Here is a 60773-nt window from a genome sequence, read left to right as displayed (position 1 = left end):
ACCTCTGACACTGGAGCTGACCTTGGGCAAGGCTCCCCGCTTCCCCTTTGCTGGGACTCAATCTCCTCATCTATAAGAATATTCATTACAGTTTATTCAGTTGTTCTGTGCCAAACACTGGGCTAAGAACTTCCTACTTATTTAATCCTTAAAACGGCTTGAGGCTATGACATCGCTATTCTCATTTTAAAGATGAGGAAAGTGAGGTCCAGGGGTATGATGGAACTTGCCCAGGCCTACAGTTGTTAAGTGGTCAAGCCAGGATTTGAACCAGTAACTTCAGCTCTTATCCGTATCTTCTGCCGCCCCAGCTGTGAAAGGAGGCAGTGGACTTTGGGGATCCTGTGGTCTCCCGTACCCACTCCTGATTCCACTACTGCACCTCTCAGATCTATCTACTGTGATCTGCCTCTGTGACAAGGTGCCAGGGGCAGGGTGCAGGTGGGCACAGGTGTTCCTCTCTGATAGCCTCCCACCCTGGGAAGGGCTGTCCTCAGGACCCTTGCTCTGCATAGAAAGATAATCCCCTTGGGGATTATCTGGAGTTTCACATCTGGAAATGCTGGAACCTGGTTTTGAACTTCAGGCCCTGCCAGGATACCCTACAGGAAAGGGAAGGCATGCCGGGCAGGTGAAGAATGAGGGGGTCTCAGCTAACTAGAGGTGGGGGCTGAGGTCTGTCCAGCCCATGCTGTGCAGACAAGGGAGCTTCCCAGGCAAAAGGCAGTGGTATGCCTACCCATCTATACAGAAAACAGGCTTTGGGAGCACCAGGAAGCCTTCAACAACTAAGGTGCTCCTTCCCATGTCAATTTCTGCCCAACCACCAGCAGGCACTCTGCTCCCTTGGCCCCAAGACTTTGGGGACTTCACCTGGGAGTTCATGTTTTACAACACTGCAGATCTGACATATAAACGGAGGCTGATCCAGGATCAAGGCCTCAACTTTCATCTCACTGTCACTGGCCCATCCTCCACCCACAGCCAGCAACCATGAACACTGGCCCTCCAAGCTGTTTGCTGCAGCTCTCTGCAACCTGGGGCTGGACCTTGGGCACTCTTTGCTCCAGCTCCTTGCTGGCACCTGGGCAATCTTCATCTGGGTTGTTGTGCCTGCTGTTCCTGCTGCTGGTGGCTTTTTGTTGACCTTTGCGGAACCTGGTCCTCCTCTTCCTCCTGAGGTCTCTTTTCTTCCCTCTAGGAGTTCCTTTTTCTTCCTTTTCTTCAGGGTTGCAAAGCGATTTAGTGACAGAATAAGGACTGGAATGCAGGCCTCCTGGCTCTCGCCATACATGCAGCACACACCGTGTGTACACGTATGTGGGTGTGAACCACATGGCCCTGTGGGCCTTTTGCAGGGTGGGCTACAGCAGTCACAGGACTTTTCTCCCAAGATGGTGAAAAAAAAATTTTTTGGGACAGGGTCTTGCTGTCATCTAGACTGGAATGCAGTGGAGAGATCTCGGCTCACTGCAGTCTCCACCTCCCAGGTTCAAGTGATTCTCATGCCTCAGCCTCCCAAGTAGCTGAGATTACAGGCGTGTAACACCATGTCCACCTAATTTCTGTATTTTTGTAGAGACAGGGTTTTGTTGGCCAGGCTGGTCTCAAACTCCTCACCTCAGGTGATTCGCCCAGTTTGGCCTCCCAAAGTGCTGGGGTTACAGGCGTGAGCCACTACGCTTGAAGGGAAGGCGAATTTGAGTTGGCTCTTGGAGAATGGGTAAGATTTGACTGGAGGGTGGGAGGGGGCTTCTCAGCAAGGAGCTCAGGCCATCCTGGGGAAGGGACAGATGGGCTGGGGCCAGACTTACTTTGAGGTGCTCAGAAGGGCCTTCTTCCTGGCCCAGCATGGACCCTGGGGCTTTGCACAACCTTTTCTCCCTGATTTCTGTCACGTGTGTTGCTCAAGGACTCAGGGGAAGGATCAGAGTGGGTGGGGCTGGTGTGGTGGCCACCTGGGCACAGGGGCCCTTCCTGCATCTGAGATACCCCTGAAGTCTCTCCCTGGTTTCACTCTCTCATCTCCCTGACACAGAAATGAGACTCTGAACAAGTCCCTTGCCCCGCATCACGTAGGGACCTCAAACAGGCCCCCCAGACAGGAGGGTGGGGAGGCCCAGCCCAGGTGCCTAGGGCAGCACAAGTCAGACACCTGCCTCAGAGCTTTTCTCTTTGTTTTATTTTAAAGGAAAAAAAAAAAAAAAACAGTGCAAAAACCCATTTTCCAGTGTCAGCCTTGCCCACCCCCACCCCAAGGCCACCCCAGCTCTGAGCCTGACTCTTCCTCCCACTCAGCACCCCCTCCCCTCTCATGCATCCCCTAGGGGCTGGAGGCTCCACTTCCCTGGAGGGCCAGATCCCAGGAGGAACTGTGGGGAGGAAAGAACCTGGGGGACAGCCCCTGATCCACCTGCCTCCCCAGGTCTCTAGCCATGGCACCAGGTACTCCTCTCGGTTCTCATTAACCCTTTCCTGGTCATGCGACTAGCTGGGGAGGGGTGGGGGTACTGATTTGGGGGAACTCCCTCCGTACCCCTCTTTGCCCCGGGGCCGGCTCGGGGCTCTCCTTACTGAGGTTGAGGGGCTCCCTCCCTCCCTCCATCATGGGGGAGAGCGGCAAAATCCCCAGGTTTGAATACCTTAATGAAAGCAGGGGCTTGGGAGGAAGGGGCTTTAGATCTAATAAATTATTAGCGTTTTAGTGTCCATGGGAGTGGGGGTGGGATGGGGCAGGATGTGGCCTCCAGGGCCCTCCCTCCCCTTACTGGTGAATCTCATTCTCTATGAGGCTGTCCTCGCAAGACTGGAAGTCTGTGTCCGTGAGGCCGTCAGGCGGCATCAGCAACTCCTCATCTTGGGATGAGGATGATGGGGGCTCGTCCCCTGAGCTCCCAGGAGCCCCATCCCCATCCCCGTCCACCTCTGAGTCCTGCAGCACCTGAGCGATGTATTTCTGAAGGGGGAGAGGAATTGGGGGTAAGGTGAATAGCTACCCCTCATGGGTGGAGGGAACACCAGGGCCTGTAGGACAGCAGAGTGGGCAGGGCCCTGGGGGTGGGGGCGGCCCTCCAGGGAGACCAGCTTTCTCCCCACCCATGGGGTCTGGAACAGGTTTCCCTTACTGCAGGACTAAGGGGACATCCGGCTTTGAGGCAAAGTCTGTCAGAGGCCCCTCCCAACCCTTTAGGGGCACTCACCGCAGATTTGGGGACAGCAGCAGCAGTAGGGGGCCGTCCATTGCTTCTGGGGTCCACAGTATCTGTCTCCGTGTGCTCAATCTTGAGGGGTCCAGAATGAGTCAGGGAGTGGGAGCATGTCCTCAGCCCTGATCAAGGCCCTGTGCCCACTTGGCTCTGTTGGTGCTGCCCTCAGCCCTTGCCAGCCCTGGGAGCCCTCTGCATCCCCTTGAGCTCCTGCCCGCAGCCATCCCCCTGCCACCCTCGCCCCACACCTTGTAGTTGTGGGCACTGAGGTATTTGAAGTGTCCAAAGCAGACGTGGCAGAGACAGATGACGATGGTGATGACCAGGACCACAAATGTGAACATAGACGTGGGAGCTAGGAACCCTGGTGTTGGGGGCAAAGAATGGGGTTGCTATCTCTCCTGTGGGCCCCCTGGGCCTCTCCGTCCCAGCTTCTGATACCCTCTGAATGCAGTCCTCACTCTTCCAGGTGCTATAGCCTCACCCCAGCTTCTCCCAGGCTCCTTGCCTGCCGCCCCCTGCCATGAGGCTCCTCCTGTGACCTGCTCTGCCTGGATTCTGGCTGGAATCCCCTCTGCTCATCCCCCATTCCCCAGGTGGGCATCCCTCACCCGTGCGCATGGTGGAAAAGAAGAGCAGCCAGAAGAGGCAGAGGATGGGCGCGGCCACCACCTGGTTCACAGCCCCCGAGTGGATCTTCTTGTCCAGCTTGGCCGGCAGGTAGGCGTAGTAGAGATTGTACCTGTCTACCAGGTGCTTCAGCAGCATGTACATGAGCCCTAAGGGAAGCCACATGGGCCCTGACCTCGGAACCAGTGCCGCCGGACCTTTGTGTCTCTCTCAGGTTCTTCTGGTCCTGAGGCTGCAAAGGGTTGGCCCCTCCTTCTGCCCAGGCCCCAGGACATTACAGTGTCCTGTGCCCTAGCATGATCACAGAACTCCTGCCCAGGCCCCAGGACAGGACAGCGTCCCACTGCCCCAGCATGACCACAGAACTTCACTTTCCTCTGGTTCAACCCCTTCATTCTGCACTCCTTGTTAGGAATTCTACAATTGGAAATCTAGTCATTTGGATCAACAAGCATCTTCTTAAAATCCATATTAGTTTTCTCTATCCCTGTCCCTAAACAGATGAGTATAAATTAAGGGACAAGTTCTATTCTATTTCCCTGGAGGCTGAGGGATAGGGAGTTTCTAATGAGGACAAGGAAGTTGTTTGGGAAGTTGGAGCCTTCAATAACCAGGAAGGGTTAGTTAAGGAGTTAGGGTGTTATTGGGGAGGTGAGAGGCTACCAGTGGGGGTGATGGTTAAAGAGAAACTTTGCAAAACTTCAGAGAGACCTGCCCAAGTCACACAGCTCAGATCCAGCAGACTATCTCCATGAGTGGTGAGGACCATCCCACCCTGGAATCCCGGTGTTTCCTGAGTTTACAGGGTGGTATACAAGTGTGTGCATGGATGCCTGTGTGGGAGTGTGTGAACATGTCAGCACATATGTGATATGTGTCCAAGCACATCATGCTGAGTGAAGGCACAGGTGTGGGAGAGTATGGCCATGTTGAGGTGACTTTGCCCAGGGGCCCACATGCCAGCTGGGTCTGGCCTGAGCTGATGGCTCTCCCCTCCTCCCTGCAGACCAGGCCCCAGACTGAGGCAGGGACCGGGCGGGAGCCCCGAGGGGCGGGTCTCCCAGCCGGGCCCTGTCCACTCGGGGTGGCCTGCCTTCCTAGAGTGGAGAGCGTGAGGTCCTGGGTCCCCCCGAGCAGGGCCCAGGTCCCGGCGCGGCGGTGCCTACCGAAGGGCACGATGATGGGGCAGGTGATACTGTAGGTCATGACCACCGTGAAGACGCACATCATCCAGGCGTAGGCTGCGCCAAACTGGAACTCGTAGGCCTGATGCTGGGGGGGAGATGGGCAGGAGGATGGCTCAGGGAGGCAGGGACTGACCAGAGGAGCAGGGAAGAAGGGAGGGGGAAGGGGGCCAGGACTTCTGGGGCCGTAAAAGAAGCCATGGGGAATAGGACCTAATGTCTAGGGTAGAGCAGGGCAGAGCAGATGGAGAGAGGGGCTATGGCTGAGAGGACGGTCAGGGTGGATGCAGTGACAGGGCATGGAGAGGGGCCTTCAAGGGGTCAGGACCTGGAAGGTAGGGGAAAGAGTTGGGTGGACTTGGGAGTGGGATGCCCAGAGCCCTCTTGTTGAATTAAGACAGAGGGATCCTAGCGCTAGGGACCCAGACCTCCCCAACTCCCATCATAGAATGCTACTGTCAGAACTGGCAGGGGTCTTCAGGGTTACCTACGTCTACCCATGGCGGAATGCAAAGGCCCCAGATATGGAAAGGGGATGGTCTGGAGCCACCGTGAGTTAACTGGACTCCCCAAGTCTCAGCCCTCCTGTGCCCCGCAACCCTAGCGCAATGGCTGCTGTTTCTTGTTGGGCCACCAGGGGGCGCTGTGCGGGCCGCTGCTACCCCAGGCGGCCGTACCCGCTTCACGTTGCGCCTCTCCGCGGCCGAGCGCGCCAGGCAGAGCCGGATCATGTACATGAGCAGGCCTGGGATGCGCAGCAGGTCCATGGCGTTGCCGATAAAGGCTGAGGCAATGACGTAGTTCACGAAGAAGGCGCCGTTGTCGGGCAGGAACACACACCTGCGGGCACCTGGTGCTCCAACACTGCACCCTTGGGGTGACCCGGTGGCTGCCCGCCCACTGCCAGAATTACAGCACCCCACACCTCCACCACCAACGTGCTTCTTCCATGTGGACACCCCCAGCTTAGCCCCCAAAACACCTGTGCCCCGTTCCCCCCAGAGACAGACAGAGTGGCAACAGACACCTCCAAGAACTTGTGCCCCATAAAGACCCATGGAGAGAGTGCTCAAGACCATCTAAGGCTACCAGAATGTTCAGGCGAAAACTGCCCAGGATCCCCAAAGACAACCCAGTGAGACCTCAAAGAACCCAAAGGCTGAGCGCCCAAGGAGCATCCAGAAGATTTCCCCACTTATACCATAACTTAACTCGAGTTACCCCTAGAGTGTGAGCCTCAGATACCCCCACAAGCAAGCTTTGAGACCCTCCCCTCGACATCTCTGGGGAGCCCAGGAACCTCCATCGGTGCCTGAGATGCCCCAAATGTGAGTCAAAGATTGCGGTAGATGCCCTAGAGCAAGAACCCGAGAGCTTGTGCCCGCAGCCATGGTGCATGACCCCAATATAGCCTCATACGAATTCCCAGAGCAGATGCCCATACAGAACTCCAGAGTCACACCTCTGGATAAAAGCCTGAAATTTTAGAGATGTTCTCAGAACTTGTCCCGATGAACACCCAAAAGTGTGAGTCCTTTAGCCCCCTACAGTTACCCCAGAGTTGTAAGGCCAAGGGCCTTCCACAGATGCCCAAAAATATGGGCTCTAGAGACCTTCAGGGATACCCCTAGTAGCCTCCAAGACACTCCCTAAGTAGGACCAAGCTCTCTCTAGAGATAGCTCCCCAAACCTCCCAAGTGAAACTCCAGAGAGTTTCCCACAATATGGGCATAAGACACCCCCATAGAAACTACCAGAATGTGGGCTCCCAATCCCTAAATATACCTGGAAGGTGATCTTAGCATCCAGACAGGTTACCAGAGAGTGAACCTTAACACAGACCCCAGGGACACATTGGGGTGACCCCGCCAGACCCTCTCTCTTCTTCCCCTTCCAGAGGCTGGAAGCTTTGTCGCACCCTCCCATGGGGTGGCAGTGTCTCACAAGCATATCCACCCTGCCATTCGGTCTCTCCCCAGGGGCCCCAGTCACTCACTCAAACCGAATAGCTGCCTCAGCCAAGAATTTCTTATCAAAGAGCCAGCGGAAGAAGAGGTCCAGGCTGGTGGGAAGCAAAGGGTAGATGGGGTGGGGCTGGAGTCGGGCAGAACACCAGGAGAGGGGAAGTTCCTCCTCTGTGAGCCACTGGGTAGACTCCCAGACACAGGGTGTGTAACCCAGGAGGCCTGAGGGTAGTCAGGCTTCCCATCTTGTGTCCCTTGCCTTATAGGGGAGGTAGGAAGCCTGAACTGCTCTCCTCTCCCTGTCCTGCAATCTCCTCACCCTGGCTTCTGTCCCATCCCCCTAAACTCACCTGCTCAGTCCCAGCGAGGGCAGGAGCAGCACCATAAAGATGAGGAAAGTGTAGCATTTGTGCATGGTGGTCCTGTTCTCCCCAGAACTGGAGGGAGAGGAGCAGGGAACAGGACAGGTCAAGTGAGCCCAGGCCCCATACCTGCTCCCCCAACAAGGACAATGTCCAAGAGAGGGACCCCTGGGAAGGGTGGGCCTCCCAAGGTGAGGGTGCTGGGCACTAACCCTTCCCTGCCAGCTCTGGGACTGCCCAGGGCCAGGAGCCTGAAGGGCAAAGTGCTGTCAATGAGGACAGGTCATTGAGGGCAGGCCACAGTGAGGTGTGGTGTGGGTGGAGGCACCTTACCGTGTCCAGTGGGCTTCAAAGAAGGCTGAGTAGTAGACAATGGTGGGAAGCAGGGCCGAGAAGCACCACAGCAGCAGGGTGGGGAAGAACTGGGTGATGATGGGATTCTGCAGCAGGGCACAGGGGAGTGTCAAGCAGGCGAGTCTAGGGAGCCCAGATGGCTTTGCTTATGTGCCTCCTCCCCAGCTGAGCCCTGGGCCCTGCAACTCTCAGGGATTCCATGCTGGAAGTCTAGAACATCTGGAGGCTGGGGTGAGGGTGGGGGCCAAGGCCACATGTATAACCCCCGGGTGAATAATACTGACAGTCAGCATTTGCTGAACACCTACTATGTGCTAAGCACTGCTGATGTACTTTCCATGTCTTAATTCTCACAATGATGTTGTTACCCCACTTGACAGATGAGTAAACTGAGGCAGAGAGATTCAATAGCTTCCCTAGCTAGCAAGTCGTGGGATCATGATTTGAAATTTGCAGTCTAGTCTTATCTATTATGCTATTATCACTCCTGGTGATTTGCAAACTGTTCTTCTTCAAACTCTGAGGTTCCAAAGAGGTGTGCCTGACAGGAGGGGTGAGGGGAGGCTAGGGAGATGTGCACATCACCCTACTGTCATTGGAGCAGCCCTGCTTTTCCACGTTGGGTTTCACCCTGACAAAGAGATCAGAATCCAGGTCTAAAAGCCACTGATCAAGTCAAACCCTTCCATTATTTCAGTAAGAAAGATTAAGGGGTGAGGAAAGGGGACTTCTCTGAGATCAGGACTAAATCCAGGCTCTCTCTTCCCCAGGTATTTCTCTAGGGGTTGCAAACCTGAGGGTGGCCTCTCTGAGGGGGAAGGTGGCAGGGAGCCCAAGGGAAGTACACACAGAGGTTTCTGGGAGCTGGCTGGTGGCGCAGGGCTGTAACAAGCAGAAGAGGCTGGGCTGGGCAGAAGGAAAAGGGATCAGGGCCTGATATCTGTGTGTTGTAATCCAGTGTGGAAAGTGACAGGGGCATGGGGACTCACGTTGAGGTACTCCACAGGCTTGGTGACATTGAACTTATCCATGGTGGTGATAATGATGGCTGGAGTGGTGAGGAAGAAGAGGAGGATGAAGAGGACAACGTTGATGACCAGGCAGCGCAGCCACCAGATGAAGCCTCGGATGGAGAGGTGCTCCCTGGAAGGTGGGGGGTGGTCACTCCGGGAGCCAAGGGCAGGATTGGCCCCCAGTGACACCAAGACACTCCCTCTCCTTCTCTACCTGCTGAGCCCACTCCAGGCCCTGGAAAACCTGCCCTGCCACCTGTCTGCTCACCAGTAGATGTTCTGGGGGTCAGGGGCGTAGGTCACCGTCCAGTTGGAAATGTGCAAGGATTCGCTGCAGGATGAGGGGCGTGGCTCCCCGCGGCAGGTACAGCCCTGGCACTTACACACGTTGAAGTCCTTCAGGATGCTAGAAAGACGGGCATTGGTTACCATACACCTAGCCAGGGGCCACATTGCTGGCAGAGGACCATGAGCACTGGGGTCTGAGACCCCTGGTAGGCTGCTCAGGGACGAGGGCCAGGTTGGGGACTCACATGGCGGTGATGGTCTCATTGTGAAAGGTGACAAAGGCCATGCCAAGAGGCTTCTCATTCACCTTCTCCTTCTCCCGCTTGTAGTCTTCTTTAAGCTTCTGCTCCAGCTTTGTGTAGTACTCAATGGCCTCCACCTGTGTGGGAGGGTGAGGGACAGGGCCTTGAGTTGGAGAGCCAGGCTGGTGCCCCTGCACATCCAGCCCACACTGATTTGGGGCACTGCTCCTCTAAGCATTTTTTTTTTTGAGACAGGGTCTCGCTCTGATGCCCTGGCTGGAGTGCAGTGGTGGGATCTCAGCTCACTGCAGCCTCAACCTCCCAATGAAAAGTGTCCCTCTCACCTCAGCCTCCCAAGTAGCTGGGACTACAGGTGTGTACCACCATGCCTGGCTAATTTTTGTATTTGTAGAGATCGGGATTTTCCATGTTGCCCAGGCTGGTCTCAAACTCATTGGCTCAAGTGATCTGCTCGCCTCTGCCTCACCAAGTGCTGGGATTACAGGCATGTGCCACGGCGCCCGGCAGCTCTAAGCTTTTTTATGTGTATTACTCACTTTATCCTCGCAACACTCTGATTAGGTGAGTACATTAACCCCATGAGGAAACTGGGGTGCCAAGCAGTAAGCAGCTTGTTCAAGGCCCCAGAGTCAGTGGGTACAGGACAACATTGTCGTTTTTGCTGACACCTTCTAATTTGAGGTTTGAAGACCCAGGGACATCAGACAAACCCAACAGTGGGAACTGAGGCTTCAAGGACTCCAGGGACGGGGGCACTCAGTGAGGGCAGGGCTGCAGTCCTGCTTCCCTAGAACCTACCCAACTCCTCCCAGACCCAACAGCCAGCCGTGTCAGACCTGCTCACAGCCTCGCACCACACAGCAGCAGAGGTGGCCGCAGGGCTTGGGGTTGATCATGGTGGGCACGTTCTCCTTGCTCTGGAGGTTTGTGAAATACAGCTTTCCCCGCTCGGCCTTCTTCCTGTGGGACCCAGGTGCCTGGTCACTTACCATGCATCTGGGGCTGGGGCTGGCTCAGCTTGGGGGTCATCTAGCTTACTCCCCAAGGACAGGAGCTGTTTTGTTCTTGAATTTGTTTAGGATACATGCTTCAGATGTGGCCACATCCCACGGTCTCCCCACCCATCCCTAGAGGGCCAGAAGTTCGTTCCTGCAGGCTGGCCTAAATTTCTCATACTGTAGCCAAAGAAGGGCATGTCCTCAGATGCAGTGGGGACCATGGGCCCCACTTCCTCTCACAACAAACTCTAACCTCCAGGCCTTGCTCTTTCCAGAGCTGAATTAACCAGCACTCCAAGTTGAATTAAAATCAGATGCCCTAGGAAAAATCCCAAGGGGAGCCTGTGTGGTAGTTAAGATGTCCTCCACAATGGCAGGGGGCCCTTGGTGTCACCCTCCCTTGCACCCAGCCCCTTACCTCTCTGCATCGAGGAACATGAGGCGAGCCACATTGTAACATGGGCGGGCTTCGAGAACTGTGCAGTTGGGGTAGGCCTCCCTGAAACATAGTCCATGTATCATCTTGTGCAGGGACCCCACCCACCTGCCCCTGCCTTTCATCCATGACCCCATCACCTTCAAGAAACACAGCTCCAGGCAGACATGGTAGCCCATGCCTCTAATCCCAGCACTTTGGGAGGCTAAGGCGGGCACATCACCTGAGGTCAGGAGTTCAAAACCAGTCTGGCCAAGATGGTGAAACCTGACTCTACTAAAAACACAGTAAGTAGCTGGGTGTGGTGGCACAGGCCTGTAGGTCCCAGCTACTCAGGAGGCAGAGGCAGGAGAATTGCTTGACCCTGTGAGGCGGAGTTACAGTGAGCCAAGATGGCACCACTGCACTCTAGCCTGGGAGACAGAGCAAGACTACATCTGAAAGCAAAACAAAACAAAAAACACATCTCCAATTCAAGCTGCCTTTTTCTTAGTCTACAAAACCAAGAGTTCCCTAAGAATAAAGCTTTGGAGTTCCTTCTCATGCTTATCTGAGTAGGAAAGTTGGAGCAGAAGGCCTGAGGACTGTGTGAGTGCAGGCTAGGCTGAAGGACCAGGATCTGTGGGACACACTGCATGCAGCTAGGGAAGCCAGGGCTATGGTCTGATTCTTGCCCAGGGCTGTGACCCCAGGTTGAGAGAAACTGTCTAGTCATAGGCTATATTTCCTTAACCTTGTTTCCAGAAGACCTGGTCACAGTCTTAACACTTAGCCTTGACCACAGACTGACCCCAACCAACCCATAGCCCAATCTACAAAATGACCTCTAACTTTGGCCCAAGCCAGACAAGAGATTGATCCTGACCCCTGACCAGGGTGAGACTGACCTCCAACCCTGGCCAAAGACTGACCTTTAAGCCCACCCCAAATTTACCTGTAACCCAGACCCAAGACTCACCCCCTAACCCTGACCCAAGATTCATCCCTACCTTGACTTAAAACTGACCAGCGATAAACTGTCGGTGACTCACTAGTACCTGCTACCTGGCAGGGCTTGAGGAATGCTTGCTGAGTGAAGGAATAGTTTGGTTTGTTTTAATATTTTGAGATGGGGTCTTGTTGTGATACCTAGCTGGTCTTGAATCCTGGGTTCAAGTGATTCTTCTGCCTCAGCTTCCCAAAGTACTGGCATTACACTCGTGAGCCACCATAGCTGGTGGGAATAGTTTCTTTTTGTTTTTTTGAGACAAAGTCTCACTCTGTTGCCCAGGCTAGAATACAGTGGTGTGCTCGACTCACTGCAACCTTTGCTTCCCTGGTTCTAGTGATTCTTGTGCTGTAGCCTCCTGAGTAGCTGGGATTACAGGTGTGTGCCACCACACTTGGCTAATTTTTTTTTTTTTTTTTTGTATTTTTAGTAGAGATGGGGTTTCACCATGTTGGCCAGGCTGGTCTCAAACTCCTGACCTCAGGTGATCAGTCCACCTTGGCCTCCCAAAGTGGTGAGATTACAGGTATGAGCCACTGTGCCCGGCCTAATAGTTTTTTTCTTTTAAAATGGAGTCTTGCTCTGTCGCTCAGGCTGGAGGGCAGCAGTGTGATCTCAGCTCACTACAACCTCCACCTCCTGGGTGCAAGTGATTCTCCTGTCTCAGCCTCCTCAGTAGCTGGGATTGCAGGCACATGCGACCATGCCTGGCTAATTTTTATGTTTTTAGCAGATGTGGGGTTGGTTTCACCATCTTGGCCAGGCTAGTCTTGAACTCCTGACTTTGTGATCCGCCCGCCTCAGCCTCCCAAAGTGCTGGGATTACAGGTGTGAGCCACTGCACCCAGCCAGTAGTTCATTTTAAAATCTGATCACACACTGTTCTTTGATCCTAATCCTTAATCTAGACTGAGTCCCCATCTTTTCATATTTTATTAAAATTTTTAGGCTGACCACAGTGGCTTATGCCTGTAATCCCAGCACTTTGAGAGGTCGAGGCAGGAAGACTGCTTGAGGTCAGGAGTTCATGACCAGCCTAGGCCACATAGTGAGACCCCATCTCTAAGAAAAGAAAAAATAATTAGCCAAGTGTGGTGGTTAGTGCCTGTAGTCCCAGCTACTTGGGAGTCTGAGGCAGGAGGATCAACTGAGCCCAGGAGGTCAAGGCTGCAGTGAGCTGTCATCACATCGCGGTATTGTAGCACTCCAGGGAGGGAGACAGAATGAGACTGTGTCTCAAAAAAAAAATTTTTTTTTTTAACGAAGGACCACCAAGTACTGAATGCATAAGTTACTGTTCTAAAGCAGTAAGATAGACCTCACAAACCAATGAGAATTTAGAAGCTTAAATCTGGGATAGGGTTCTTGAAATGCACTTCCCAGGATGCTGAAGATCTTTCCTCTGATACTGTTCCTCAAACCATTTTAGGTTTCCCCTTTAGAAGGGTGAGCTCTCATTCTCACTAGACTAATCTCTAATCCTCTAAATCCAACCACACACTCCCCTTGATTTGCACACAAGATACCCCCTAATTTTGCGGAGGCAGTCCTTCAATCCAGAAAGACCACAGACTTAGACCACAAGCCCTGCCTAATACTAACAATGAGCTCAAGGGTTGTCTCTTACTCCTCACCGTATACCCAGCCCTGTTCCAACAGCTTGCATATAGTAGGTGTTCAATACACAGGTGCTGAATGAGCAAATCAATGAAATGGCTACTCCATAATGCTCATCCTAGTAATCCAAAAAACTCCAGTTAGAGTCTCCCTTACCCCTGGTTATAGGCTGACCTCTCCTAAACAAAACTACAGACCAACCCTGAAACACAACTAGGATCCTGAGCATCCCAAGGGCACTCATCATGTCTGGTTCTACTCTGTCTCCCAGGCATGAAGCACATAGTAGGTGTACAATAAATGTGGGGTGAATGAATAGACGGTTGACTAGTAGGGTTCCCTCTCTCACTGCACTCAGGTCTCTCTCCAAATGCCACCCTGTCAGAGTCCTTCCCTGTCTACCCCATCAGAAATAGCAACCCATCCTGACCCCTCTTGCCCTGCCCACTTTTCTGTTGTGGTTTTCTTCTTAGTACCTACCCCTACCTGACACAGTTTATTTGTTCACTGTCTGCCCCTCCCCACGAAAAAGTAAGCAAATGAGGGCAGGTCTTCTACTGGTTACCGCTATGCCCCCAGCTCTTCCCCATGTAGGCACATAGCAGGTGCTCACTAGACATTTGTATCAAGAAAAAAAAAAAACAGATCTCAATACAGGATGACAACTGATTCCAACTGGATGCTAATATTAAGATGCCATCTAATTCATTGTTACAAAAGATGATATGAGAAGGAAAAAAAAAGGATGTCACCTAATTCTGAGTACACCCTGTTCGTAATCCTGCCCCAGAGTACCCTTTAATGCTGATGACAGCTTGAACCCCAGATAGGACCCCAAATAGTTCTCTCATACTGACCAAGAATGATCTAATTTTAACTGCTGTTTTGTAACCTGTATCAGGGCAGGGCTTGTTTCTAATTTATTTGTGCCTGACACATAGAAGGTCATCAATAATTACATATAGTATGAATGAATATCCATCTACTGATGCTGACCACAAACCAGTCCTTAATCTAACAGTGGCTCTGGAATCTGACCCTGACCAGATAGATGTTCACTCTCAATCCTGCCCAAACAATGTCTTTGATTGGATCACACACTGGCCTGACCCAGGACAATGAGTGAACTCTCTGATTCTGGTCAACTGACAGATCTGGACCTCAGATTAAACCCTGATTCTTTTCTTTCTTTCTTTTTTGAGACAAGATCTCGCCCTATTACCCAAGCTGGAGTACAGTGGCGCAATCACAGTTCATACCGCCTTAGCTTACTGGGCTCAAGCCATCCTCCTACCTCAATTGTCTGAGTAGCTGGCACTATTGGTGCACGCTACCATGCCTGGCTAATTTTTATATTTTTTGTAGAGATGGAGTTTTGACATGTTGTCCAGGCTAGTCTTGAACTCCTGGGCTCAAGCAATCTTCCCAAGGGGATTACAGGCATGAGCCAACACACCTGGCCTAAACCTTGATTCTGATGGTGGACTGAGCCCAAATCTCAACCTTAGTCTGGGCCATGATCCAGACCACCACCGTCCCTTATCATGACCATTGGCCAACTCCTGATTCAGACCACAGACTGACCTCAGAACAATCTCTGATCAGACCCTGGACTACCTAAAGCTGATCTCCATACTATGAACCCCCTGAGAACTCAATGATCTTTTTTCTTTTTCTTTTTTTGAGATGGAGTCTCACCCTGTCACCCAGGCTGGAGTGCAGTGGCGTAATCTCAGCTCACTGCAACTGCCGCCTCCCAGGTTCAAGTTATTCTTCTACCTCAGCCTCCTGAGTAGCTGGGACTACAGACATGTGCCACCACACCCTGCTAATTTTTGTATTTTTAGTAGAGATGGGGTTTCACCTTATTGGCCAGGCTGGTCTTGAACTCCTGACCTCCTGATCTGCCTGCTTTGGCCTCCCAAAGTGCTGGGATTACAGGCAAGAACCACTGCACCCAGCCCTCACTGATCTTGTATTATTATTATTATTTTGAGACAGAGTCTTGCACTGTCACCTGGGCTGGACTGCAGTGGTGTGATCTTAGCTCACTGTAACCTCTGGCTCCTGGGTTCAAGCGATTCTCCTGCTTCAGCCTTCCAAGTAGCTGATATTACAAGCTCTTGTTACCACGCCTGGCTAATTTTTTTTTTTTTTTTTTAGTAGAGATGGGGTTTCACCATGTTGGCCAGGCTGGTCTTGAACTCCTGACCTCATGGTTTGCTTGCTTTGGCCTCCCAAAGTGCTGGGATTACAGGCGTGAGCCACCACAAAATTTTTTTTAAGACATGGGGTCTCACTCTGCTGACCAGGCTAGTCTCAAACTCCTGGCCTCAAGCAATCCTCCCATCTCAGCTTCCCAAAGTGTTGGGATTACAGGTGTGAGCCACTGTGCATGGCCTCTTCTATTTTGTAATTTTTGAAACATTTGAAATAGGGTCTTGCTCTGATTCACCCAGGCTGGAGTGCAGTGATGCAAACATGGCTCACTGCAGCCTCAACCTCCTGAATTTAAGCGATCCTCCCACCTCAGCCTCCCAAGTAGCCGGGACTACAGGCTCACGCCAATACACCTAAGTTTGGTTTTTTGGTAGAGACAGGGTCTTTTTTTCTTCTTTTCCTTTTTCCTTTTTTATAGATGGGGGTTTTTCAGTTAAACTCTGTCACTTTCATCTGTGTTTTCTTTTTTTTTTTTAAGACAGTTTTGTTCTTGTTGCCCAGGTTGGAGTGCAATGGCGGATCTCGGCTCACTACAACCTCTGCCTCCTGGGTTCAAGTGATTCTCTTGTCTCAGCCTCCCGAGTAGCTGGGATTACAGGTGCATGCCACCATACCTGGCTAATGTTTGTATTTTTAGTAGAGACTAGGTTTCATCATATTGGTCAGGCTGGTCTCGAATTTCTGACCTCAGGTGATCCACCTGCCTCGGCCTCCCAAAATGCTGGGATTACAGGCATAAGCCACCATGCCTGGCCCTAGACAGGGTCTTGCTATGTTGCCTAGGCTGGTCTTCAACTCCTGGGCTCAAATCCACCCACCTTGGCCTCCCAAAGTGCTGGGATTACAGTCATGAGCCACCATGCCTGGGCTTATTCATTTTTTACAGTCCCAAAGCCCACCACAGTAACAGGACTAATAGCAATGGAGAAAGTTTGCTGCATCAACAGATGAATGTACAGCCTAATCCTGTGGAATAGAGACTGTCCCTACACACCCCCATGGAAGGGCCCTTCACTCTGATTCCCCACCCCATGAGCTGCGCCCCAAGATGCATCCCTAGCCATGGGGTGACCAGGTGAGTTCCCTCTTTGCCTCATAGCACCACCTCCCTTTTCTCTAGTTTCTGGCCACTGGGTAGTCCTGGAGGTCCACTCTACACATCCCAAGACATAATTCCAGAGCTGAAAAAGCCTCAGAGAATACATAGTTCAAGTTCTCTTAGACTCCTTGGAAACCATGGAAACTAAGGAGCTTCTCCCTGTCATGTCTGCACACAAACTCCAGAATGCTGCTTGTAACTTTGAAGAAGGTATGTACTCCAGTGGACCCTGGGTCAACAACCTATGACCCAGCCCAAGCCAGGAGGAGGTTGGGAGACAGGGGGTTTGAATGACTCCCTCTTCAAATTTTTACCCCAATTCTCCTATTCTTAAAGCAGCCTATCACCCAGCCCAAGTGCTAAACCACCCTGGAATTGGACATTTCTTCCCGGGTCTAATCTCCATCCCACCCACCTACAGCAGAGCTCCCGGTTAGGGTATAAGGATATACTTGGAGTTCAAAGGCAGAGAAGGCTCTCCGGCAGGGATTGAGCCTGAGGGGCTTACTCACTCAAAATGCTTCTTGATCTTTTCTGACTCTGCATATTTGGAGATTCCATTGATGAAGAGGGTCCGCTTCACCTGGGTGACAGGGGAGTGGGTTTGCCTTCTGAGGCTTGACCCCAGAGGAGCCAGAGGATGTGTCGGGGGGTGGGAGGCACTGGAGAAGGAGGCTTTGTTTTTAGCAGGTAGAGAAGTAGGTGAGCAGAGAGGAACAGCTGGGTGGGAGGAGGCCTAAAGGATAAGTCAGGTCCTAGGGAAAGCAGGGGAGTGTTTCTAATAGAAATCAGGCAGTGAATAACAAAAGAGTCACGTAGTTCTGTGCTCTTTTGAGGGTTATAGAGGCAGACGAAGGGGGTCCTACTTTCAGATCCTTAGACCCCGAGGACCCAGTACAGTGGCTGGCATGGAGTGGGTGTCTGGTTCTGGCTTGGTGAGTGAATGTAGAAGGGGAAGGAATAGTACTATCCTAGTATCAGCCATAGCTATTTCCCCAAGTGCCAGGCACAGCACCAGTGCTTCTGCGTATTCCCCACAACCTTGGGAAAGGTACTGTTGTTATCCCATTTTACAAATGAGAAAATTATGGCTTAGGAGGTTATGTAACTTGTAGGATGGGAGCTCCTGAGCCACTGTGCCAGCATTCAAACCCAGCTGACACATCTTGGGGCTGAGACAAGAGAGGCCTGCAGGGAAGGGAAGGGAGAGGCCGGGGGCAGGGCAGGACCTGGGCTTGCTCCACGCACCAGATCGTCCTCCTTGTAGCGCATCTTGGAGGTGTGTCTACGCATGCTGTAGACGGTGAGTAGCAGATACAGGAAGGCGAAGGAGGTGTGCAGCCATAGCAGGTTGTTCCTGGGAGGAGAAGAGAGGATACATGGGAGACACTGGGGCTGGGACACGCTCAGATACCCCAGCCTGCCAGTGTCAAACCCTTGATACAGATGGGCCCTCTATTGCCACCAGCTTTCTGGCACTGACTCCTCACAAGGCAGGCCCACATCCCACATCCCCTAGACCCCAAGATTCTTCCATTCCAATGAAAATGTCCCTAACAGGTCATCTCTTTATGCCCTACCCGCTGGCCACAGTGTCTCCAACTGCCCCAGCTGACCCTCCCTGGTTCCTGAGATTTCACCCTCCTCTTCTGTCATCCTTGGGGGATCCTCAGCAGGCATCTCCCTCTTCTGTCTCCAACCCAAGCCCTCAGGGACCCACAGTCATCCCTGTAGCCTCTGCTCCCATCAACACAGCCACCTTTCCTCCCTGCCTCAAGTCATGGCCCAGACTCTGGTCATAGACCATGGTGTGACCAACCAGCTTCGCACCTTACCCTGATTTCAAGTTGGCAATGGTGGTTCTCCCAAAGCTGTAGGCATTGTTCTCTGGGGGAGTGGGAAGAGAAAGAGGATGATGGTGGGGTCAGAGCACATCCCCTCCAGCCCCACCCTCTCTCCACCCTAGCCATCCTGGCCCTCACTGACCCAGCAGGTCCCCTGAGAAGTTGACAGGCAGCACAATGCCTACGGAGAGGACACCCACAACCACCAGCAGCCCAATGATGTGCCGCTGGAAGGACAGGTAGTGCACGGCGTCGCCCCCACATTTGTCCCGGATCTCATCATCCCTGCAGCCATATGGAGTGGACAGAAGAGTTTGGTTAGGACCAGGGCAAGGAGAGGGCTGCAACTTGCCTGCCCTGACCCGTCCCCACCCCAACCCCAGCTGATCTGGCAGTAGTATAGGGTCGAAATAGGACTTCTCGGTCCCCTACTTTCTGTGAGAGAGGGGGTCGAAAGAAAAAGGAGAAATGCATGGAGAAGGAGAGGGATGAAGGGAGAGGGCAAGAAGGACATGGAGAAGGAGAGGGATGAAGGGAGAGGGCTAGAAGGAAAGAAAGAGGCAAAAGAAGGAAGAGACTGCAGAGAGTGAAAGGGGAAGAAAAGAATGAGGAATGCAGAGAAAAGAGAAGGAAAAAGAATATCTGAGGAGGGAGGAAGAGGAGTGAGGAGGAGGACCAGCAGGAGGAGGAGTGGTGAAAGAAAGAGGCAGAAATGAAGGAAGATGGGAGGAGGGGCAGTAGCACATGGGTGGGGCTGAGCCTGGCGCAGTGAAGCGCGGAACCCTTGGGGGAGGCCTGAGGGAGTGGGAGGCGGCAGTGCCAACCTGTCCTAGCTTCCTGACTTTCTCAGCGCTCACTGTCTGCCTGCTGGACCTTGGCTGGATCTCCTGAGTTCTGCCTGCTGGACACAGGCTCTGCCTGCTGCTGGCTGGCTGCTCCCATCCTACTGCTGCCCCACCCACTGGCTGTACAGAGGCTAAGCAGGGGGCTCCATCCCTTCTCTTAAGGTGGGGTGGGGCGGGGCAGGGAGAGAAGAGGGCAGAGCTGGCTCCCCCAGGCAGGGGGGCCACAGAGGAGACTGTGGGGTCAAGTGAGTGTTTAGGGGAGAGCAGGGAGGAAGGTGCTGGGGTGTCGAGGAGCGCTAAGGTCCTGAAAGCTGCTGGCTTCTGAATTTTGTAGGGAGACGCCAGGTTCTGAAGTTTCTGTTTCTCTCTTTCTTTAGAGCTTGAAGATGGGTCCACTTACTTTATCCTGAAGATGGCTGTCAGCCAGGAACAGAAACCCTAGGGGAACAGAGGGCTGTCAGTGGGAGTCCTGAGCCCATGAACCTGAACCTCTCTTCCCACCCAAGTCCCATCCACCTCATTCTCATAATTACCTCTAGGCACAGCTTCCACACCCCTCACTAAAAAAAAAAAAAAAAAAAAAAAATCCTTATACCCTAGAACTAGCTTATCCCCAAAGACAGGAAGAGAGAGAGGGAGAGGGAAGGAAAAAGGCCAACACTAAACAGGGTTATCAGTGAATCTTCATGTCCAGATCTATAGATTTCTCCAAACACGCTGTGGCTGTGTGGGCCAGGGTGGGATGAGTGGAGCTTGGGGTTCTAAGGTTAGCAAGGCCTCCAGACCTCCAGCCAACAGGATTTTACACATGGTTGCCAAAAGCAGAGAAGAGAGCCTTGCTGCCTGAATTCCTGCTATTTATCCTCTAGTCTACCCTGGAAGGACTAAAGCCCAGGCTCACTGTGAACAGTAAGATATCTCCCCACCTCCAGCTGGGCTGGCAGTTCACGCCCGTAATCCCAACACTTTGGGAGGCCAAGGCGGGCAGATCACCTGAGGTCAGGAGTCCGAGACCAGCCTGGCCAACAGGGTGAAACCCTGTCTCTACTAAAAATACAAAAATTAGCTGGGTGTGGTGGTGCACACCTGTAATCCCAGATACTTGGGAAGCTGAGGCAGAAGAATTGCTTGAACCCAGGAGGCAGAGGTTGCAGTAAGCCGAGATTGTGCCACTGCACTCTAGCCTGGGTGACAGAGCAAGACTACATCTCAGGGAAAAATTAAAAAAAGAAAAAATCTCCCCCCTCCCCTCTCCAGGCCTGTAAGGCAGAGAGGGGGGATATTCAGGGGGGCTGGGCAGAGGGCACTCCATCCAGGAGAAGGTCCAGACGTAACACAGGCTGGGGGAGAAAGGGCCTTTCAACCATGACTCAGGACCATGCTACCTGTTGCCAACATCACCTGAGTCTGGGGATCATCTGGACACCTCTGGCAAGTAGGTGTGACAACTTTGCCACCTACCAGTATGAGTCCAACTCAGGAAGCTGACAGCCATCTTCTGCTGGGATTGCTGGAAGAGCTGCCATCCCTAGGACTTGCAGGCTAAGAGGCACTGACCAGGCCACCAGGTGTCTGAGGATTATCATTCTGACTAGGCCCCTTACTCTCATTAAATTAATGATGGAGAGCCAGGCAGGTAACACCTTTGTGTTAGGTCTGACATGAAAGGAGGTCTGGGGTGTGTTATGAACTGCCATTTATGTGCCTTGTTAAAAGGGACTGCCACTCAGCTCCAATCCACAAGCAGGTCAACTGGCCTCACACAGCCAGGGGCCACCCACCTGTAACTTCTGAGCAACGTGACAGATTGTTTTGCTAGGCAGGGCTGGAGGGCATATTATTATTTCTAAAACCATGACTAAGGAAAAAAGGTGGACTTAAGATTAATCGGCAGATGTGGGCACAGAACTCTTTGTAGCAAACAAAGTTGGGAATTCATCAATGTTAGAGCTGTGCTAGTTTGGAGCCTGTGACACAGAGGACAGGAGCCAGGAGTGCTGGGCCTTGGGGGGGTCATCCCATGGCTCCTTGGATGAATCACTTTCCTTGCTGAGGAGGAGGCCAAACCAGCATCCCTGACTCCACATCACTGACAGTGAGGGACTTCTCAGCCCATGTGCCCTGGGGGTGGGGTGGGGGGCTAAGAAGTTTGGGGGAGGGCACTCACATTGTCCCTTTGGTCAAAGTCAACGGAGCTGGAGACAGAGGTGAGACGCTCATACCGGTCATGGCTGTCGCCGTGCATAGCTGAGGCCACACTGGGGACGAGGGAGATAAGAGATTAGAGAGCCTGGTGAGTCTGAGCCCCAGGGGATCAGGGTTGAGTGTTCTAGAGCTCCAGGGCTATAGAAGGCACAGGAAGCGCAGAGGCTGAAGCAGGGAGGAATGACTGCTCTCTACCCTACTTCCCTCAAATATGCCTCTTCCTTTCAGGGGGACTCGGGGTGGCAGTGGAGATGAGCACGGATGCTGGGCAGTGGGGCCTTGAGGGAGGAAGTTATCTTCATCATCACCCTAAGGAGGCTGAAGCAAGAATGCCAGAGGGCCCTGCAGTTCCACAGTTGACCGCCGGGGGCTGGGGACAGGCAACAGAGTCAATATTATGCAAAGAGCAATGAAGAGGTGGAGGAAAGGATGGACCAGGAGAACCTGCAAGAGCTGGGGAGACTGGAAGGTCTCCTGGGGGGGACCCTACCCCCACTCTTCCCTGACCTCAACAGCTGTTGCAACTCCAACTCCAATCTGACAGACAGAGATGACAAAGGGACAAAAAAGTCCAGACTGGGGACTCCTTGGGCAGCCCCCCTCCCAGGCCTCCAGAAGAGATGAGCAGGGAACCCTGGAATATGAAGATCTAGCTGTTAGGGGACAAGAAGCTGCTGGTGACACCCAATCTTGTCTCTGTGTGATTGTGTTGAGGATTTCCTGGAGGACAGCCCTTCTCCTCCAGTCAACAAGGGCTGCAAAGGCAGGGGCACAAAGGGAGGGACTTCTCCCCGGCAGGGAGCCAGAGGGAGAGATGAAGGGGAGGTGAGGCAGAGACAAGCTGGGGAGCCCCCTGCTCTGCAAAGCACACCACCTGCGTTAATCCGAAACATGAGCCTGCAGAGGAGAAAACTGCAAAAAGAAACCAGCAACTTGGCAGGAAGAGAAGAGAAGCGTGAGAGAAGAAAAGGGAAAGCTGGTTTAGTGGGAATGAGGGGGCTGGTGCCCCACATACTATTCCTGTTCCACTGGGTCCCTCTCCTGTCGCCGAAGCCTGGGGATAGAGAACAGACAGGGTTAGCAGGGGTGGGGGAGAGTCCTTGGGGATGGGTGAGGAACAGAGGCCCAACTTAGGGCCCTTCTGCCCCCATGCCCACGCTGGAGCTAGTCCCTTTTCATCCCCCCAGCAGAGGCAAATGAGAAAGGGCTGGTTCCTTCCTATTCCTGAGGGGTGTGGAGCAAGATGTGTGTGTGAAGAGCTGAAGGGAGGGTCCCAGACCCTTACCTGTCTGCATCTGTCACCAAGGCCAGCCGCCCATAGTCCCAGGCCACCTTCCGGAGGATAGAGAATAAGAACAGCAGTGCCTGAGGGAAGAGGGGGCAGTTGGCAAGTGCAGAAGCTGTCCACCTGCTGGACTAGGGGGCAAAAGCAGAGGGTCCAAAATCTTGTCTTAGAAGGGGATGACCCTGGCTTGGGTGAATGGTCAAAGGTGAGGCTTGGGCTGGATGATGGGAATTCCTCCTGCATTTAAGCCTGGGAAGCCAGGGGCAGGTGGGAGGGTGGTTAGAGCTGGAGGTGTTTGCCAGGTGTGTACAGGGCACAGATGCCAAAGTAAGGGGTGGCAGCAGACACTCACAAGGAAGCACATGAAGTCGAGAGCCAGCACGGTGGGGACGCCCCCAAAGGGCAGGCCCTGTAGGACAGTGCTGCGGATGCGGGCGCTGTAGCAGTAGTCCTTGGGGTTGCTGTTGTTGAGGGCCGTGGTGCCCAGTGTGGCCAGCAGAAAGGGCAGCATGGCTGCTACTGCCGCATGGTCCTCCTGGGCAGAGGGTGGAGCAGTCAGCTGGGCTTGCCCCCATCCCCTTCATGGCCTGGTAGGGTGGGTGTGGGGAGGGGACAGTGAGGGTAGGTCACCAGGCTGCCTGGGTGGGTGGAAGCTCTGGCCTCTGGAGATAAGTGCCTAGGGAGGGGAGAATTGAGTCACGTGGATTTACCTTCACTGGCTCTCTGGCTGTGACCCCATCCTGGGTCTAGGGAACTCAACCCAGATTCCAGGCTTGGACTGAGGAGGCTAGTTTCATTAAGCTGGAAGGTGTCTGTGATTTTTTAATATCTAGTTAAATCTCTTCCTATCCTACGCCCACCTCGCTCTCCTCCTCCTCTAATTCTCTCTGTCTTAGGGCAGGGGGTGGAGCTGAGCCTGGGAAGACAGGGATGGGTTTTAGGCCTGAGGACTCAAGGGCAAGAAAAGGGGTCTCCACACTAGGCGAGAATGGGTCAGGAGCCAGCTGCCTCATCTTGATCTTTTCTTTCTATGTCTATTAGAAAAATGGCCTGATTTCATTTGCTTAGAGTTTTGAACTGTTAATCACCTCAATATAACTGGCTTAGGTTCAACAACGGGTCAGAGTAGGAAGTCAAGTAAATAGTAGGACTTCTGGGTTTGAGTTACCTGCCTGGCTCCAGCCACTCCTGCATATTCTCATTTCTCTTCCCTATACCATTCTCCTCTCTCCAGTTATTTGCACAGGGATTACCTGAGTGTTATGAGCACTACAACTCCCAGAGTGCCATGCTCCTGCCTCTGAAGCAGGGCAGGCTGGGAAAGCTATGCCCTCCAGCGAGCTTTTCCATTGGCAAAGGAGGGGAGAGTGGGTGGGGGCCTCTTAGCCTGCCCGGGTAGCTAGGATGCTTGCCTGGTTCCCTGACACTGGCCGGCTGCACTGATGTTCAGGGTGGATGGGGTGGGCAGGAGGAGGAGGGAAGGGGCAGCTAGCCTGAGTACCTGGGTTCTCAAAGTGCACGGGGACAGAGCAGAGTGGGGCCCTGGGGAGGATCCCAGGATGGCAGAGAAGTGTGGCCTTGGCAGATGCAGCACTGCCCCACCCATTTTACTGGGGAGCCCCTGAGGGACCCTTCTGCTGACAACAGTGAAGCTCTGCCCTGGGGCCAGGGAGCAGGGGAAGTCCTCAGGGAAGAAAAAGGAAAACCAGACAAAGAGAACAACAAAACTAGAAACATTGACCACAACTTTGGGAGTAGGATCCCTTAGCCCCCAGGGTGACTCACAGGATTTCTCCTGCCTCTTCCTAACACTTCAACCACAGGGCAAGAGGTATAAGCCCTCGGAGTGGAGGATGAAGCTGTTTATGTGTTTCACTTGGTTCTAGGGAGTCTCTGCAAAGCCTGGATTAGGAAGACTAAAGGAGTAACTGTGGTGTGTTATGCCTCCCCCTTTTCCAGTACATGCTTCCTTTAAAAACACATGAATTTAATAATTGTATCAGGCACCATTTGTCCAGTGCCCTCAGTTTCAAGAATAATATATATGTGATTTCATTTAATCCTGGACAATCCTGAGTTGAGTGTCACTGACATTTTAAGGTGAGGACACAGGGACTCAGAGGTTAAGTGATCTAAGGTCACTAATAAAATGAGGGACCTCGGACTCAAACCTAGCTCACCTTTCTAGAGCTAGAACACTTTTTAGGGCACCACGATGTTTTTCTGCTATACCCAGAACGGGACTTGACAGACCATGAAAGCTTTATAAATGCTCATTAAATGTTCTCGGGTCAGAGAATCTGAGGGTGCTGTGGAAATGTGTGTTTCCAGGTATGTAAATGTGTGTTGATGTGTGGATCTGCATGCAGGAGGAGCTAGGTGACTGCATGGCAGTCCACGGAAATGAAGGGAGCAGTTGGCTTCGAAGTGGGGGTGTGAACATGGGTATGTCTGGGAGCCTGGGTGTGTAAATATAAGATGGACAGAATCCTAGGGCACTATGGCAGGTTAAAGGTAGGTATAGGTATCTTGGGTGGCAGGGGGTGGGGCTCTAACTAGTCCCCCTTTTTCAATTCTCAACTCCAGTAAACTCCAGCAGTCTCAACACTCCATTCCCACCCCTTGCCTGTTTCTCTCTCTGAATTCCAAGGCTCCACCAGATCAGAATGAAATGAGAACAAGTCCCAGAGTACCATTCCCATCACCTCCTGTCTTCTCCACAGCAAAGAAAGGTAGAAAATTTTGGAAGCTTCCGCATCCATCCAGCAGGGTGGATGTGGGTCTAGCTAGATGCTTGGTGACTGAAATCACCATGTTCCTCTGCTGCCCGACTCCTCTGGGTCACAAAGCATTCTCCCCTCCACAACTGCATTAATGTCCCAACCTGCACGGGAGGAAGGCAGGGCGCACTCAGATCGCAATCCCCATTTTCCAGGGAGAAAGCAGGAACCCAGCAGGGGAAGCAACTTGCACAGTGACAGAACAGGTAAGGGGTGAAGCCTGGGCTGGCAGCTCCAACAGTAGACAGGGCTACTCCAAGCCTTTAATTGTGGGGGCGGGGTTGCTGGGCTGACTGTCATCAAGGGCAGCTGCTCTCAAAGTCAGCACTGGCCTGAGCAGCTGAGAAGAGGGAAGACACTGAGGCAGAATACCTTGGGGAGGGAAGGTGGCAGTTATTCCACTCTAGAAGGTGCCTGCACCAGCGATAACCCAGAGTTTCTCTAGTCTGATATTGAGGCTTTAGCTAGAAGTCTGTAGAGAGAGTGAAGAGTGATGGAGGATTTTATTTTTAGCTAACTTAAGGTTATTTTACCATTAAAGAGTGTGTGCATGGTAGGGATTGGAGAGCTATAAATTATAAGCTTTTTTTTTTGAGAGGGAGTCTTGCTCTGTGATCAGGCTGGAGTGCAATGGCACGATCTCCACTTACTGCAACCTCCATCTCCTGGGTTCAAGTGATTCTTCTGCCCCAGCCTCCCAAGTAGCTGGGACTACAGGCACCTGCCACCACACCCAGCTAATTTTTGTATTTTTAGTAGAGACAGGGTTTTACCATGTTGGCCAGGATGGTCTTGATCTCCTGACCTCATGATCTGCCTGCCTCAGCCTCCCACAGTGCTGGGATTACAGGTGTGAGCCACTGCATCCAGCCAAATTATACGCTTTTTAGTTACTGGACAAGATTTAAGTTACGGCTTGGGATCAAAGCGGGGCTGTGTGGTGTGAGGGGAGGAGGTGAAGACGGAAAGTAGCTGTTACTTAAATGTAACCTGAGTCTTAGTCTTCCAATCTGTAATAAAGAGATACAAATATCCTTACTCTACCCCCTACCCACTTCAGAGGGATAGGTAAGAATGTGTCTACAAGTGAGCATAAAAGCAGTAGTAGGCAGGGTGGGGTGATTCACCCCTATAATCCCAGCAGTTTTGGAGGCCAAGTGGGGAAGATCCCTTGAGCCCAGGAGTTGGACGCTGCAGTGAGCTATGATCATGCCACTGCACTCTAGCCTGGGCAACAGAGCAAGACCTTGCCTTGAGGGGGGGGAAAAAAAAGCTGGGCATGGTAGCAGCTCATACCTGTAATCCCAGCACTTTGGGAGGCAGTGGTGGGAGGATCACTTGAGCTCAGGAGTTCAAGACCAGCTTGGGTAACATAGCAAAATCCCGTCTCTACAAAAGATACCCCCCTAAAATTTAGCTGGGTGTGGTGGTGCACGTCTGTAGTCCCAGCTACTCTGGGAGCTGAGATTGGATATCACCTGAGCCCCGGGAGTTCCAGGCTGCAGTGAGCTGAGATTGTGCTCACTGAGATCGCACTCCATCCTGGGCAACAGGTAAGAGATCCTGTCTAAAAAGAAAAAAGAAAGAAAAAAGAAAAACAGAAAAAAAAAAGTAGTAGTAAAATAACACATGTATTAAATTTTTTTTTTAACCTTTCTTTTGTGTCAAGCACTGTTCTAAGCACTTTGCAAATATAACTCATTTGCTACCAATCACAACCCCAGGAGGACACTGAGGTACAGAGGGGTTATATGAACTGCTCAAGGTCACACAGCCAGTCTGTGGTAGACCCAGATATGGACCCAGGCTGCCTGGCTTGAGTGTACGCTCTTAACCACTACACTTTGCAGAGGTATCTGCAAACAGAAGAGTCACTTCCACCAGGCAGCCGGAGGCAGCCAGTTACTGCTCTGGAGAAATGCCTTACCCTATTTCTACCCGCATGCCTTTCCTCCTGCTTGTAGCTTCCCTCCACTCAGGCCTTGGGTTTGTGATTTCAGGTTCTGAGGCAGGTGTAGGGGACAGGCACCACAGTCTGATGGTTAAGAGCACAGACTCTAGGATGTGACAGACCAGGCTTCTAACCTGGGCAAATTACTTAGTCACCCTGGGCCTCAGTTTCTTCATTTGTAAAACAGGACAATAATCCAGTTGTGTCGTTGTTCTGGGGATTAAACAAGATGACTTACGTAAAACTCTTAACATAGTTCAAGGCATATAATGGGCTCCAGAAATTAGCTATTGTTATTAATAAGGTGTGGAATAAAAGGGATTGGTTTAGAGAAAGAAAGTTGGTAAAAATAGAAATAAGATAAAAACACAGAATTTAACATGACAGAAATATGACAGAGCCCCTCAGTCATGTTGGGCTTCTTATTTAGACCTAAGTTTACACTGTGTTAGGGACCAGACCACTGAGTGACATGAAATATTCTCACTCTTTGAACATACCCTATCCATCCACGGCAGCCTGGTGGGGGGGGCATGGGAGAGTGATGGGTCAGAAGTTCAGAGATGATCACCCATTATTGATCAACTACCAGGCAGGATGCCAAGCTCTTTACTTCTGCTACCTTGTTTGTTTGATCTCCATGATAAACCTTGTAAAGAGGTAGTAGTAACCACACTTTTTTTTTTTTTGAGACGGAGTTTCGCTCTTGTTACCCAGGCTGGAGTGCAATGGCGTGATCTCAGCTCACCGCAACCTCTGCCCGCTGGGTTCAGGCAATTCTCCTGCCTCAGCCTCCAGAGTAGCTGGGATTACAGGCACGCGCCACCATGCCCAGCTAATTTTTTGTATTTTTAGTAGAGACGGGGTTTCACCATGTTGACCAGGATGGTCTCGATCTCTTGACCTCGTGATCCACCCGCCTCGGCCTCCCAAAGTGCTGGGATTACAGGCTTGAGCCACCGTGCCTGGCCCTGTAACCACATTTTTTTTTTTTTTTTTTTTTTTGAGACAGAGTCTCACTGTGTTACCCAGGCTGGAGTACAGTGGCAAAATCTCGGCTCATTGCAACCTCCGCCTCGCAGGTTTAAGCCATTCTCCTGTCTCAGTCTCCTGAGTAGCTGGGATTACAGGTTTGTGCCACTATGCCTGGCTAATTTTATTTATTTTTAGTAGCGATGGGGTTTCACCATGTTGGCCAGGCTTGTGTCGAACTCCTGACCTCAGGTGATCTGTCCGCCTCAGTCTCCCTAAGTGCCGGAATTAAAGGCTTAAACAGTTTTTTAATGGAAACTGAGGTTCAGACAGGTTAAGTCACTTGTCAAGGTCACACAGCTGAAGAATGGTAGAGGTAGAATTTGAACCCAGATCTTTAAGACTCTGCTATACTTGAAGGGAACTTGTATGATGTCCAAAGGGGGTTCTTAGTTAACCACAGCCTGCCTTCTACCTTGCCATGTCCCCACCCACCCACAGGCTGAGACTGCACTGAGTGAGCCAACAGCAGGCTCCAGCATGTGCCACCTGGGGCATGCCAGGGCCTGGACCCTCTGGTGCCCTGGAGGACAACCATGCTGCCAGCACACCCCCACTTGAAGCCTGGTTGACACTCCCACTCCCCTCCTCACCCTGGCGTGGGAGGCAGGACGGGCCCCTCCTCAGCAGGTGCTGGGCACACACAGCTTCACTGCTCCCCGGCTGCTGCAGACCACCAGTATTGGGTAGGCAAGCCCCAGCCCCCAGAGCAGTGGAGTGCTTAGGCTTGCCCTGAGCCGCCAGACCTTTGCCTAGGGGACCCAGGCAGGTGGCAGCACAGAGCCCCAAGGGCAGCCAGCCCCTCTGACCTCTCCTCCCCACTTCCCAAGCGTCCTTTCCTTTTCTGGGGAACAAGACAAGCTTTGGGACTGTTCCCCCTAGACGGTCAAGACAGCCAAGAGGGACAAGGCGGCGCCCCCTCCCCACAACAGGGCCTTTGCCCCACTCTCGGTTCCTGTCTGAATCTTTTCCCCACCGCGCCCTCCAACGCAGGCCCGGGCGGCTCATGAATGAACTGCACTGTGTGGGGCGCAAGGAGAGGACACGCTCCTGGGTCCGGCCGCCTCCCCAGCCAGCCGACCAGTCAGTCAGTCCCCAGACCGGCCGGGGGCAGCGGCCGGCCTCGTGCCAGCACCTGCGAACCCTGCCCTGGCCGGGCCGAGCCCGAGCCCGAGCCCCTTCCCCGGGCCGGCTTTGGGTGTACTCGCCCCCGGGAGCAACAGAAAAAATAAAAGAGATCGAGGGCATCGGACTTGGCGACCCCAGGATCCAAAACTCGGGGGCGGGGGCCGCTAGTTCTCCACAGCGGCGGCCGGCAGGCGGGGCGCAGCTGACACCCCCGAGGGGCGCTCTGGGGACGCGCACCTGCACCGGGCAGGTGGGAGAATAGTGGCACTTGGGGGCCGGGGGCGGGGGTCCCACCCCTTGGGATCTCCCCGGGGCTGGGGAGAGCGGGCGGCGCGTATCTGGACCTCTGGCAGCGGGTGGAGGACTCACATTTGGCTCGGGATGGTGCGGGGTTGGGGGCAGCGCGCACTACCGCTGAGTCCCGCGGGCCCGGGCACCTCTGGGTCCCGCAGGAGATTGAAGGGAGGGGACGCGCAGCTGAGTCCAGGTTTTTTCTTTGGGTGGTGGTGAGATCTTCGAAGAAAAGAGCGAGGATTGGGGAGGGGTCGCGTACTCACCCCCAGGCGCAGACTCGGCTCCAGCTCGGAGCCCCGGGTTGGGGCGGGGCGGGGCTGGGGGAGGGGGAGGGGGAGTCACTGGGCGGCTCGAGCTCCGGGCTCCTGCGGCGGCCGCGGCAGTGTATGGGGGAGGGGGAGCGGGAGGAGGGAGGAGGAGGGGGCGGAGCTCCGCAGGACCCGCCCCCCACGCCGGCGCACGCAAGGCGCGCGCGCACTCTCAGATCGCGTCCACCGCCTTGGGCCTGTAGCGCAGGCGCTGAGGGGAGGCCGCGTGGGGCGAAGGCGGCGCTTGGCCGGTGGGTCCCGCTGCGGGATTTTCCCGGGCGGCGAGAGCGATTTGTCTGGGGGCGGGGGTGGGCGTCAAGCCCCTAATTCTCTCCTTCGCCTCCTCCTTTCTCTTCAGTAGGGGACGCCCACTCCCCCGGGTGAGTGAGGAGAGGCAAGAGTGGGAGGCTTGTGGGCCCTTTGGGGCAGAGGGTCAGTGGGAGGAGTCCCAACGGGGAGACGAGGCCCATGACTTGGACTCTCCTCCCTTCTCCTCTCCATGGGCGGCTTCTGCGACCCCTAAGTCCGCGGAGGGCGCTCACCTGCTTTCCCGGGGTTGCGGAGCCGTACTGGGGAGGTCGGGCCGCGTTCAGCCGCCGCGGGTCACTCCGACGCGTCTCTTCCACTCTCCGCGCCGCCCTCCACTTTCCCAACTTGGATTTGGAGATGAGTTAGCCAGATGCCTCTGTGGTGTGTGGAGTGAGTTCTTGCTTTCACACTGTCACGCTGATGAGTGCGCCCTCCCCCAGGCCAGGGGGTTCCCTGGTTTCTCATTTCACTGGAGACTGCATCTGCCAGTGATTAAGACTGGAAAGATGGAGAGACTGAGACTTTTTCTATGTATCACCCACACAAATAAGGTCACAAAGGCGCAACGGACACCAGCTTGGTAATTTAATTTCTGGTTCCTGGAGGGGACAAAAAGGAAGTACGCTTTCCACAGCGGACGATAAATGAACTTTGCCACCATAAGAGATGGATGGGACTGAATTTATAAAGAGGTTAAGAGGGCATATGACAGACACCTTGGGGTACTTGGAAAACTCTGGGAGTTAGGGAGATACTTAACTCCCAGGGCGGGTGGTGGTGGGAGCTGCCACTGCTGGACAGAAGGACATTGCCTGCCTGGGGAGTTTGGATCTTATAGTCGGTCAGCTTCTCTGCTGTATGCTGGCTTTTCAAGGGATCGTTAGTAGCTTGCGGAGTGCAACTGTAAGGTTTGATTTATTTGCAGTGTTTTTCAAAATGAATCCAATTGGTGAGTTGGAAATAACATCACGGCCTTTAAAAAAATGAAATAGAAAATATCAGAGGGTATTGCACTTAGTAAGGGTGTTGTTTCCTGACATTTGTTTCAGGTGTACACGCGTGTGAGTGTATCAGTAGGTGTTCTACAGTGTGTTTCTGTAAGTAGCAGTGAGAAAAGCTTGAAAAGCATTGGTCTCCTGTATCCTGCTATTTGCCCTCTTGCCTTTCTTTGCCCGAGTTTTCAGTCACTTAGAATTGTCTGTGATTATGCAGTTAGCACACTAGGAATATACAGTAAAGAACAAAGTGGATGTTCTTGATGGAGTTTACTGTGTGAGACGAAAGTTCACTGTTCATCACTGGAAATACTGTACGTGCTATTGAAAAACAAGGATTTTATTGAGGTAAGAAGTAGGCTGGCTTGGCTGGGCACGGTGGCTCACGCCTGTAATCCCAGCACTTTGGGAGGCCAAGGCGGTTGGATGACGAGGTCAGGAAATGGAGACCATCCTGGCTAACATGGTGAAATCCCTTTTCTACTAAAAATATTTTAAAAATTAGCCAGTAATGGTGGCATGCACCTTTAGTCCCAGCTGCTTGGGAGGCTGAGGCAGGAGAATACTTGAACCTGGGAGGCGGAGATTGCAATGTGCCAGGATTGCGCCACTGCACTCTAGTCTGGGCAACAGAGCAAGACTCCATCCAAAAAAAAAAAAAAAAAAAGAAGTAGGTTGGCTTAATTAGGAAGGGCAGTTTTTTACCTGTGACAGAAAAGAAGATGGAGATAAAGCCCGTTTTTAGTGAAGTACCTGGTGGGAAGGGTCTTGTAGGCTTGGACTCTGGGAGTTGTGAAATTGCTTGTGTGGACAATAAAATTGACTTTGAGGTTGAATAGCACTATAATGGATATCTGAAAAATGGAAGTAGAAGCCATAGTTACCTGGTTTTTGGACTTCTAAGCATCACTAGAAGGCATTTTATTTTATTTTTTGGAGACAGAGCCTCTGTTGCTCAGGCTGGGGAGATCTGGGTGCAGTGGTGCTATCTCAGCTCACTGCAGCCTCTCCTAGGCTCTAGCAATTCTCATGCCTCAGCCTCGCAAGTAGCAGGGACTGCAGGCCAGTGCCACCACTCCTGGCTAATTTTTGCATTTTTAGTAGAGATGGTGTTTCACCATGTTGCCCATGCTGGTCTCCAACTCCTGGCCTCACTCTGCCTACCCAACTTGACCTCCCAAAGTGCTGGGATTACAGGCGTGAGCCACCTTGCCCAGCCAGAAGGCATTTTTTAAATGTTTTTATTTTTTACAAAATAGTATAGTTATGAATCTGAGCATGTGGATTCTTGAGCTATTTCTGCCTGTGCCTAATTAGGGTTAGCACCTAATCCTCAAGGAGTGTGTGAACCATCAAGTGACACTTTCCAGGGCAAGCATTTCAGAAAGCCTGAAATGAGAGTTGAGTGCCTTGTGGAATCCATTAGGGAACAGTGGCCAAAATATTTTGTTATTGCTCCTGAATATTAAGGATAAAATGTTTCCCTGGGCGGCAGGTAGGGGGGAATAATAACAGAATTTCCCTGGAGTTCATTTTTCAGGTGTTTGGGCACTGAACATGGTTATTTAGACTCTCCTTAGCTCCTAGAATCTTCAGTGTTGTGACAATCCTTTAAAACCTATTTTGCTCCACTCCTATCTTTGGGATTATGATACCTGGGCCCACCTAAGATGGATTTTCCTACTGTCAGGTTACTTAGATAGGTCTTATGGCTGGCGGGAATGGGGACAGTGTGGGGGCTTGAAAAGCAGGTTATGGTTTAGCCTTCTATTTTATAGGCTGATGGTTTGTCTGGGTTGTAGCTTATCCTGTTATGATTTCACATGTGTATTGACAGTGACAACTAGTATGCAAGAGAAGACTGCGGTTCAGATCTCAGAAATGTTCTGGGTCAGGTAATATGCTGAGTATTTTAAAAGGCAATAGTAAAGTAGCTTACTATTCATTAGTGAAATAGCTCAGAGTAGGAAAGCCCTCTGTTAAAAACTCAAAAAAAAAATCGGGGCTGGGTAAGGTGGCTCATGCCTGTAATCCCAGCACTTTGGTAGGACGAGGCAGGAGGATCACGAGGTCATGAGATTGAGACCATTCTGGCTACAACGGTGAAACCCTGTCTCAACTTAAAAAAAAAACGAAAAAAAAAACCTTAAAACATTGACTGGGCACCGTGGCTCAAACCTGTAATCCCAGCACTTTGGGAGGCAGAGGTGAGCAGATCATGAGGTCAGGAGTTCAAGACTAGCCTGGCCAACAAGGTGAAGCCCCAACTCTACTGAAAATATTAGCTGGACGTGGTGGTGCATACCTGTAATCCCAGCTACTCAGGAGGCTGAGGCAGGAGAATTTCTTGAACTGGGACCAGGAGGTGGAGGTTGCAGTGAGCCGAGATTGTACCACTGCAATCCAGCCTGGGCTACAGAACGAGACTCATCTCAAAAATAAAAATTAAAAAAATTTAAAAATTGTTTATGTCTTTAGAAAAGAGAGGAAGCACTTTGCCATGTTTACTCTAAACTGAAAACACTTTCAGGGCTGTTATCTTAAAGAGGCACCCATGGTGCTGCCTGGAGAATCGGAGTGAGCTTGTTCTTCCTGGCCAGGATCTGGTAAACAAACTATTCATCCAGCAGAACTAGTCCCTACTGGATAATTCGGAGAAGGATTGTCCACATTAAAATGATCTCTTACATGAGTGAAGCTAAAGCACCATTTCCAGACCTCTTTGCTTTTCCCAATATGATCTTTTATTGACGGAGTTGTTGAGACCTCGACAAGTGATTCCAGGGTCACAGACTTAGTTTGAGATGTGGGGAGGATAGAGTGAGATACATGCTTTCCATCAGCAGGACCCTCCCATCCCCAGTCTTTAACTTTTCCACACTGCTTTCCTGCCTGTTTGACATCTCCATAAACCTGGAGCCCACCTAAACCTGGCCCAGTGTAGGTGCTAATAGGAGAGGAATTACATATGCGATTAAGTAGAATTTTACTTTGCCTTGTGCCATTTTTCCTGAGTTTGACCATATGAAGAATATTACAAATTTATATCTGGATTATAGATGTTTGTACACTTGTGAGGTAGGGATGGGAGGGGGAATAAAACTGGAGTAGATAAAATATGCAAATCTATACATTGAAAAACCATCTTGAATAATTGAGGATTGTCTACTTCTACTCCTTACCGTTTTTTTTTTTGAGACAGAGTCTCACTCTATCACCCAAGCTGGAGTGTTGTGCTGAAATTATGCTCACTGCAGCACCCAACCCCTGAATTCCAGTGATCCCCTCTCAGCCTCCCAAAGTACTGGAATTAGAGGTGTGAGCCACCACGCCCAGCCTGCTTTAAATATTTCTGCAACAAGGTGGGGCATAAGTTAGATAAAAAAAACAAATATAGGACAAGAATCCTAGACATGTTTTCCCTTTGTGAAATGGGCTTGAGAAATGGGGTTTTCTCAGTGGTAGCTTTGGTGGAAACAGCCCATCATGCTATTGAAGGATACTACTTATTGATAGTGCTGCTGTGGAAACACATACCTTTGCAGATGACTCAAAATCAGCTTTAGCTTTGGTCTGAGGCTGTCCTGAGTATAGTGCAGATATTTAATGAAGAGATGACTTTTTTTTTTTTTTTTTTTTGAGACGGAGTTTCACTCTTTGTTACCCAGGCTGGAGTGCAATGGCGTGATCTCGGCTCACCACAACCTCTGCCTCCTGGGTTCAGGCAATTCTCCTGCCTCAGCCTCCTGAGTAGCTGGGATCACAGGCACGCGCCACCATGCCCAGCTAATTTTTTGTATTTTTAGTAGAGACGGGGTTTCACCATGTTGACCAGGATGGTCTCGATCTCTTTACCTCGTGATCCACCCGCCTCGGCCTCCCAAAGTGCTGGGATTACAGGCTTGAGCCACCACGCCCGGCCAAGAGATGACTTTTTATTTCCTAAGTTTTAAAAGATTATGTGGCAGCCTTGCCAAAGGAGAAGGAGTACTTGCCCTGCATGTGTGGTGTGTTCGTTTGTGTCCATGAAGCTTATTAGTGGCTAAAGCAGCATCTTCACTGTGCAAGTATTGTACAGTGTTTAATAAAAACCTTGGGCTCTGGTCTGGACCTTGTTGCCTTCTAACCTTGGATGAGTCAACCAACAAATCTTAGCATTTCTGTCTTCATTTCTCCAACTTTGTGGAGCCTGCAGAACTGTTCAAAATCCTTAGCAGATTCAGCTGCCTTGCAGACTGTTGGTCTTACCTGTTTGTCTTTGTTTCCATTGGGAGATTGGAATGAAATCTTCAAAGAAAGTGATCTGTGTGAAAGCACTTTGAGAATTGTAACATGCTATTGTGTGAGGTTAAAAAAACCACACACACACACACACACACACACACACACACACACACACACACACACCAAACTTCCTGAAAGGAAAGTTGGGTAGCAAAAACAGTAATAAGTCTGTAAGTAGCAAATGAAAGTACTTATTGGTCTAGAATAATTGGGGAAAAACCTGAGATGGGAGGGGTTGTGTCCTGTCTCTGACAGGACAGGGGATCCCGAGAATTCCTTTTTGTTTTTGACTTATCAGAGCTGCCAGGCCTTTACTTTTTCTACACTGATTAAGAAGGACATTTATACTTTCACACTGGCAGAATTTGTCCTTTTTGTGTCTGGTCTTTCCATTTGATTTCCTGTGTCTCTTTTCCCTTCCGTTTTGTTACATACTAGCAGAACCTCCTTTAAATGCTCATTTGTGATTGAGCTTTTGTTTTCTCCTTTTTCTGTAGAGTCCATTCCCCTTGAAAGTTCTTTAAAAGGTAACCTGCCAGGCACCTAAAGATTGAAATTATTTAGGTAAAAACAATGTATAATTATATATAGATCTGTGATACTAAATATATTTTGCTGATCCTCATAACTTAAAGTAATGGTACATTCTAGCTTTCCACAAAGTGTCAGAGGTACAGGCTCTTTGTGTCCGCCCTTCCAAGTCAGAGTAGCTAAAAATGAGCTCTCAGTGCTATGAGGCTTTCCCAAGTCACTGGGAGCCTGGGTAAAGGGCACAAGAAAAACCACCAACCACACTGACATAGAGCCTCTCTGGAGCTGGAGGTTGAGTTATAAATCCTTCCTTCCTTCCTCCCTCCCTCCCTCCCTCCCTCTCTCCTTCCTTCTTCCTCTCTCTCTCTCCTTTCTTTCTTTCTTTCTTTCCTCTCTCTCTCTCTCTCTCTCTCTCTCTCTCTCTCTCTCTCTCTCTCTCTCTCTCTCTCTCTCTCTCTCGGCTGGAGGGCAGTAGCATGATCTCGGCTTACTGCACCCTCTGCCTCCTGGGTTCAAGCGATTCTCCTGTCTCAGCTGGGGACTGGCTGTAGCTGGGACTACAGACGCACGCCACCATGCCCCACTGATTTTTTTGTATTTTTGGTAGAGATAAGGTTTCACTTTGTTGGCCAGGCTGGTCTCAAACTCCTGACTTCGGGTGATCCGCCCACCTTGGCCTCCCAAAGTGCTGGTACAGGCGTGAGCAGCTGTGCCTGGCCATAAATCAGTTCTGTCCACTTAACTGAGAGTCACTTAGCTGTAGTTGTGCTAGTCACAGTTCTGGGCACTGAGTATCTAGCACTGAGCAGAGCAAGGGTGGGTCCCTGCTCTCACAGAGCATACATTCCAATGGGATCTGTAGGGCAATGCCAGCTCCCCGGTATTCCTCTGAAATCCACAGTCTTCCCTTGCCTCTGCAACTGAAGGGAGATCTTAAAGCAAGATGGAAAATGAGCATGGCTTAGATTGTATTAATTTCTTTTTCCTTTCCCTTCCACCCATCTTCTCTTCCTGCCTGCTTCCCCCCTATGACCCCAGGCTCTTGTAAGGAAAGGTTATGATTCAGTAATTCATACTCTGAAACTGGAGGGTAATACTTAGTGCTGACCAGGAAGTGGCGTGAAAAACCATCCCTGGCACCAAAGTTTTCCAAATATTTGGCCGCCTCCAAGTGAGAGTGTTGTAGAGAAGGAACCGTCATTGATGCCAGTGTCCTTGCACAAGACTCAGAATGACATTGCATGTGAAACAAAGCATTGTATATAGACTAGGTCTGAAGTGATTCAGAGTCTGTGTCCACAGGGTGGATTTATGCTGGGAAACAATATCGGGGTCCATCAAAGTTGCTTTGAAGTAAATTGCTGCCTCCATTACTCTTCTGTGATCTGAAGCAGTTATTTCATTGCTGGAATGAGGCATTTTCCATAGTGGGCAGTGTAGGCACCAGGCCCAAGAGATGAGTCCAGGGGGCCTGAAAACAAAGCACAGGCTAATCTTCCGTGATTAGCACCATCATTCTCTTACAGCATGTTTGCCTGAGATGTCCTGATTCCTAAAATACAGATAAGAGCTCTACTGTGTCTGGATTTCTCTCTGTTAGTGCCATGGGGGAAGTGGGGGATCTGTCTTTTTCCCGGCTACCTCATTTATTTTATTTAACAGGTATTTACTGCATTCCTACTGTTTATCAGGACTGTCTGGGGTCTTTTGCTAGGAAGAGGAGGGTACCACAGGTTTTTTTTTTGTGGGGGGCAATAAGGGACATGTATATAATAAGTGAATGTATTTGATTCTTTTGTGCTTTTAAGTTCATAGGAATGCTAACTGCTGTCCATTTGATGTCTCAGTCCTTTGGGTTTGGGTCTAGAGGTCAGTATCAGATCCACTGAAGAGCTAGTGAAAAGTCATTGAATTGGGCCTTTTCTTATGAAAATGGAAGCGCTCCCTAGAGACATGAATATATCACGCTTGTGTTTGACGGCAGTACAGGTAATCCTTACCATCAGAATCTGTGTGGCTCTTGAATTCCTGTAGCATGTTCAGGTGCCATGTTATCAGGATCTCTGGTTTCTGAATTTTGCATAGTGAGTAGGAAGAAATAGAATGTTAAAGGACATCAGCCTCATCTCAGTGTCCATGTTTGAATAGTGAATATTGGCTCAGTGAGAGTTACACTGGCACAAGGATGTCAACAATGTGCAGGAGGGGTAGCAATTGATGTTGCAGTTTGATACAAGACTTCGTGGGAGGAGATGCTTAGGGAGCTGGGTCTAGGCAGAGGTAAGTGCCTGTTGTGGAAATGGCTTGCCAGCAAGATGCAGAAAGGAGGCCTAAGTTTGTGTTTGTGCACTGACAGCCCTACAGAGTTTAGGGAGGTGCTTTGTGATGATACCCGACTCAGGAAAGTTCTGGGAAGCTGTTAAGTGCTTCTGCAGTTCTTGGACGAGTATGAGTGCTCTGGAGGAAGCAATGTGGTGTTGAGAGGCAGGGTGTTGCAATTCTCGGGAGAGGGAATGTGGGTGGTACTGGGTTAATCTTGAGGGTTCTATGGAGTCGTTCAGGAAACTCTCCTCTCCCAGGAACCGAGACCAAGGGCGTGCCAGTATCAGATGGGAGCAGTTTGGCAGGGATTTGAGCTAACTGTATCCTGGACCAGAAGGACTCTGCTTTTCAGAAGTTTTGTTGTTTGTTTTCCGCCAATTTTTAGTTATTGCTCTGACTGTGGATCTCTTATTGCCTTCTACACTACACATTGTCTTTGAAACTTAAAGTGAATACTTTTCACCTGGTATGTGTCTACATTTCAGTTCATTCAGCAAGCCCTGAATTGGCTGTGAGTAAAATGTGCATGTGACATCAGTATTTTTTTTTTTCAGATGGGGAGTCTCACTGCATTGCCTAGGCTACAGTGCAGTGGCATGATCTCGGCTCACTGCAACCTCCACCTCCTGGTTCAAGCGTTTCTCCTGCCTCAACCTCCTGAGTAGCTGGGATTACAGGCACCTGCCACCACACTTGGCTAATTTTTGTATTTTTAGTAGAGAAGGAGTTTCACCATGTTGGCCAGGCTGGTCTCGAACTCCTAACCTCGAGGAATCCACCTGCCTTGGCCTCCCAAAGTGCTGGGATTACAGGCATGAGCCACCGTACCTGGCTGATGTCAGTATTCTTGATGGAGCAAGAATGATTTATTAGTTGTAAAATATTAATATTTAAATTAAAGTTGCCACGTTTACTCTGTTGAATAAGAGCATGGGTTTAGGAAGGTGACAGCTGGGGTTCAGATTTCATCCTGTTCACTCCTAGTCTTGGGCAAGGTATGTGACCTTGGGCAAGTTATTTAATCTCTTTGGGCTTTATTTCCTTGTGTATGACAATGAGACTAATAATAATAATACTCACTTTGTAGAGTTTTTATGAGGTTTAAATGAGATGGTAATGTAAAGCACTTAGCCTGGTGCCTGACACATTGTAACCATTTGATAAGCTTTCATAAAGAAAGAACACAGCAGTTTCTGCATCCCAGCAGGTGGGAAATGGCGGAGTATCTGGCCTCCATCTTCAGCACCAAGAAAGACAAAGTCAACTGTTCATTTTATTTCAAAATTGGAGCGTGTCGTCATGGAGACAGGTGCTCTCGGTTGCACAATAAACCAATGTTTAGCCAGACCATTGCCCTCTTGAACATTTACTGTAACTCAAAACTCTTCCTAGTTTGCTAACAATTTGTGCTGTGCCGTGAGCCCTGTTGAGATGCAGGAATACTATGATGAATTTTTTGAGGTTTTTACAGAAATGGAGAAGTATGAGGAAGTTGAGGAGATGACCTCTGTGATAACCTGGGAGACCACCTGGTGGGGAACGTGTATGTCAAGTTTTGCCTTGACGAAGATGCAGAAAAGGCTGTGATTGACTTGAATAACCATTGTTTTAACGGACAGCCAATCCACACCGAGCTGCCACCTGTGACGGACTTCACAGAAGCCCTCTCAGTATGAGGGGAGAATGCACACGAGGTGGCTCCTGCAACTTCATTCATTTGAAGCCCATTTCCAGAGAGCTACAATGGGAGCTGCATGGGAGCTGTTGCAAGAAGCCTAGATCAAGATCCTAATCCTGTGAGCGTCATTCTCGGTATAGAGACCATGGTCGTGGCGGTGGCAGCGGTGGAGGTGGCGGCGGAGGCAGATGGAGTGTGACAGGAGGCAGTCGAGAGATCATGAGAGATCTGGGCGATTCTGAGCCATGCCATTCTTATCTTGTGTCTGCTAGAAAGTGTTGTGGTTTATTGACCAAACCAGTTCACAATGGGAATTTTTTTTAGAAAAACAACCTCGCAAAGATGGGTTTCTGAATAAATTTGTAGTGATAATAGTAAAAAAATAAAAGAAAAAACACAGAAAAAGGCCAAATGACCCTTCAAGCTGCTTGACACCCAGCACTCTCAGGTGAAATGAGCTTTGGTATAGCAGAACACCCTTGGACTGAACCTGGATCCAGTCTGGTTCTGCTCTTGACTAATTGTGGGATTCTACACAAGTCAATCTGCCTGTGTATCATTTTTCTAATCTTTAAAATGATGCATGACATCATGATGATGAAGATGACAATGATGAGAGCTAATAGGTAATGAGTGCCGGGCACTGTGCTAAGTGCTTTGCTGGCTTATCTAATTGAATCCTCATAACTACCTTGGGGGTAGATACTGTTAGTACCCCTGTGTTACAGATGGGAAACCAAGGCTCAGCAGTTTAGTTACTTGTCCAGGGTCACCTCACCAGTAAAAGTAAAGATGGTCTCATCTGGCAGTCTGATTCTCTGTGTGTCAGATGTTATGTCACAATCTTGCATATATTAGCTGCCTTCTATTGCATTTAATTTTCTAATCATAATTACTTTTTGGTTAATGCCTCATGGGTTCTCTGAAGGAAAACATTTGGGAGTAAGTTTGGGATTTGAGGCTAAATTGTAGTTAATAAGCATTTAAAGGGAAGGCATGGTGGGTGGCTCACACCCATAATCCCAGCACTTTGTGGCTAAGGTGGGAGGATTGCATGAACTCAGGAGTTCGAGACCAGCCCGGGCAACATAGTGAGACTGCCATCTCTTCAAAAAAACAAAAAATTATCCTGGCATCGTGGTGCTTGCCTGTGGTCCTGGCTATTCAGGAGGCCGAGGTGGGAGGATTACCTGAGCCTGGTGAGTTCTGGACTGCAGTGAGCCATGATCACACCACTGCACTCCAGCATGGGTGACAGAGCAAGACTGCCTCAAGGAAAGGAAAAAAAAAGTATTTATAGAGTGTCTAGGTATTCCTGGGGAAGAGTGGATTCTCCTGCCCCCACCCAAACATTCTTATTAAATAAATTCTTATCTGAGGTGGTTTGAACTCGTGCAAAGCAAAGCTATGTGTAAATACTACAGTGTAGAGGCTTTTCTCGGCAGACCTCTTGAATGAGCACCTCTGCAGCCAAACATTTGGGTGGAAAAACACGAGTGCTTTGTAGCTGGCTGCAGGCCTTTCTGAAACACACCCTTAAGTGATGTTCAAGTGTTTCAGGGCAGTGGCAGCTTCCATATTTGTTAGTGCTAGGGAGCAGCAGGGTTGAGATTCTGAAAACTGGAGCCACAAGTCTTGGGTTGGTGTTTGCTTTTTCAGCTCTTCAGTTTGGTTTCCCAAAGCCCACTTTCAGCTGTAGTATGGTGTAGGTCATTGTTCCATGTTGCAATGTTGTTTGGGAGACTGACCTAAATAGAGACTTTGATCAGTGACTTGGCAAGAGCAGCCTTTGGCTCTGCTTTGCTGGCCTTGAGCTATACAGGTGTTCTGGCCTTTACATTTGGGGGAAAGATGATATAATTGGACAGACAACTTGGGTGGCTGCTTAGATAATTTACTTTTTTGTAGGGAGTTAAAGAGTGCTGGTTTCAGAAGGCACATGAGTATCAACAAGGGCAATAGTGTGCAGTTTTTCCTCTGTGGAGGACTTGAGAAGAAGTCCCTGGCTGGGTTTAAAACAGAGGGTTCATGTTTTCCTCCTGCCTGTGGAAGTGATATAATAAGGAAGGCATTCTCTGTGCTTTTTTTTTTTAATAGCAGAAGCTGTTGTAGGCCATTCCACCTCTCCAACCCCAGAGTCAGAACATGAATCAGCAAAATTGGAACTAGAGTTCTGTCTAATCATCTATGTATCCTTTAACCACTAAGATTTATATTTTGTGACTAATGATCTTGTGCTGGAAGTGCCATCTCCCACATAAGTCCCCAAAGAAAACTGGCTCTAAGGGCTCTGACTTAGAAATCAATTTTTCCCCCTCCTGTTTTCTCTGCAGGATTTATCTTGGGATCCCATGGCTTTCTTTACTGGGCTCTGGGGCCCCTTCACCTTTGTAAGCAGAGCACTGATCCATCGCTGTTTCAGGTAACTTCCCATTAAGTTCTTAAAACTGTGTCTTTGGTGAGCTTCCTATCAGGGCTGGGTATTATGGTGACTAGAACAGGAGTGAAACCCAGGGAGACAAGCATGGGGTTGGGGAAAGCTAAAGGGATCAGGCTGAGCTGGCCTGGTTGGTCAGGTCACAGGATGGGGGGATAGGTAAGGAGGTGATGTTGCTGTGTTAGAAGTACGACAGGGAATGGCATATGGTGGAAGCTTTTACTCTTTGGTCCTTGCAAGACTCTTACAGTGAATCTCACATCTCTCAATCCTATCATTTCCCTACAGCATTAAAATCCTCGCTTTTAAAAATGGAATTTTTTTTTTGAGACAAAAGTTTCGCTCTCTTTGCCCAGGGTGGAGTGTGATGGTGCAATCTCTGCTCATCACTACCTCTGCCTCCTGGGTACAAGTGATTCTCCTGCCTCAGCCTTCCAAGTAGCTGGGATTACAGGCATGCGCCACCACGCCCAGCTAATTTTGTATTTTTAGTGGAGATGGGGTTTCTCCATATGGGTCAGGCTGGTCTCGAACTCCTGACTTCAGGTGATCTGCCCCCATTGGCCTCCCAAAGTGCTGGGATTACAGGTGTGAGCCACCACGCCTGCCAGAAATGGAATTTTTTAAATTACAAAAACAATACATGCTTATTATTACGAAGAACTTGAGCATGATAGAAGTGTGACACCCTCCCTCCTTTTGATGCCAAACCAGGAGAGCACAGGATGCACACCCATTGGCAGACATGCTTCTTGGTCCGGTCAACTCCTCATCCCACAGGTGTTTCCTGAGCACTGAGCCTGAGGTTGGCTATACAGAGATGAGTGAGAATTGCTTCCTGTCCTGAAAGAGTGCTTAGTGTCAGCCACAGGATCCAACATGATAAGTAACTCTAAGAAAATGTGATAGAATATTATAACAGAGGATCGTACAGTGCTTAGGAACGCCTCATATTCAAGCTGCTAGTGGAGGAAGAGGAGGAGAAAGAGTGGAGGCAGTGTTCTCGGAAGGGAGTCAGGGGCAGATCCTGTCTAGGCCTCCAGGGAGAATTGGGAGGCAGGGTGTGCTTGGGGAACTCCAGTAGTTCCTGGTTGCTCCTGTACAGAGTGGTAGGATATGTGGCCTTAGAAGGTAGGTAAATTGGGACAAGGTTGTTGACTGTGTAGACGGTGGGGAACCATTGAGCAATTCTGAGCAGAGGAGTGGCATCACTTTCATATTCTAAAGAGAGCTCTTTTCAGCAAAGTACTAGGAACCAGCTAGGACACTAATGCCACAGTCTTGGTATAGGAGAGTGAGCTACTAAATGAAGGAAGTTGGTGGGATTGGAGAGGAAGGACATAGGTGCTTAGGAGGTGATATCAACAGGACTTGGTGGCCAGCTGATGTTGGTGGAGAGAGATTATGCCTTGGGTTTCTGGTGCTGCTGGAGAAGCCATTATCTAGATAAGAAGTGTAGCAGCAGGAGGAGGTTTGCAAGGGGAGGCAGTGAGGTCAGTTTGGGACCTACTGAATTTGCAGTAACTGTAGAGCATGTTGTAGGGAGCTGAGGAGAGTAGAAATATATAGGACTAGAATATAGAAGAGAGGTGGGGCTAGAGATGAAATTTACTAGTTGGCAGCAATGCTAATGGGTAAGCTTGCACAGAGTAGACATAAAAAAATGGCCGGGCATGGTGGCTCACGCTTATAATCTCAGCACTTTGGGAGGCCGAGGCGGGTGGATCACGAGGTCAAGAGATCGAGACCCTCCTGGTCAACAAGGTGAAACCCCATCTCTACTAAAAATACCAAAATTAGCTGGGCATGGTGATGCACGCCTGTAGTCCCAGCTACTCAGGAGGCTGAGGCAGGAGAATTGCTTGAACCCAGAAGGCGGAGGTTGCGACGAGCTGAGATCATGCCACTGCACTCCGGTCTGGGTAGCAACAGAGAAACTCCATCTCAAAAAAAAAAAAAAACAAGAAGAGGTCCTAGGATTACCCTGTGGAAACACCAGCATCAGGTGCTAGCTTCAGGAAAATAGGAATCCCACTGTAATCAGTTTGCTTACTAATACCTTGTCTGCCATTAATAAGTACTCTCTAAATTTATTTTTTCTAGTGAGAAAAAATGTATTAAAAGATTGTTACCTTGACACATTTCCAGTTTCTGCTGTGTTGTGTCAAGGAATTCCCTTAGCAAACTTACCCATATCTTCTAGTTCTCAGCAACATGTAAATAAGAAAATTAGGGAATGAGTGTATTCTGGGGAAGCAGGTTTTTCAGGATAGGCAGTGGGTGAGGCATAGCCCCTTAGGGATTCCTTTAAGTCCCCAGAGTCCCTTTGGAAATCAAAGGCTTTAAGTTATGGCTGCTATGAAGTTCATTGTCACAGAAAAATAGGGTTCTCTTTAAAACCCATCCAAATTGAGATCTTGGCACAACAGCAGAAGCTCTCAATTGTGAGGAAACTGTGTGGGTACAGATAAGGCTTCACAAAGTCCTGACTTTCTGTTGCTGCTTCTGGACAGCACTCTGCTCTGTGTGTGTTGCTGACATGTACTTTCTCCCTAGCCTTGACCTCAGAGGCTTGTGCACCCTGACCAGGAGAGATACAGACTGCAGACTTTTTTTCTCCCACCAGCACCACTGGGAGCCTGAGTGCGATTCAGAAGATGACGCGGGTACGAGTGGTGGACAACAGTGCCCTGGGGAACAGCCCATACCATCGGGCTCCTCGCTGCATCCACGTCTATAACAAGAATGGGGTGGGCAAGGTCGGCGACCAGATACTCCTGGCCATCAGGGGACAAAAGAAAAAGGCGCTCATTGTGGGGCATCGCATGCCTGGCCCCCGAATGACCCCCAGGTTTGACTCCAACAATGTGGTACTCATTGAGGACAACGGGAACCCTGTGGGGACCCGAATTAAAACACCTATCCCCACCAGCCTGCGCAAGCGGGAAGGCGAATATTCCAAGGTGCTGGCCATTGCCCAGAACTTCGTGTGAGTTGAGCCCAGGCCTCTGGTTGCAGGAGGGTTTGTGAATGGTGCAGTTCCAAGAACTACACTTTTGCTAAGGGAGCTTGGGAACCACATGGCTGCTCCCTTCACACTGGGTAACAGTGTCCTGTGAGAGAATAAATATATTAATTTATGTGTTCTTCCAGAGCTTTCTGGGATAAGTGGGAAAGTAAATGACACTGGAGCCGTTCCAAGGTGGCTTACCCAAGTCTGGCCACACAGGGCGGCATTCTTTACACGGAGCAGCCGTGGTGCCAGGGTCTAAGCCCTTGCTTTTCCGATTTAAACCCTATGAGTTCATCCAGAACTGACATGCCTTGGAAAACCAAGGTACACACCATGTACCAATTTATAAATGTACCGTGGAGTCTGCCACTTTCTAACCAAAAGATGCTTGTTTTTATTTTTCTCATCCAAAATCTCCTCTTCCTGAATTAGTGGGCTTGAGACTTTAAATGGTTATAAAGATTACTGAGTTAGCATGGAATAAGAGCAAAGAAGCTGATTTAATCTAGTGAACATTTCCTTCAGGCCACAGTAAAGCCCAGACACTAATCCTTTCTTTATTCTGATCATCTGCCAGAATACTCCACTGTGCCCAGTAGCAGAGCATCCTTCCTGGACTGCTGAAGAAATTGACACGTCCTTACATTTTGCAGATGACATAATCTTGGGTCTGTGCAGGTGATTCAGTGACAGTTATCTTCCATTCATCTGTTGGTTTGCTTGCAAAGATTTACAGGCTCTCTTAGTTCCTTTGCTGGAATCTCATCAACTTATTTATAAATTTTTTTAAATTCATTTAGAATACCTTAGGTAGTTAACTCATTAAATGATTAACTAATCTCAATGGCTTCTGAGAGTCAGAGTAGGATAATAATTAGGAACATAGGCCAGACTGTATGGGTTTGAATTCTGATTCTACCACTTAATGACTGGGCAAATGTTTCTACTTTTCTTCGGCTCAGTTTCCTTATCTGTAAAAGGGGGATATAGCAATGGTACCTACTTGATAGAATTGATGTGAAGATTAAATGGGTTTGTAAGCGCTTAGAGCAATACCTGGCAGTAATAAGCACTCAGGCTAGGGATGGTGGCCCAGGCCTGTAGTCGTAACTACTCAGGAGGCTGAGGTAGGAGGAGCCCAAGAGTTGAGTCCAGCCTGAGCAACATGGCAAGACCTGTCTCTTAAATAACAAACAAAACAACCAAACAGTAGGTACTTTTAGGAATAGGAAGTAGCGAGGTGAGCGGATCATGAGGTTGCAGGTTCGAGGAATAGGAAGTAGCTATTTACTATTGTCACGACTCTGCGTGGGTTAGCACTGAGAAAACAAAGGTAAGTGAAAGAGTAAAAGCAGGTGTGGTCCCTGCTTTCCTGGAGTTTATTTAGTCTCAGGGGAAACCAACGTGAATTAGTAATTCCTCAAACAAGTGCAAAGTCCCAAGTGTAGCAAGGGTCTGTGATAAAGGAGCTAGAGTTTCAGTGGGATCGGAGGCAGCTTCCCTGAGGAAGGATTGCATCAGCTGCAGTCTGAATAGGTACAGTGATAGAAGTCAACAGTGATTACCTGGGGGGTAGGGAAGGTGTAGGCTGGAAAGGGGAAAGAGGGAAACTTCTGGGTCTTACGAATGTCCTAAATCTAGATCTGTGTGCGAGTTCCATGAGGATAGACATCCGCAAACAATTACTGAGCTGTATACTTTACCGCACTTTATATCATAGTGAAGTAAATGAATAGGCATTAGTTAGGTCAGAGAAGAGGAGGAAATGTTGCTGGTAGAGGGAAGGGCATGTACACAAACCCTGTGACAGGAGGGAATGGGATAAATGCCAGGTCTAGAAAAAGCTAGTGTGGCTGGAACAGGGAGAGCAAGAGGGAACATGGTGGGGGTTGAAGCCAAAAGAGGAGTGGGGCCTCATGAGTCCTCAGGAGATTTTCCTTTTACTGAGGTCATTGGGATGCTGTTGGAGAGTAATTTAGCAGGTGGGATAAGGCATGGTTAGATTTGCTCTGGAGAGAGATCTTGGGGAGGTCGGAATGGAAGAGTGTGCTTTGCAATAGACTGTGCGAGGTGATAATATGGACCAGGTTGTGGTGGAGGGCAGTGGGTATCTTTAGGAGGTGGAGTTAACTTGGGGAATACTAATGGAGGTGGGTTAGTAATGGGGAATACTAATGGGGAAAGGCCAGGGATGGTTTTTCTGAGGTTTCTGGCTTCTATGCCTGGATAGTTGGTTGTGTTGAACCTGGAGCTAGGCTGGAGGATTGGGGAAGAGCGGGTGTGGGCAAACTGAATGGAGGTGACTTTGAGACATCGAAGAGATGTCAAGTAATTAGCTGGATATAAATAATCTTTTAAATTGGAATAACACTGAAGACGCTCAGTTTCAGAGGTAATTCAGAGGTAAGAGGTGATTTTTCAGGGTTCTCCAACTATTAAGTGGTAAAGCTGGTCTCGGAGCTGGATCCTGTGACTTCCAACCCAGGGTCTTCCCACATCATTGGGTCTTCCTTTTGTATTTGATAAGTTCACTTCATCTTGACTTGATTCTTACTAGCTGTGATCCTAGAGGCTGATGTTCTGATTTTCCTGAGTTCTATGGGCATACCTTGGAGCCCATTGCCCACTGAGCCTTGACTGCAATGAGGCAGAGGCTCTTAGTTTTACATCTTCCATTGGAGGAGCACATTGCTCCCCAGGGCTCCTCTGACTAAGCCTGATTCAAGGTACTCTAGGTATTTTAGGAGCTAATATCCTCTCCATCTGGCCCTCTGGAAGGGCTGACGTGCTCTGCCGCAGCGGTTGGATATGACCAAGGAGGAGGAATCATTGAAACCAGGGCCTGCTTTGCCAGTGGTAAGTGTTTCTCTCCAACGGCAGCAGCTGGTACTCAGAAGGTTCTTAACGTCCCTGATTTCTGTGCTACTTTCTAAAGGCTGTGGGAGGAAGAGAACCCTGGCCTGAAGCAAAGGGAAGGTGGAATTGTTCTCAGCCTGGCACCACTTGCTTAAGGGCTGGACCTTTGCTCTCACTGGCGCAGCTTTACCCAAGCTGCCGTCTAGCTTCTCAGGTCCTTTATTTTCTGGGGTCAGCCTCACTTCTTCCTCTGCCGTTAGCAGGAAGTGTCTTCCGTTCATGTGCTTGCAGGGTGCTGCCACCCCTCACCCGCCTCCCTGCTGTTGAGGTTCATCAGAGTCATTCAGATGACTCCTCTTTCCTTGCGGTCCCCTCCTCTGGTCTTTATAGACTTAAACCCTCTTCCCAAGGTGTTCTGTGCTGACCGCTGGAAGGCTGTGGTTTCAACAAAGCCAGTGGCCAGGGCCTGTGACGCAGGCCCTCATAGCACAGCCCAGAATAGCCTCGGCCTTGCTGCTTTTCCAGCTGCCCTATCACTTTGCAAGCTGGGATCTAATTTGCTGTCCACCCTCTCAACCCTAGTCTCAGCCAGTGCTCATGAAATATTTATAATCACAGATTATGTTTCCCTATGAGTATAAACTTGCTTTTGTTTTTTTTTCCCCCTTGTGTGCCCTTAAGAATCTGCCCCAACAGGTCAAAGGGCCTTATTCTCTGGTTTCATGGATTTTATCACACTTTCTTTGCTGAAGGGGCTAGCTCCACTTACGGTCTGACTCCCTCTGCTAGACCACTGCTGAAATGAGAAAAGAGCTCTAGATTAGCTCTTGTAGTCAGAGACCTGGGTTCCAGATGGAACCCTGCTGCTAACTAGCCTCTCAAGGAGTTAGGAGCTTACTGCTGGAGGGTTTGGTGCTCAGGACCTCTGGCCAGTGGGTGTGACTCCTAAGGGCCAGCCATGTTGAGGGATGTGCGTCCTTGGCTGCTGATGGGGTGAAGGGGGACCTGGCCAAAGTGTGTGCAGAGAGGTCTTGCCACCATCAGCACTCCTGAAGCTAGTCACCTCTGGCAGAGATGTCCAGTCCACTTCCTGTGTGTCTTTGGGAATTAGCACAGAAAGCAGGGAAATTAAGAGTCTTCCCAAGTACCAGCCGCTGCAGCTGGGAAAAAGCACCTACCACTGAGTTTCTCCCCTGAAACTCTCAAGCCCAGCCTTGCACTTATGAGGGCAGTGGCCCCTGAGGCTGAATTCACTGGAGGTGTGCTTCCTCCTGTTTTAGAGTGAGGAGGGGGGCCAGGACTGGGGTCTCCCTGGAGGTGATCCTACTATACAGGCAGGAGCCCAAGGCCATTCCACTCCAACCTCCCTGTGCAGAGCCGCCTCAGTGTCCTTGCTCCTCTCATTACCTTTCTTGGCCTCTTCTCATGGTCTTTAATTTTCTTTCTCAGTGGCTGAGAAATGTTGCTTTTGACAAAAATTGTATAATACTGGAATAAAATCCTTAACTGAAATTTGAATCTGTACCAGTAGCTGCATTTCTTTTCTTGTAATTTTGTAATTCAGACTTAAAATCATGGGACTTTTGTTTTGTTCTTTCCCACCTGGAGGATGGTAACAGATCACAGTTCAGTTCTTCCCAGCATTTTGGACACCTTCTTCCTGAATTATTTTGTGAAATATTAGTAATTTTCTGAATTATTTGGGCTTCCTGAGCTGAAAGTGGTGATGAGTTTGCTTTTCAACTTTCAGTATAAAGATGGTGATTCCCAGCCAGATTTGGAAACAGTAATGATCTGTTGTCATTGCTTGATATTGTGGCAGGCTGTTTCATAAGACACACCACAGGCATTTTTTTAAATGAAAATTAAACTTTTTTTGGGAATTTCACAAGAGCTCTTGAATAATCGTGATACCTTTGGATATTACAAAACCTTAATTGGCAATTGATTTGAGGCCAAGTGTTTACATGCTCAGTAAAGACAGCTCTTGGCCAGTCTGGACTGATGATCCAGTGTGTGATCAAAGCTGCACTCCCTCCTCCCCACTGAGCTCCCTTTTGATTGGCACCAGTTCTCAGGGGGCTGCCTAGCATAGGAAGAGGAGAGAAAGAGAGACCTTTGGGTGTGGTCTTTTCAAGGGATGTTACGCCTGGCCTCCAGTGGGTTTCCCAGACAGAGAGTGGGCTCTGCTGCCCCATTCCCACAGGCTAACCCAGTGCCCTTTCTGGCTGGCCATGGCTGATAACCTGCAAAGAGGCAGCACACATGGGTCAATAAGTGGGGCTTTCATTTGTCCATGTGTCTCACTGACATCCTGTTAACCAACTGCATTAACTCATCAGTTTGCTGCCAGCTCTGGTAAAAGGTTTGCAGGTAAAGAAGGATGAAATCCTTGCTGAAATGAGCTTTCAAGGTTATCTCTGGATTTTGTTTCTCCAGGCTGGGTCTCAATAATTGAGGGCAAGGCTTTGTTGGAGGTAACTCACCTATGGCTTCAGAATAGTTTATTTCAGAACAAAGCTGACATTCCCACCATTGTGGTTTGGACCATTCATGATGACCATGTCAACATGGAGGGCTGTGGAGCCACCCAAATTTTGCATATGAGAGTAACAGATTTGTGACAAGAACTAGAGTTTTCTAATGCCCAGTCCACCTCTTTTCATTGCATCTGACAGTGTCGCTGAGCACTCTCTTTTACCACTGAGTTTAAAAACCTGATGAACTTTCTGAAAAATAGTGGTGTTTTTTTTTTTAAAAGAGACTCTGTCTGTCACCCAGGCTGGCGTACAGTGGCATGATCTCAGGTCATTGCAACCTCCACCTCCCAGATTCAAGCAGGTCTTGTGCCTCAGCCTCCCAAGTAGCTAGAACTACAGGTACTCACCGCCACACCCAGCTGATTTTTGTATTATTAGTAGAGATGGGGTTTCACCATGTTGACCAGGCTGGTCTCAAACTCCTGACCTCAAGTGATTCACCTGCCTTGGTCTCCTGAAGTGTTGGGATTACAGGCGTGAGCCACCACACCCGGCCCGAAAAATACTTTTGGATGGGGCTATACCTGTCCAGCCTGTAGGGGCAGGAAGCAGCATTGCTTGTGAGGAGTTGGGAGAATCTCAGCTGCCCTGAGGAGCAGGACTTCCCAAGGCATGTGGATCAGGCGGTTGAAGTATGTGGTGCGCGTGGGTTGGAGGGAGGCAGGATGCTTGTGAGCTGTGGTCTGAAACCTCTCTGACCCCTGTATTCCTCACTGGATCTGAGAGCTTCAGAGCCCATCTCACTGCTTTTTCTTTCTTCTGAATAGGTGCTTCCTCACTGGGATCCACATGATTTCCGAACCCCACTGGCAGACGTCTACCTCTGTGCAGCACTTTTGCAGAGTGCCTTCACCTTTTAGTCCTAGAAAGTTTCTTCCAGCCTAGAACTTCTGTGACTCCAGGCCTTGGCGACAACTCTGAGTCGTAGGTAGGGCTGGTGTCGCTCTTTTAAAGATAGACAACTGTAAGTTAGTGGTGGAGTTGGACCAGTGTTCTTCTATGGGGCTCAGGCTGAGCTCTGTCACTCCCAGCATAGCACTTCTTACAGCACTGTGAAATTGGGCAAGCCTATGGGCTCAGGAGCAGTCTCTGTCTTGTTCATAGTTGTCACTGATGCCCAGTAGTAGAGGCGCAAAAATATGAGAGCTGAAAAGTTAAAATTCATATTCTCAATTTAGGAGTCTGCATGTAGACATCTAGTTTAGGGGTTGGTAAAAATCAAGACATTATGGACTGTCGTCTACAAGGACCCGTGGTGGACAGAGTTGCATATTTCCACATAGATCCTTATCCCAAGGGCTTCACCCACACTAGCCAGATGCCCAGTGTTTCCTGTTTCCCCATTAAACTCCAGTTAATGACTCCAGTTTAAGACATCCTATGATATCTATAACCCCACTAAGCTGGAGTGTGTTTTTACTTTTCAAGTTTAGGAGGAAAAAAAGCTGTACAAGAGATAAGGCAGTGGTTTTCAGCTGGGGACATTTGGCAATGTCTGGAGATAGTGTTGGTTGTCACAACTGGGGGCAGCATCTAGTAGGTAGAGGCCAAGGATGCTGCTGGCCATGCTACAATGTCCAGAACCACCCCCACAGCAAAGAACTCCTTGGCCCCAAGTGTTGACAGTCTTACAGGTGAGACCTGTTGTGTATAAGGAGGACAGAGAGCATCTGGGAGTCATCATGAGCCGATGGTTCATAAATAGTGTAGAATTATAGGAATGAAGCCACGTTGCAATCCATAAGTACGCACTTGATCACTGTTTATCTGCCCATTGCCATGATTTGGGCCCTAAAGCTGGAGCAGTTGATGGAAAATTTGGAAAGGCTGTAGCTAACTGAACGGTTGAGGCCAGCAGTGAAGGCCATTGGAGGATTGGGACAATTTGGCTCACAGAGTGAGGTGGGGAGACCTGGTCCACATGATTGCATGTACAGTGCTTTGGGTTGGGGACTGAGGCCAAAGCTTTAGCTCGGGCTCGGCCACTGGCTTGCATGTCAGGTCACTTTTCTCAGAGTTTTGGTTTCTGCTTCTGCCCTTACCTCTCAGGACTGTCTTAGTGGCACTAGCAACCTTCCTGCCTTACAAATCTTAAAACTTTGGAGTCACTTTTGGGTTTGTCCTACTTTTCCCTTTACGTGGTTTTTTTTTTTTTTTTTGAGATGGAGTCTTGCTCTTATTGCCCAGGTTGGAGTGCAGTGGTGCAATCCTGGCTCACCACGATCTCTACCTTCCAGGTTCAAGTGATTCTCCTGCCTCAGCCTCCCGAGTAGCTGGGGTTACAGGTATGTGCCACCATGCCCGGATACTTTTGTATTTTTAGTAGAGACGGTTTTTTTCCATGTTGGTTGGACTGGTCTTGAACTCCTGACCTCAGGTGATCCACCCACCTCGGCCTCCCAAAGTACTGGGATTATAGGCATGAGCCACCACGCCTGGCTTCACTTTTGGTTTTTGAGAAGTTCTCTCCATCCTCCTGTAGTGGCAGTGGGGTTCCTTTTCCTTCTGGAACTTCACATTTCACCCTAGGGCTCTGACCTGGTCTTCACATGCTGCCAACTTCTTGTGACAATCTAGCTGCCCACTGGAGGCAGCTCTTGGAAGTATAGAAGCCACATCTCTTTCAGCTTGGGTCTGTAGCACATGGTAGTAGGAGCAGAGAAGAGAAACCAATTTATTGAGGGCTTGCCTTGTGCCAGTTTTGTGCTGGACACTTCACATATTCTCTTCCAAGTCTTCACAGTGATGCTGTGTGATTATTATGTCTGATTTATGAGTGAGAAAACCCAGGCTGAGAAGAGTTAAGGGACTTGTGGTCAAGTGGCAGGCTGAGATTTGAAGTCAGGGCTACCTAACCTCATCGCTTCTGCTCTTTCTGCTGCACTGACCTGTGGTGGAAATATTTCTTGGTAATGTGCCCTCCCTCAGCTATTAAAATAGTTTTCCGGAAGCATCCGTTGGATGACCACTGTGGTGTCCAACTACAAGTATAGTAGTTGCTTCCAGTTGCCTTAGGTCAGCACCTTCCTGCCCAAGCTAAGGGCAGTGCTTCCTGCTGGAGGTTGGCTCCTGGCCTTGTTTAACACCACTGTTTCCTGTCACTCCATAGCTTGGTCATCTACTCTGGCCAAGGAAATGGGCCAGTCTTCATTCTCTGCACTTGGCTGACTGGGGGCTTCCTGGGTCTTGGCTCACCCTGGAGCTCTTAGCACCCATTTCCAGGTGGGTTCCTAATGTTGCTGTGGTTATCAAATGAAGAAAGAGTGTGGGTTCATCCCCATCCCCAGAAAGGGCTACCACTCCTCTCCAAACCCAGTTCCTCATCTGGAAGACCCAAGCCAAGGAAGTCCCTTGCAGCTGTGGCGGAGGAGGTCTGCTCACTCTGTGCTGTCAACCTGGAGGCAGGGGTTTGTCCCACTTGGAGACCTCGACTTTGCTCATTGCTTCTCCAACCCTGTCAGTACTGTTGCTGCCTTTACACTGGCATAAGCCATGCTGACCCCACAGGTGAGCCTTGACACATCTTTGGCCTGAAATGTCCTTTTTTCCCTGGAGAGGTGGTTGGTCTTCCCTTGGAACCCTGCTCAGACATCTCATCGGTGAAGTTCTGTTCAATTGACATTGATTGAGCCCCAGGTTGGACATGTTAGTCTGTTCCTTGGGGTCCCTCTTAACTTTTTCCACCCTGCCCTGTGCCCCAGGAGGCTGACCTGTATGGACTGCATCACCAGGCTCCCATTCTCAAATCTGTCCTCCTGCAGGGCTGACCACACTCCTCAGTCGCATGTCACAGCCCCCTCAGGCAGTGCTCCATACTCTTGGGGCCTATGCTTCAGGGCACTGCAGCACCCAATGTACTGGTCCACACCTTTGTAAACAGTCCCTTTGTTAAGCTCTCCTCAAATTATCCCAATTCAAGTGGCCCCATTGCCTGCTTGGACCCTGACTGATGCAAACATTTACTGGGTGTACCCAGATGGGCAAAGTATGGAACCTGCTCTGGAGAAGCTCTTAGAAGGCAGACAGACCTATGAGCAGTTTCTGCCTCCTGCAACAGATGACAGGAGCCCATGTGCTGTGGCAGCACTGACCCAGAGAGTCAGAAAGGCTTCCTGAGGAGATACCCAGAGGCTCAAGTGGGAACACCCTTTCATCCCAGCCAAAACCAGAAGTGTGATGCCAGGTGGGATGTGCCCGCTGTTTAGGACCCTAGAGGGTTGCGGCGGGGCTCAGGTGGCTGACGGCCTGGGCCACGAAAGGCTACATGGGTTGCACTAGGTGCTGGGACTTTAACCCTGTCACTGCCCTACTTTAACTGGCCAGTGGCTCCCCATCCCAGATGGACATTGATATGATCACCCAGCTGCTGTGCAGGGAATTCATTAAGTTCCAGAGATGGCCGGGCATGGTGGCTCACACCTGTAATCCCAGCACTTTGGGAGGCCAAGCCAGGGTGATCATCTGAGGTTGGGAGTTTGAGACCAGTCTGGTCAACACAGCGAAATGCTGTCTCTACTAAAGATACAAAAATTAGCTAGGTGTTGTGGCATGTGCCTGAAATCCCAGCTATTTGGGAGGCTGAGGCAGGAGAATCACCTGAACTCGGCAGGTCGAGGTTGCAGTGAGCCAGTGTTGCACCACTGCACTCCAGTCTGGATGACAGAGCAGAACTTTATCTGGAAAAAAGAAAGAAAAAAAGAAGATGATACTATAGTAGGGCAAGGCAGGGATGGAGGCTAAGAGTTAAGAAAGATTTGAGGGAAAAGAGCTATTTAGTAGATTGAGGTAGCTTGGCATGGAGAAAGGGCCATGCTGGGAAATAGGTCAGGGAGTTCAGAAATTCAAGTTAGCACAACAAAATTATCTTGGGATAGGTTATTGAGAGGTGGGCTTTGTGTTCAGAGGAACTTCATAGTGAAGGAGAATGGAGTTGGTAGGGGAGGTCTGGGGTGAGCACAGGGCAAGCTGTAGGCTGTCCCTGTAGAGAAGAGCTGGGCCAGCTCAGCTGCTGATTGGTGGAGGCCTGGGTTGAGGTAGGGAGGGGAGATACCATGCACAGCTGGGGGTCTGGTGAGACTGCCTGTGATGTGGGCCACAGAGATTTCTCTCCTGCTGGCCTGTGCTGCTCCTTACCTTGCTCTTGTGCTCAGGAGCTGTCCCTCCTCTAAGCCATGTCCAAGAAATAAAGTGCATCCATGCCTCCCTGCACCTGGAGTCTTAAAGCTACTGGGCTATTCAATTGTTAAACTTCCCCTGAGATGGAATAGGCAGGATCTGGTGAAAGTTTGGAGGTGGAAGGAGGCGAGGGTACTTTCTAGGGCTCTGGCTTGGTGGGGTGGATGGGGCTCTTTATGGAGTTTAGGATCTTGGGAGGGGAGAGAGGAGAAGGGAGGGAGTTCTTTTCTGCTTGTTTAGTTGCATGTGTTTTGTTGACAGTGGAATACACCAAACATAAGGTCTGGAGTGAGAACAAAGGGAGAGAGACTTGAGAGGCTTTAGAAATACCGTGCTTCAAATCATGAGGTCACCCAAGGAGAGGCCAGGGAGAGAGGCGCAGTAAGGCAGGCTGGAGTACTGGGAAAGCTAGTGTTGAAGAGGCAGGTGGGCAGGAGGAAGCTGGGTGGAAGGTCTAGAAGACAGTCGAGATGGGAGGAGGACCGGGGAGGTGGAGTCCTGGAAGCCAGGGAGAAGATGTTCCAAGAGGAAGTGGTCAACCTCAACACATGAAGTGAGGCCTGTGGAGGGACGAGTGGAGTGGCCACAGGTGGTCACTGGTGGAGCAGTGGTGTCAGGCAGCCTGTGGTGGGGTGAGAGGGGAAAGGGAAAGAGAGAGATGGGCTGTAGCTGGAGGCTGACAAGGATTTTAGGATGGGAGACACCTGAGCAACTCTTCCTGTAAATGGGTGATCCTCCCCTTGTTTTGAGGGGGTCTTTGGTAAGAAGATGTTGGCATAGTAAGTTACTAAGAGATTAATATTATCAGCAAGAGAAGACCCACTAGTATGGTCTGCATGTTACCCTGAAGGCTGTCCGGTGATGCCCAGACCCGGGGAATTGGGACCAGGAGATGGAGAGCCTAGGCTCTGGATGGAGACCCCTGTGGGGGACCAAGTCTGGGGCTTATCTGACATGGACTGTAGGGTGATTTGATGGGGAAAGTGAACAACTATTTGATGCCACCCCTGGACTGTATTTCTGACCATCTGCTAGATCATCTGCTCTTCAGATACCATGGGTGCTGTCAAGGGCTTACAGCAGCAGTGATCACATTCACTAAACACTCCCTAGCCCAGTCCTCAGCATTTTATGTGCCCAGTATAATCTTATCCTTCCTAGTGGCTTCGTGAGGTAGGTTCTTTCGGCATCACTGGGTTTTGCCCTGTGCTACAGGCATGAGAACCAAAGCCCAGAGAGGTGGGGTAACTTGTCTAAGGTCCTAGGCCTGGGAAATGGTGGCGCTGGGCTGCCTAACCCCACTGCAGTGCCTCTGCACCATGGTTGATTGTTTATGGGTGGAAGTCAGGGTTGAGGGGCAGTGGTGACTGATGGAAGGAGACCCCAATGGAGGAGAAAAGAGGAGAACCTGAGCAAGTGAAAGGGCACCTCATTCCCTGAGCCTGTTGGGGGGACTGGGTGCTCAGAGAGGCAAGCTTGTATGTTAGTTGGGAGAGGGAGGTTGTTTTTTGGGAATGAGGGGAAGGTTGGAAGGGGAAAGGTGGGGCCAGCTGCCAGGGGGAAGGTGAGGATGGAAAAGGGGTTATCTGTATACTGAGGGTGCTGGGACCCATGATCTCCCCTGACAGAGGAGATCTGCCACCAGCAGGGCTTGGTGGCCAAGTGAAGGAGGAGAAACGAGATATTTTGTATTTGAGTCTGCAGGGCAGGGTAGAGGATGTGGCCCCTCTCAAAGGGTTTGCTGCCCAGGACAGGGTCAACTCTGCTTTTCTCCATGGTTTCTGGTCTTGAACATAGCTCTTCCTGGGTGCCCCATACAGGGCTGTACTCATTGAAGTGACACTGACTCTAGGAGATATGTCATGTGTGACTTTGGTGGAGGGTAAGGAATGTGTCTTTTTATATCTCCAGTACCTAGAACAGTGCTGGCACCTGGAAATATTGCTTGAACCCACTGTCTTGTCTTCCTATGAGTTCAAGGATAGGAGCAGCTTGACACACAGTAGGTGATGGAATATTTGTTACAGTGACCTGGACATGCAAGGGGAGGAGCCCGGGCTGCTGCTGCCTCTCTGGAAACCCTGTCTCCCCTTGGGTTTCTGCTTCTCCCAACCTACATGTACACACACACACACACACACACTCACATGCCAATACATGTATTCTCACAGACACAGGCTCACACTCAGACATGCATACTCATTTACACACTTACATATATGAGCACATAACACATGTACACTTGGACGCACACACTATTTCAGTCAGAACTGCTCCTGCAGAGTCTCTCCAGCCCCAGGGCCTATCCTGCAGCCTCCTAGTGGCGCTGCTGTGGTGTGACCCAGAGAGCCTGGACAAGGACTCTTTTCTCAGTGTAATCACTCCTAATTTGTCCGTGACAGATTTAGGCTCAGAGCCCAAGGGGGTTGCAGACTCTGGGTGAGCCTTTGTCTCTGCCCTTGAGAAGGTCCCAGTTGCCTGAAGCTCTTGGTCAGAACTAAAGGAAACCAAGGGCACGGGCGCATAACAGTACCTTCTGTGCATGCTAGATGCTTGGCGCAAGGGATTTCATGCACTCCTTACAACAACTTTGTGAAGCAGGTTTACTCACCTCAGTTTGTAATGTGGAAACTGAGGCTTGGTTGTTAAAATTAATTGCCCAAAGTTGCACAGTAAAAGATGGAGCCAGGATTTGGGCCCGGGTCTGACTCCAGAAGTCCTCTCTTTCAGCACTAGATGGAATCCTTGTTGACAGAACGAGAGAGAAGGGGCTTTATGTTGCCCAGCTTGTCCTTTTGAGCAGATAACATGGTATTATCCAGAACATAAAGGTATGAAAGTTAATATGGGCCCTTCAAAACCCTGAAACTTGCTAAGGGTTGTGGACCCTCTCCCCAGATAGTGCATGTATGCAGAGGCATACATGGGTTACTTTGGGTACAACTTCAGGGATTTGAGGTCCCCCTGAAACCTCCAGTGACTCCCAAGTTGAGAACCCCCGTGAGAGGTGTTTAATAATGATGTGACAGATGGGAAGAGATGACTGTACATGCCCTGCACAGAGCACACATCACAGTGCCCAGAGTGGTCTGTACATATTCCTTTCAGCCTGTTTCTAATAGTGAGAATTGGAAACAATCTGAATAGCCATCAGTAGGGGCCTGAGTAAATAAGCAAAGTCCATGTGTGCCATGGCATAGCACACAGTTGTTCCAAGAAAGGATGGTGTAGGTATCGATAGATAGAGCTCTCCAAGACATATTGTTGAATGGGAAAAAGCACATTGAAGAGTGAGTGATATACACATAAAGTATTCTGTTTTTTTTGTTGTTGTTTTTGGTTTGTTTTAAGATAGGGTCTCACTCTGTCACCCAGGATGGAGTGCAATGGTGCGATCTTGGCTCACTTCAGCCTCCACACCCCAGATTCAAGGTGTCTCAATCTCCTGCATAGCTGGGGTCACAAGCGTGTGCCACCATGCCCAGAAAATTTTTGTATTTTTATAGAGATGAGTTTTTGCCATGTTGGCCAGGTTGGTCTCGAACTCCTGGTCTCAAGTGATTCACCCACCTCATTCTTCCAAAGTGCAGGGATTACAAGCGTGAGCCACTGTGCCCAGCCCCACACACGTTATTTATGTAAACTAAAAATACTCAATATTATTTCCTACAGATACAGAAGCATTTATGGGGCCAGGTGTGGTGGCTCATACCTATAATCCCAGCACTTTGGGAGGCCAAGTTAGGCAGATCACTTGAGCCCAGGAGTTCGAGACCAGCCTGGCCAACATGGTGAAACCCTGTCTCTACTAAAAATATAAAAATTAGCTGGGCCTGGTGGCATGCACCTATAGTCCCAGCCACTTGGGAGGCTGAGCATGAGGATCACCTGAACCTGGGAGGTAGAGGCTACAGTGAGCTGCAATATTATACCACTGCACTCCAGCCTGGGCCCCAGAGTAAGAGACCCTGTCTCAAAAAAAAAAAAACAAAACAAACACTAGAACAATACCCAAGACAGTACTAATAGTGAAAGTTCCTTTGGGGAAGGAGGAGGGTAGAAGGTTCCTGGTCAAAGGTGATACAGCTCTTAATAAGGAGAATATATCCCTATATTATTTGTCTATGTAAAACCACAAATAATTTTAAAATGCAGTGCACACACGGGTATGGGGGAATGAGGGCAAGAGGAAGGGATTCTGAAGGAGGTTTTATGGGATAGAGCTTTTATATCAGACAAGCCTGTATTCTAGTCCTGATCTTGACAATTACCTGCCAGTGATTTTGGGTAAGTCACCTTACTCTGAGTCTCAGTTTCCTCATTTGAGAAGTGGTGATGA

General features: G+C 50.0%; 2 protein-coding genes, 1 long non-coding RNA gene and 1 pseudogene across 36 annotated transcripts; 3 read left to right on the top strand and 1 right to left on the bottom strand.

The window, feature by feature from the left end:
- Positions 1-2160: 2160 nt before the first annotated feature.
- TMEM63B (transmembrane protein 63B) lies at positions 2161-30990 on the bottom strand. 23 transcript variants are annotated; one of them, XM_078369248.1, is made up of 26 exons: positions 30250-30374; positions 25954-26053; positions 25507-25685; positions 23154-23336; positions 22802-22881; positions 22532-22570; positions 21479-21569; positions 19712-19749; positions 18609-18751; positions 18458-18509; positions 17871-17979; positions 17135-17205; positions 10681-10761; positions 10101-10224; positions 9247-9380; positions 8982-9119; positions 8690-8843; positions 7680-7786; positions 7335-7421; positions 7017-7082; positions 5698-5860; positions 5003-5108; positions 3818-3985; positions 3455-3570; positions 3201-3281; positions 2161-2956 (listed from the first exon to the last, which is right to left on the bottom strand). In XM_078369248.1, exons 3-26 carry the CDS (start codon positions 25561-25563, stop codon positions 2765-2767), a joined length of 2580 nt encoding a protein of 859 aa, XP_078225374.1. In that variant the 5' UTR covers positions 25564-25685; positions 25954-26053; positions 30250-30374; the 3' UTR covers positions 2161-2764. The 23 variants fall into 23 exon arrangements, with proteins under 23 accessions (XP_078225374.1, XP_078225377.1, XP_078225380.1 ...); XM_078369251.1 differs by lacking the exons at positions 25507-25685; positions 25954-26053; positions 30250-30374 and adding exons at positions 30062-30205; positions 30837-30990; XM_078369254.1 differs by lacking the exon at positions 7335-7421.
- On the top strand, positions 16715-18744 carry LOC144582150 (uncharacterized). Its single transcript, XR_013534232.1, has 2 exons — positions 16715-16832; positions 18589-18744. It is a non-coding gene; the product is annotated as an uncharacterized LOC144582150 (long non-coding RNA).
- MRPL14 (mitochondrial ribosomal protein L14) lies at positions 29173-50241 on the top strand. 12 transcript variants are annotated; one of them, XM_054254031.2, is made up of 4 exons: positions 30476-30545; positions 39290-39730; positions 42747-42835; positions 45477-50241. In XM_054254031.2, the coding sequence occupies exons 3-4, from the start codon at positions 42765-42767 to the stop codon at positions 45841-45843; spliced, it is 438 nt and encodes a 145-aa protein (XP_054110006.1). In that variant the 5' UTR covers positions 30476-30545; positions 39290-39730; positions 42747-42764; the 3' UTR covers positions 45844-50241. The 12 variants fall into 12 exon arrangements, with proteins under 12 accessions (XP_054110009.1, XP_078225400.1, XP_035151645.1 ...); XM_078369269.1 differs by having other exon boundaries at positions 30494-30674; positions 39290-40531; XM_078369273.1 differs by having other exon boundaries at positions 30512-30674; positions 45407-50241.
- LOC118152866 (splicing factor U2AF 35 kDa subunit pseudogene) lies at positions 39984-40818 on the top strand (annotated as a pseudogene).
- Positions 50242-60773: the final 10532 nt, after the last annotated feature.

This window comes from Callithrix jacchus, chromosome 4 (assembly GCF_049354715.1).
Source record: "Callithrix jacchus isolate 240 chromosome 4, calJac240_pri, whole genome shotgun sequence".
Lineage (NCBI taxonomy): Eukaryota > Metazoa > Chordata > Mammalia > Primates > Cebidae > Callithrix > Callithrix jacchus.
This window is presented reverse-complemented; position numbering and strand designations above follow the sequence as displayed.

Coding starts and splice junctions, on each gene's coding strand:
- MRPL14 (XM_078369269.1), top strand. CDS start 40,490: ATGGGAGCTGTTGCAAGAAGCCTAGATCAAGATCCTAATCCT. Junction 40,532..42,746: donor TAGATCAAGATCCTAATCCT/GTGAGCGTCATT, acceptor TTTTCTCTGCAG/GATTTATCTTGGGATCCCAT. Junction 42,836..45,476: donor CTGATCCATCGCTGTTTCAG/GTAACTTCCCAT, acceptor TTCTCCCACCAG/CACCACTGGGAGCCTGAGTG.
- TMEM63B (XM_078369248.1), bottom strand. CDS start 25,563: ATGGATGCGGAAGCTTCCAAAATTTTCTACCTTTCTTTGCTGTGGAGA. Junction 21,570..22,531: donor GACCCAGTGGAACAGGAATA/GTATGTGGGGCA, acceptor CCTCGTCCCCAG/TGTGGCCTCAGCTATGCACG. Junction 2,957..3,200: donor CTGCTGTCCCCAAATCTGCG/GTGAGTGCCCCT, acceptor CTCCCCCTTCAG/AAATACATCGCTCAGGTGCT.